Source organism: Notothenia rossii (genome assembly GCF_949606895.1).
Source record: "Notothenia rossii genome assembly, chromosome: 2".
NCBI lineage: Eukaryota > Metazoa > Chordata > Actinopteri > Perciformes > Nototheniidae > Notothenia > Notothenia rossii.
Window position 1 is genome coordinate 57,467,987 of NC_136904.1, and position 72,089 is coordinate 57,540,075.

General features: G+C 41.8%; 3 protein-coding genes across 3 annotated transcripts; 1 reads left to right on the top strand and 2 right to left on the bottom strand.

Moving 5' to 3' along the window:
- Positions 1 to 19,654: 19,654 nt before the first annotated feature.
- cops8 (COP9 signalosome subunit 8) lies at positions 19,655 to 41,454 on the bottom strand. The gene is made up of 7 exons (XM_079664925.1): positions 41,297 to 41,454; positions 40,562 to 40,632; positions 39,689 to 39,737; positions 37,225 to 37,357; positions 21,723 to 21,830; positions 21,006 to 21,068; positions 19,655 to 20,196 (listed from the first exon to the last, which is right to left on the bottom strand). Exons 1-7 carry the CDS (start codon positions 41,387 to 41,389, stop codon positions 20,117 to 20,119), a joined length of 597 nt encoding a protein of 198 aa, XP_079521051.1. The 5' UTR covers positions 41,390 to 41,454; the 3' UTR covers positions 19,655 to 20,116.
- Positions 34,152 to 35,989, bottom strand: trim63b (tripartite motif containing 63b). Its single transcript, XM_079664924.1, has one exon. It carries the CDS (start codon positions 35,622 to 35,624, stop codon positions 34,569 to 34,571), a length of 1,056 nt encoding a protein of 351 aa, XP_079521050.1. The 5' UTR covers positions 35,625 to 35,989; the 3' UTR covers positions 34,152 to 34,568.
- Positions 41,455 to 43,836: 2,382 nt separating the features above from the next.
- Positions 43,837 to 47,768, top strand: LOC307029844 (uncharacterized protein). Its single transcript, XM_079665936.1, has 2 exons — positions 43,837 to 45,099; positions 45,298 to 47,768. The coding sequence occupies exons 1-2, from the start codon at positions 44,804 to 44,806 to the stop codon at positions 47,507 to 47,509; spliced, it is 2,508 nt and encodes an 835-aa protein (XP_079522062.1). The 5' UTR covers positions 43,837 to 44,803; the 3' UTR covers positions 47,510 to 47,768.
- The last annotated feature ends 24,321 nt before the right edge of the window (positions 47,769 to 72,089 follow it).

Consider the following 72,089-nt stretch of genomic DNA (forward strand, 5'->3'; position numbering starts at 1 on the left):
ATTTGTCCACTCATATGTTGATAAAAGTATTAAAAACTTGAAACATTTAGAACAGATACAAAATGTGCGATTAATTTGCGATTAATCGCGATTAACTACTGTATGGACAATCATGCGATTAATCGTGATTAAATATTTTAATCGACTTACAGCCCTACTAATAATACAAAGTTATTATTAGTATGCTGTGTGTACCTTGTGTGCACCGCCTATGGTTAAAGCACGTTATTTAATTATTTTTGTTGAATAATGTTATTTTTGTTGAATAATGTTGAAAAAAATGAAAAACAATATTAATAGTACATACTTTCATAAGGGGAAAGTAGAAGGTCAATGATAGAAATATTGAATATAAAAAATCAAGAAGATACTGTAAGTGATCTCTACAATAAAACAGTTTAGTGCCGGATGTACAAAGATATTAATATGAGGATGTGCAAAACAGACAAACTAATTAACCTTTATTAACACATTAAAGAATACTTTAGGTTAAGGTCTTCTTTCAAATAAGAAAAAAGCTTTGGGGGTATCTATCTACAGATAAATATTAAGCCTGACAAAGTACTTAACGTCTAATATATCGCTTTCCTGCAATGTTAACTATGTTGAAGCACTTATTTTAACTGATGTTATACACATTAATTATACTCTTATGTATGTAGATAGTATAAGAAATGTGCAGAATTTTGACAGTTTAATGGTTAAGGAACCTGTGAACCAAGTTTTTCATCATTGCATAACTACACCGTAGTTGTGTATATGATATGTCAATAAACCTTAGAAAATCTTGAAATCTTTAAAGGGATGTGCAAAATAGCAATTATATAGAGTCTTCAATTAACTATTAGTAGAGAATAACGATTAATGAATATACTTTATAGAGATCTGCAGATAAATGTTTAGTCTTCTCAAGCACCAACTATCAAATATCTCTCCTGATTGTTGGCACTTGACAATCACCTTTCCCTGAATTTTACTCAGGTGTAACTAAAGTCTGCTTTAAGGGTAGTTTATATTTCACATCATTAATCAGAATCTGCATAGTAACTCAAATGTAGTGGAGTAAAAATACCAGGTTAACCTCTGAATTGTAGTGGAGTAGAATTACAAAGTAACAATGAGCTGTCATGTGGGTATATATTAATGCTGCCCATTATGGATACAAGCGATTTTCACCCATTTAGTAATTACATGTTTTACATTTGTACACACCAATTTGTTTCCTATCGCCTAAACCTCCAGGGCTGTACACAGTTTAATACTGTCAACTTCTAATTTTGGGAAAAACGAAAACGTATTCTAAAACTACAATTCCCAGTAGAGACGTGCCATAGAGAACATGTTGCGAAACACAATAGCCAGCCATAGACTGTATATATAAATGGACGTAGGGTCCGTGACGTCACCCATAGGATTCTGCAGAGTTGCCGAGAAGCCCTTAGTAGGCGGAGTCGGCCACTAACGGCTCGACACTGACGTCAGAGTTCAACTCCCGCCTACTCCAGCCTGCTCCGAATAAGGGAGCAGGCGGGACCTCCTGCCACCGAGCTGAAAGTTCCAGAGCTAGCTGAAGCTACCAAGCTAAGCTAACATGCTCCCCCATCTGCACACTGGCATTTTACGTTTCTAAGGTAAGCGGACATGAAACTATTCAGCAAAACTATAAATAATAATCTAAGTTATTGAGTTTTTAGCATAATACTTCAGAATCTTAAAATCCCTTAACGTTTGTATGCAATTGTGTTAAATTCAACACTGGAATCAAGCAAATATTAATATGTTTGCATGACATTAGTTATTTATATTTTGATATCACTTAATTATACGTTTAATACATTTAAGTCAAGCTAAGGTACATGTGATGGTAGCTAGTTAGTGCTCTTACCTGTGAGGCCTCCTCCAAACAGCATAATAACCAGACTGTATCATTAAAACTAAGTACCAGTTCTAGATCCTTGACTTTAGACAAACAATTCAAAAGACAACATGTATTTAAAGACCAATCTTTATTTGAATGTGCCTCTTAACCTGATATATTAGTTATACAGTCATAGTATTGACAATCTAAAAAAACTGAGCAACTCAACAGTCAACTTTATGTTTCTTATTGTCTAAAGCACTTATTATTTTCATTGTCCCCCTCTCATATTCTCATATTGTGGACGGATTGAGACAGCGTGGTGTCCAGAAAGCTGCAGAGACTTCAGGGAGAAACCTCCGTGTGATGGACGTCCTGTCTGTTTGTTTGGCCCGGAGAGGACTGAGGGTCTTTCCTCTGCGAGGAGGACCAGGCCCATGCTGGGCAAAGCTGAGACCAACTGCACAGGCCTAGTCTGTCACTTTATTTGACTAAATGTGTATACTTATACATTTAATAGGTTTACACCTTCTGTCCATGTGCTTTTTATTTAAAACATGTTTGATTAACTTTTGGTTCACATTTCAATAAATTGTATTTGTATTTGCACTCCTTTTGTCCATTATTCTTACTGAAAATGTTAAATTACACATTCACATCTGACTGAAGATTGGCCCCATTTATTTGTGACATTGCAAACTCTGCGGTACAAGGCACAAGTGATGTGAAGCTCATAAAGCGAGGCAAATAGAAATAATCAGCTGATGGAGTGTAGATGTGGAAATAGGTGCATTCGATCAGCTGACTGTTTTTACAATAAAAGTAGTTTCTTAGTGTACTGGTCTTAAAATCTCATAGCATCAGCTTTTAATTTTCCTCTTGGATGTTCTTCTTAACCCTCAGAGAAGGAGAACATGTCGTGTCTTTCAGGCATGTCCTTTCCGAACAAACATTACAGGAAACATAAAACATATTATTGCAGAACAAGTGTGTTTATGAAAGCGGTGTGTTTAGGGGCTGTAGATATAATTATTTTATAATTGTAATGTTTTTTTTTTATTTCAACAGTGAGCTACAAAGACAATCAGAATAAGAATGAACAGTATGAAGTTCATCAACATTGAAATGTATGTTATTATCAAAATAATATTGAACTGTTATCAAAATGTAGTGCAACTGTAGAAGCTTGCTCTGTTGTATCACTGAAAGAATAACTTTTACCAAGTTTTTTACAGACAATATTGAGAGATAAATAGTAGCAGTTCTCACTGTGTTAAATATCTTTGCCTTCAATACATTAAATTAGAAAGCTGACAAAATCATATTGCTTGTTAACATCTAAATGTGTAGGTGATCTAGTATTGTTTAATGGAATGTATATCAGTGTATTAAAGTCAATACTTCATTAATTTAAACCAATATCTTTCTTGATTCTTTGTACAGTATGAAAAATAGAGTCTTTATACCTGTGCTGAAGTTCACTGCTGTGAGGAGTCCAGTTATGTCTCTCACTCTCTGGTCCAGCCTGTCTGTATCACCTGGACACCTTAAACAAACAGATATATATGTAAAGTACCATGTGTACAAACAATATAACTGATTCTCTTCTGTTGAACATGTTGGATTGTTTATTGTCCGAGTCAGGGTCCTTTTTTTTTTACTCTAACTTTGGAAGTTGTGTTACCAATGCTTACTGTTTATTTGATATCAATTTGGTAATGCAATTAATAAAAACAACAAGGTTTGGGTTCGTTCTTCAGATGACTATGACGTTAACGTGTAAGCTCAATAATGAACTCCAGCTCAACCAACCATATTGTAATATTTAAGTAATCATCTTGAAATATGACATTAATAATTGTAATATACACACATCTTATTGTGAGGTTGATTTCACATACACTACTTCGACATTAGCTTGTCTACATACTTGAGCACAGCCAATTTAAATTAACCTTAGCGATGCATACAGTTCCTACCTACATAATAAAATATCTCTAAGTTACAAGGATGACCTTATTTTATCAACCTCAAACAGAAGCCGTTTGTTGTACAGTATTATCCCACTTAACGCTTAACACTTGTCTATTTCGTTTTAACCTTTATATATAGTCTATGATTTTAACTTGGAGGCTACTATTAGCATCTTCAGTACCGATGTAGCTACCACTCGCTTACACGCTAACCCAAGCCTTAACATTCATTACGTAGCTGATTAAAATCATTAACACATAAATAAAGTTCTCAAATTTCACTTACAGCAAAACTGCATTAATGCACCGTCTGTTTTAACCGCAGAGCGAGTCACAATAGTCCGATATATAAGCATGAAGAACAAACAACCACGGCCGGATCAAGTTGTGCTCCCTGGATGAACCGAGCAGGCAGAGTCCCTGTAGCTAGCTTCACGGAGCAGCTAGCAGAGAGACAAGAAGCTAGCAGCAGCAGTCACTGAACGGAGCTGTCACTCAATGTGACCACGCCCTAATTTATGCATAACTTTAAGACTGAATATTAATTAAACAGATAAGTTAAGAAAGAATTCACTCCATGATCCATAGACAGGAAGGGGGAATCTAACTATACTGAGAATAAAATGTTTTGAAACCACAATTTAAACATGTTTATTCCTGCTGTAAAGTTGGGCATTTTAACATTAGAAATTGCTCCCTTCTGCAGACTGCTCCTACTGGCCACTAGATGAACTGCAGTTTGAGGCACTTCCTGATTCGCATCCCGGAAGTGGCCCAGAGTTTGCCGCTTGGGCCGAACACATATGGTACCTACACCAGCTCGCAGTTTTTGTTGATTTGTGCATATTTCCTGGACAGGCTACTTTGTACAGACAAAGTTAATAATAATAATAATATTCCAGTTATAAACGACGTGAATCAAAGATGTGTTGCTGTATTTTAGTGGTAAAAAAAAATGCATTCATCATCATCATTTTTCTATATATATAATTTACCTGTAAACCGGAGGAGAACGCCGCCATTTCTCCTCCTATTTGAAAGACTACGGAGGGATAAGGTCTGCAAATTAGTTAATTTGGTGGATGGGCCGGATGCTGTCACCGGTCCCGCCGCCTCTGCAAGCCTCGCGTCGAAAAATAGACTTGAATCCTATTTCGAGCGGAGACCAGCGGCGAGACGCTTCTGGAACGCTTCTGAGCCGTAACGCGGCGCGTCTGGTGGAATAGCACCCATTGACTAGAGTGGCCGCGATCTTTTCGAACGCCGCGGCGCAGCCGTAACGGCCCCTACACACGGCGGTGTGCGTTGCCGCTTCAACGCTTCTGCCCATTCACTTTGAATGGGGTGACGTTGTAACGATCAACTATCTAAAATAGTTGTGTTAAATAAACGCACAAGGGGTTCTTGAATGAAATAATATTATAAAGGTAAACAGAACTGATAAACGGACAATCTACTCCTTAAACAAAATAAACAGAGACAGATTTCATGCATGGATCCATTATATTGACAGTTTTCCAGCCACAACACAAACAAAATTAAACAGTCCCCCAACAAAAAGTCTGCTCGGCGATACACCGAAATGTCTTTACTGCCTAATCCAGGCCATAGTTCATTGAAAAAAAAGGCTGTTGCTCCTGTGCCCGTCGGCGGCAAAAACAGAAATGTTTGTAGGGCTTTTCAGGCTATAATCCAGAAAAATACGAAGATCAGCGTGGCACAAAGGAGCGATCTCACCCTGTGTTGTAGGGAATCTCTCTCTCTATCTCTGCGCGTCCTCTCCAAGGAGACGTGCTTCCAGGTCGGTCGATGCAATATCCACATACGGTTACTTTCAGTTACTTCCCCATTGCATTTTAACATATGCTGAGGAAATTTAAATATCCCGCTGAATACCCGTATTCGCCACACACACGCTTCCTCCTCCCGTGAGAACCCCACGCTGGCATCCTTTTGACGCGCCCACTAAAAAGCCTCTGGGCGCGCCGCGACAGGTGAATATGCAAATGAGGCTTGCAGAACCACACGCTCAAACCGTACATAACAGTGGACATTTAACAACTGTAGTTGCTAGGATAATACACATGTATCATAGTTTTCATTTCATTTCAATATAAACCACATGCCTTAACCTTTTCCCTTGCCACTACAGTTTATAAGAAACACTTACGGCCCGTCTACACTACAGGCATGAAAAAATCTTGAAGCTGGGCGTGTCTGAAGCTTGGCGATTTTTTGCGAGCAACCAATCACATGAATCTCCCGCCCCCGACATACAAAGCAATAGCAATGTTAAAACGAAGTAAACTGGATATAAACTCTCCAAACAGGCGAACAAACTATCAGTTTCATCCACTGTCTCTGCCACCTCCCTCCATGCCTGGTTCCTCCGGTTTGTATCCCGGTAAATAGTTCCGGTCGTAAAGAACCGGGTGATTTGCTACCGTAATATCTCGTTTGGAATATGAGGAAATGAACTGCGGTCTGGCTCTCCCAGCTTGCACGCGGTTTGATTGGCTGCGCTTGCACTGGCGGGATTTGCATAAACGGGATTTGATTGGCTGATGCCAAGCATCGAGCCTCAAAAGTTGAACATTGTTCAACTTTTGATGCCGATAGATGCTCGTGATGCTTGCAAAGCCATGCCATGCTCCCCACAATGCAGTTCGGCGAAGATTCAAAATCTTCTACGTCACCCCATTCAAGTGAATGGGCTAGCGTTGAAAGCATTTTTTGATGCCTGTAGTGTAGACGTACCGTTAGATCAATCTGCAACTGTCACAACGTCACGCCTCGCCGAACTGCATTGTGGGAGCAAAGCGTAGCTTTTCTCGCGGTGCTCACTGCAAAAGTAGAGCAATGTTCTACTTTTGACGCCTCGACGGAGGCTTGTACTGGCAGAAATGCAAATCTGCCAGTACAAGCGCTAGCCAATCAAACCGCGTGTATGTTGGGAGAGCCATACCGCAGTTCATTTCCTCATATGCCAAAAAATGGAGGAGAAAATAATCATAGCGGTAGGGAATCACCCGGTGCTTTATGACCAGTCCCTCTTTACCTACCGGGATACAAATAGGAGGAGCCAGGCATGGAGGGAGGTGGCAGAGACAGTGGGTGAAACTGGTAGGTTTTCGCCTGTTTGGGGAGTTTATATCCAGTGTACTTCGTTTGAATGGACAGCTAGCAGACATAGACAGTATTTAGCCAGCATGGATTGTTGCGTAAAATAGCACCATAGGCATTAATGTCATAAATGTTCATCATATAAAGAGTGACATGTAAAACCTTTTATGCAACTAACAGGAGAGATTAATCTGATTGGTTGTTGGTCGCGTTGGTCGCGTTGCTCGCGTTGCTCGCGTAAACTCCCCAAGCTCAAGACAGCCGGCGAAATTACAGCCTACTGATTTTAATGTAACCATATATCGAGCCCGATTCTCGATTTCAAATGTGTGCTCTAAAATGATATTTATAAATGACTATTATCATTATTATAAGCAAGACAATAAATGGCAAAGATATGTAGAAAATAAACGTATTTAAGATACGTTCATAACAAACGTAACATGGGAGAAAATATGTTTCTAGTTAAACGTAATTGAGAATACAGTTTAGTTCTGTGGGAACGTAATTTTTAGGAGACAGGGTTGTGTAAAAAGGATTGCAAAAATTGAATGGAGGATTTTGTCTGCCTAATTTGGTCCATAATACAAAGAGTGAATTGAAAACCATTTAAAGACACCTTTATGTCTTAATTCTTTTTTTTTCATTTCATGCTGTGGCAGTTAAATCTGACAGACGTCAAACTTGAGTTCAACCCACTCCTTAGGTCTAGTCTTAGAGGAAAACATTCTTTCCATCTTGAGTCAGCCGTGTGAAAAGTCCGTAGCTCATTACAGAAACATCTGATTAAAATATTATGAGATGTTCTTATTTCTTTGTTCAGAAAAGGAAATCAGGATGGAGAACTGATAACAAGTGATATCATTGCCGTCAGGAATATTGTCCCTGTCTGCTATTATGCTTGTGGTGCAGCAATTGATTTAACAAATAAGCTTGCGATGACAAGTTGCCTTTCTTACCCTCTTTTGTATTTGTCACTAATGGAACCAGTCATGTAACAAAGAAGGGTATTGGCACAGAAAGTACCAATTACAACAACTGACAGATGGAGCTGCTCAAAAGAAAACTGTTAAAGTTGTTGTTTGTTTGACAATATTAATCCCAGATTGCCAACCAGTGCAAAGTCACATGCCTACAGACCCTGTGCATGTCGTTTTGTTGATTTGTTCTCTAGCAACAGCCTGCACTATTTTTTATCTCTATCACATTTCCCAAAGCAAGTTTCTTTACATGAGGGATGAAATGTACTGCTGGGTGTGGCCAGAGGTCGGACAAAGTATACCCATACCCAATCACATCCATCATGCTGGTGTGAAACACTAGAGTTGTGCAGAAACGACTTGTGAAACCCGGAAATAATTTAGTATTTTACCCCTTCCGGTTCTCTTTTCTCGAAGTCAAAGTTTTTTCTAATGTGTTTGTGGTAAGAAGCCTTAAAAGGTCTGTGGTTAAACGCAGCTGAAGGGATTTTAATGTTTTGTTCTACGACATAAAATACATCAGAAATGACCCCCACTTGAGATTGTTTGAAGCTTCTATGTGTCATAAAGATGGCGGTTGTTAACAAGTGACTAAAAGAGACTACAAAACGTGATCATGCCGACAAGAGACTGCCTTTAGATTAGCGGTTGTGATGCAGCCATGTGATCATGATGTGGTTCTTTATAGCCTAACTTTGGTGATTACAATTCAGATTAAAAAATCACAAAGTTGCGTTAATAGGGGAGAATGGGGTAAGATGAGCCAATTGCTACTTATGTTGTCTTCTAGGTAAGGAAAAATGAGATAGTAAAGAACCTTTACTTCAGGATGTCTTCTGTCTTCTTTTAAACCTGAGCGTAAGTAAAAAAAGATATCATCCTTTCTCCGCCACTACCTGCTTTGGTGTCTGCACTGTAGTGACACCTCGTCAATGTTATAAATCATGTTTGGAGGGAATGAATGCCTGTAAAAACAACATGAAAGAGCCAGATCAGAATCAGAAGGAACTAAACAGCCATACACAGTAAATGTAAATGTAGCTGGTAGGTAAACACATGTACCAGTCTGTACTTGATAGTTATTCATGTGATCAAATATGCCTTCACTTTAGCCAGATTGTCAAAGAAATCCTGCCAGGCATACGGCAGGAAAGATGGTGGCATGCCTTACAATTATTGAACCAATCTAAAACATCCAAAACAAACCAGTTGTACAATGTTACACTACAGAGACTTAACTCAACTTCAGTGCCTCGTTAAACCACTGGCTCAATTTACCCCCCAGTATGTGGCTCACAACATGGTTTATTGTGAAAGAAACACATGTACCACTTCACCATGTGCTTCTCTCCATCACAGCCAAATATAAATGATGGGTGCTTCCTGAATTTATAGTCACATGACAACAAATGCGCACAGCTCCCTAGATAAAGGGGGGGGATCATCTTACCCCACTCTCCCATGTCACGATTATCCTGCTGAGCAAAACCTGTTAAATATAATCAATGTTTTTCCACATAGCTAATTTTCTGCAAAAGAGAATCGCATTGCTTTTTGTCGAGGGCACGATGCTAGCTTCCGGGTCGGCCTACAACAATTTGCCCTCACTACACAACTCTGTTGAAGCTGGAAAAACATACAATATGCAGCAACTTTGACAACAATAAAATCAATATTACCTAAATATTTCAAGATTTATTTTCTGAAGAACCAATAAATGTTTTGCTACATATATATTTAAAAACGTTTTTAACATGTGGCTTTAATTAGGGAGATGCAGTTAATTTATTTGATTGATTAGATTAGATGATGATAAATACAGTATTAAAATGGCAACCAAAGAAACACTTGCAACAACATAATTAAAGTACAAGAACTTTACATAACAATCAGTTTGTTTTGTCTTATTTTCAATGCAGCTTTGCCTTTTAAAATAGACTGTTCCTCTGAATGGAGAGGCATTGTGTGTGGACTTGAACCAGTCTTCTTGCTGTAACGTGAGCGTGTGTACACATGCAGCAGAGTCTTCCCACAGCATTTTGCTCAGCTCCTTTTTTCATAGCCTGGGATATTCCTTAAATTTGTTACGGCAGACATATTGTAGATGTGCTTCAAACACATCTAAGCCTCAAAGCACATTTTCTCAGCTTTAAAATGTCACCACACACATTTTAATTTGGTGCAGCTGTTCTTCAGACATGGGAACTCAGACAGTTCTAGGAATTGGATACATACTGCATTTATTCAGGTTCTAATAACCACCGTTTAGAATGCAGATTATATAGCATAACCAGCCATACAATATCGTCATTATTACTTATTTATTTATTTTAAGTCATTTTAAAGGATTGACTTATCGACAAGCATCTGGGATCCCTGGGAACCTACATACATTATATATTTAGGGTATTTTTACTATTTGAACTGATACAAAAAAAATGCTTACATGTTCAAAAGACACATGAATCAAATCATGCTGTCTGTCTGAACCATGGTCTGAACATACCTGTAAGACCCTCTGTAACGTTCTGTTTCAGTACCTGTCTTCAGTCTGCTCTGATTGGCTTTCCAAAAAAATATGGTTGACCAGTTTTTAAGGTTTTCAAGTTTGAAATATACTCAGATGGAGGATGGTACATTCTAATGAGCCTGCCAGTGAACGAAGTACTCCGATCCTATTCTTAAGTAAAACTCATAATACCGCAGTGTATGAATACAGCAGGACTATAAAAGCATTAGCAGCAAAATATACTTTATTACCAAGTTATGTACTTATTATCCAACGTGGCCATTTCCTGAATCATTTATAATTGATCACTACAGTATATTTAGTGATGCATTCATGTGTCATAAACACTTGGATACATTTATGTAAATGTGCTTAGTTATTTTCAACCCCTGGAGCCTGCAGGTAACTTATTATGAGCCACATTGGAATATATTGTTGAATCAGATGTTTTCTGACTGAAAGGCCAAAAAATAACTGACTGGTTTTCTTATTTCTCATAATAGTGTGTGTTGGCCGGCCCCTTCACACACTGACATGCATTTGACAAGTACTGAAAAAAGGTATTTTTTCATTTATATTTTCTCTTTAATAAAATAGGACCCATGTCAAACAAATCCTCTATCTATTCAATTTGATCTGTAACTGCACACAGATTAAGATGATAGCACTGAAGTCAATTTCCTGCAGGGGGATGTTGGATTTGTGCACCTAATGGTGGATCCTGTGGTGGATTGGAAAAGCAGAACAACCTCATTAGACATGATCGTGTCTTTAAAGATAACCATTACCCTCAAAGATATCTCACCGTGAGAACAATCCAGCGTGTAAATTGCTCATAGCTTCAAAGATTCAGAGGATTCAGAGAAAGTGAAAAATAATAACACAGGACAGGGATTATTGGCTCTCTGCAACCCGCATGAGACGCTTGCATTGATTGTCTGCTCACAAGCTCACAGTGCTGGATGGTGAGTGAAACCCTGCATAGGCAGTGTTATACAGCTATGTGGTAGATGTAGAATACGGCTGGTCCAATTCTTTATTGCTGTTGTTGATTTTCTTCTGTAAGGCCGTACTTAGTAGCGATGTTACATTCCGAACAATCCAACTTTTAAAAAAAAGACCCTTTCTACTGAAACAGAGAACCCTGTTGTTCTCGGTTGGACTTTCTTTTAATCGTTTTGCCAGAATTGCACTGCCTGCCTCTGATCCACTCCACATTACATGACAGAATCAGCCAGTAACAGGATGTTAGTTTTTCACTATGTTTATAACATTGTTCAGGAGTTGGCTGTAGTATGGGCCATTTGCACAAAGTATTATTAGTGGGAATACGTGTCATACTTTATATATTCCTAATAAATTGAAAAAGATGTGCCAGTATGTCAGCATTTGATAGACTTTGTGTTGACCATATCCAACATTTGTGTTACATACAAGCATGCTAACCTTAACTCATTGGCACTGAAAACACACCAAAAAACACGTGATGATTTAAATTCAGCCTGAACACAAACAGGACATTTCATACATCCCATAACTGATGTATTTCAGTATTAAATAAAAGACCAACATCCTTATAGCCACACTGCTATCATGGCCAATAAGGTTCAGCCTTTTTGTAAAACAGCTAGGCACTGTAGTTTCCAAGAAACAAACTGTAGTAAATTGTGCATTTGGGTATATTTGTGTTAACTTTGTATTGACTTGGCAACAATGGAGCCCTATGGCACAGAGGGAGAAAATATATCAGGCTTTAGATACACAGATAATACTTTTTAGCATGATGTGCTCATAGTTGGATTTATTAATATCTTGAGAATTGTTGACAACTAAACACATGTAAAATATTTCCAAACACCTCCCTAATTGTAACTTTTCTTTGTCTTAATTAACATCTATCTTAGAAAGCCTCTTGACAACATAAATACCCGGATCTTCCCAGGATCCTTTGTCGTCCTTCCAAATCCACCGGGCCAATAAAGCATTGCCCACTTGAGTTTTCCTTTACAGACATCTGTTTCCCATCATGTCGATTGAAAAAAGTGTTTTTGGGCCAAATGACTCACATGGAAGTTGTAGTAGGCTACCACAGTTTGGTCACAACAAAAATGTGCTTCAATGCAGAGCTCACAACGGCATGGGTAATTCTCCCATCTTAAAAACAACGATGTAAGTGGTTAAATAAGAGCTATAAAGCTGAACAAAAAGCCAACATATTGTGTGTCTCACTTCACACAGTTATTATTTCCGACACTTCATTGTAATGTGACGTCCCCAGGAGCAGGACATGATGAAGGTGGGCTCATGAAAGACCCTCACAGTTTTCGGCAGGCAGCAGGACAGTTCAAGCCAAAGCAAGGCCTGCTGGATGTGTTGACTTTCACCAGAGGATTAGGAAATCTCCTGAAAGAGAGATGCGTTGGCTTGTGGCCATTATCTTGGAACTCTTACTGAGGTCACTTGGAAAACAGCTGCAGGGAGAAAGTGCATCTAATTCTCCCTTCGTGAGACGAGTGTCTGTTGGTTCTCATGATCTTGTCCAAGATGCAGGACCTGGTACTGCATGGGTTTGGAGAGTACTTAATTAATGATTTGTCTATAGTTAAAAGCACATTCTTCCCTCTAGAAAATGTTATGTTTCATGCTAGGTCAGGGTAAACATTAGTGATTTATGGATCCCTGAGGCAGCAGAATCAGGGTGTGGCTGGTAATGACACACATTCAGTTTGTTTACACAACTCGACACACATACAATTTTAATGTAGCCATGCTGCCATCTGTAACAATCCTATAGCCTCAACAATGTAATGCTGGAGAATGTACATTCACTCCAGCTGTAATTAATGTCCACTGTTTTTCTCAGATATGTGTCCACCTGGCACACAACAGAAATTCTTTTTTCAAATGTTTCCTTCACTCTTCCTCCCACCATCTCTCTCCTCCTCCTCTCTGCCCCCCCTGTCTCATCCCTCTCTTCACTCTCCCACATCCTCTTGGACTCTTCTCTGGTCTCATGCTCATGACTCATCGTCCCACATGGAAACATTTCTCTGTGGATGTGAGGGAGCTTTTACTGCTGAAACCTTTAAACAGCACCCCCCTCCGAGGAGGAGCAAAGGGACATGTGGGGGAAAAGAAAAATGTGCTTTTTCTCCTCTTATCCAAATATTGGTTCTTATGACAAAAGATCTATACACTTCTCTATAAAGCTTTTTAGTATCTGATTATAGTGTGCAGTGTCATGTCAGTCCCTTAAATAATGCCAACTGCAACTGAACCTACTGGTATTTTGATCTCTTCTCTTCCATTACATTGAACTAAAAACAACTCTATTTATGTATCCATTTGAGTTAGTTGTACTTTCCTATATTTCCTATTGTTACTTAATTAAAAAGGATCTCCATTTATAAGAAAAATAAAGGTCTCCCCCTTTATCAGCTGCAACATTTGAGTCATGTTTATCAATAATTATATTCCCAGAAATTCATATATATTAACCTGAAAAGGGCCATTCTGTATAATCATTACTTCAAGATGTGTTTGGTACTTAAAGTAAAGATTGCAAACATCTGAGTACTTCATCCACCACTGGTCATAACTCAGACACACATTACAGACGTACCACAAATCTGCCAAGGAACCATTCAAACAAATAAACTAATGTGCTGTAATGTCCTCCGTATAGTTCCAGGTTTGGCTTTTTTTCAGTTGTCGGTTCATCCTCGGGTACATTGCAAACAACACATGAAGCTCAGCAGAAGTTCATGCAGGAAGATTATTACACGTTTCAATCATTTTCTCTCTCTTTTAAATCTTAAAGAGGTACCATTATGCTTTTTGTGCATGTAGGTCTGAAAAGGCTAAATCCCAATGTTCTCTCCAGATGAAGTTCTTCTCACACACATATCTTAGGCAGAGCCAGACCCAAGCATAGGCTGCTGTCAGTCGGACCCCGAGGCTGAGCTTGTGTCCCTGCGACGACGCTGTGTCCAGAACACTCTCTTTTCTGCTACGGGAACATAATAGAATAGAATTGGAGGACGAAACCCTCTTTAATGGTCACACATTGACCTCTGCATTTAACCCATCCTAGTACCAGGAGCAGTGGGCAGCTATTGTACAGCACCCGGGGAGCAATGGGGAGTGGAGGGGTGAAGGAGGTTGTCTGGTGCCTTGCTCAAGGGCACCACGGCAGGGCCCAGGAGGTGAACTGGGACCTCTCCAAGTACCAGTCCACACTCCACATGAACTTTGTTGGGACTTTTGTATAGACTAAAAGGAGTTTAAGAACAAGTGGCTTATATCACCACTATTCATCAGGACTGCTACCCGAACCACGCACAGTTCACAGTTGGATAATCGCAACAGGGTCAGTTCCCACTAAGTTGGTGATTCATGGCCCCAACCTGTAAGAAAGCGTTATTTCTTATGGATTTGTTTGTTGTTGAAACAAACAACTACCTGTGGGGGAAGAATAATGTAACACTTGTGCTTCCATTGGCTAGCGATCCAACAAATTGTATGTGATAGGCTAAGGGGCGAGCCATCTCTAAGTGGTTGACCAATCACAACAGAGCCGGCCAGCTAACCAATTAGAGCAGACTGGGCTCTGGTTTCAGACAGAGGGGGAAAAGAGGTGCTGCAGCACAGGCAGTATGAGAAAAATAAAGAGCTTTTTGAACATTAAAGAATGGAGACATGTCACAGTAGAGACACTACATACTGATATACACCTGAACATCAGCAGGAGAGGACTCTTTAAAGTAGAGGCACTATATAAACCTGAACATCAGCAGGAGAGGACTCTTTAAAGTAGAGACACTTCATACTGATGTACACCTGAACATCAGCAGGAGAGGACTCTTTAAAGTAGAGGCACTACATACTGATATACACCTGAACATCAGCAGGAGAGGACTCTTTAAAGTAGAGGCACTACATACTGATATACACCTGAACATCAGCAGGAGAGGACTCTTTAAAGTAGAGACACTACATACTGATATACACATGAACATCAGCAGGAGAGGACTCTTTAAAGTAGAGACACTACATACTGATATACACCTGAACATCAGCAGGAGAGGACTCTTTAAAGTAGAGACACTACATACTGATATACACTTGAACATCAGCAGGAGAGGACTCTTTAAAGTAGAGACACTACATACTGATATACACCTGAACATCAGCAGGAGAGGACTCTTTAAAGTAGAGACACTACATACTCATATAGACCTGAACATCAGCAGGAGAGGACTCTTTAAAGTAGAGACACTACATACTGATATGAAGCTGGAAAGGAAGACAATATATCAGCCAGCCTGAACCATTCATATTGTTGCAACCCTCCTCCATGATTTGACCCTCCAGTTCTTCTCACTTCCAGCTCTTTGGGTTCTCTCCATCATAAATCACCCACATCTTCAGTGGATGGCCTCCCATTAGGTTGTGCAGTTGCACAAGGGGGGTCCTAAAGTGTCGACCTCTGAGAAGCCCTCTGTAGAACACCCCCAGCCCTGTAACCTTGTGTCAGGCATAAATGATGTAGAGAGAGGCAGGAGTGACCTTTGTCCTTCCTGGAAAAATGACCTCACCAAAGCCCCCGGCGCTCTGTTCAAATCTGCAGAAGAAGCATGTCCCTTGAAAAGATCCCCAAGGGTTTCTTTGTTTCATTAAAACATACCAATATTAAAAAGGAAATAAATAGATGTATAAAACATGACAAGGTCAACACTTTAATAATTAGCTTGTCTGTTTTCTTCTGTGTTACTCTTTAGCAAAAAGGAGGATTGCACTAATAATAAAGAGCGGTGATGTCAGCCTCTTCAAAAGAAGGTCTGGATGGAAATGTGCAGGCCAAATGCGTGGAGCTGAGAGAAAGTCTGCAAACAGGGATTCTAAGTGATGACAGTTACTTATGTAACAGCAGCTGCAGGTCATTACAGAACGCTTGTTTAAAACAGAACATTCTAGTCTTGGTTTTCCATGGTAAAACCAGCTTTTGCTTAAAGGAGTAATGAAGCTTATACGTAAGTGTTATATTCTGTATGAATAAACCTTTGCTTTCTGCTGTTTGCCTCTGTGAGGAACCTTTCTTTCAAGCTGAAAATGAGGTTGGTATGGAAACCGTGAAAGGCTAGTCTGATATAAAAAATGATTTCTAGTAATCCATATTCTAACTTTGCATTTATGAAAACAGGTGAAATAAAGTTAACAGACTAATAGGACTAGAACATTTATATTTTCTCCCAGATATGTGTGTTTGTACATTCTAAACATAATGTGCAAATACCGAGTGTTAGCAAGTTATGCTACATTTCTTTTATGTTTTTCCTTTGGCTACAAAACATGTGACCTACAGTATTTAGAACAAGGAGTGGTGATGTAATTCAGCCTCATGTGGCCAAGAGAGGTAATACAGCAAATGGAAAATCTGAAGAAAATAGAAGATTGCAAAATGTATTCATCCCATGGCTAAACTTTTTTGTTCTAACTGTTTCATAGATTTTGAAAATATCGTAATTCAACATATGATCCTGGCAAAACCTTTTTTCACCTGCTCATAAACACAGGGGATTAAGATCAGACTGAACGAAAGGATCATCAGACTTCATGTTTCTCACTTGCCTTGCAGGGCTTAGAGTCTTAGACTATGCATGCATGGGACTGAAGAGCCATCTAAATTCCCTGGCCTTCTCTTCTCATGTGACTGTCTGACTCACTGTTGGACCCACATCAGTAAACAATATACACTAAGAGCCGATTCTGAAAAAAAGGACCATGTGTCTTTGCTTCAAAGCATTCTCCCAGCTGCTTCACAACACTCCTTGACATATTCTATATATTATATGAACTAATAAAAATGTGTTTTTTATCCCCACGCATAGAGTCACTCAGTGTTACTGCTCTGAAAGGCTTTTAAAGAGCATAGAATAATCTCATTTAGTTTACAGGACGCTCACTCAGGGTTTTCAAATGAGCTTATTGTTAGCCTCACAGATGTCCTCTGAGTTTGTGACTCATCTACCTGTCAGTGTTAATATGATTAAAAAAACGTTTTATTCACAGCATGTGAAGTGCATTTGAAGTGCTGAGAAAGGTTTTTTCTTTTTCTTTTCTAGCAGAAGAAATGCAAGCAGGGGAACAAATAACATTATTGAACAGAGCAGACATGCTTATGTCTGCCTTTAGTTTTTTATAAACCATACTACTTTTAATAAGTGTTTTCATGATCTAGGTTCTATCATCAAGAACAGTTATTGATGTATTACATTTTATAACCATCATTATGAGTGTAATAATTCAAATGACTGCAGACAGATAATCAGGTTTTAAAACATAATGTACTTTATGCTATTCTTGAAATGATATGCTACCTTAATAACAGTGAAAAGTGATGTAAACTAGAAATCCAGATAGAAATGTAGAAAAACAAATTGTATTAAAAAATCCACATTTATGTATCCCTATAATTAAAGAGGCCTATGGCTTAATTATGTTCACCCTTTTTATAGTCATAAAACACATTTGGACCATACAGGGATTGAACCTGGGACCTTTGCATTATTAGCAGTGCAATATGAGTTGTATACGCCTCACACAAAGGACAGCCGATCATCTCATTGGATATTTACATTTGCATACGTGTCCACATTGAGGTACTGTACATGTCACTTTTATTTCTGCTCTGATATACATACCTCTCCGGCTGTGCAACTTCAGTGGAGCATTTCATCGGGCTAACAGATTAGTGGGGGGGTGTCTGTGAACACATTTAGTCTGATTGTGACGGACACAGAGGAGTGATCGGGGTCAGTTACCTTCTCACGCTCACACATGTTGACTGACTGAGGCAACACATGGCTAAGTCAACACCAGTTTAAACAACAAGCACACAAACATTTCTATCAATAGGTGAAAGCAATCTGATGCATTGACTGTATTACTGAAACAAATGAATACTGAATAATAAAGGAATAAAGTACAGTCTTGGTTTTAAGTTACAAATTAAGAGCCTTCACAGTTACTGTAAGGTCAACACAATGGCAATTTCTGTGTGTGCAGTGGTCACTATTGAGCCAATTTTAAAACAAAGTAAACCATGTCATGAAATAAATGAGTTCTGCTTCACCACAGACATGCAAGGAATGGCTCAGATGTCACGCTAAATCACATCAAATGTCTGCCACTTCAAGCTATATGGAGATCAAATCAAGTAAATAAGAAGTGGGGATTTTTCTTACCACCTATTTCCTAGAAATTAGGAACAGATGGCAGCCAGATATGCCTTTGCAAAATGAAATGTCCTTCACCTCTCCATGATGTTCCTTCAAGTTAATTACAGACACAGAGCTTTGATTGTAATGGTTATCGTTAACTTTGAAAATTGTGTATTTTCCGCATGTTTTATCATTTTGAAGCTGGCTGTACTCATGCTCAGACATGCTTGTGGACTGAAGCTTGGTGTAAGTGCAACTGAAGGTATACATATAGACCAGCCAAAATAGATATGAAGTTACTGCTGGGTAGCTGGAATATGCATCCTCACACATTATGTGAGTGTTGATGCAGGTAAATGACAAACTAACATTTTCTTCATTTAGTATTTCGAGAATAAAGACTAAATGTTGCAAATAATGTTGGCCTCAACCCTTGAATGGTTTCTGTATTCTTTGGGATACATTTTGACAGGCTGTGTCCATGTGTAAAATGGGTGTGATAATAGTGTAATTACAGTGCAACATGGTTCTAATAACAGTGTATTATAGGTTCAATAACAGTGTTACATGAGTTTAAGGGTGTAACAAATGTGTAATATGGGTGTAATTAGTGTCATATGGGTGTCATATGGTTCTAACAGTGTAACAACATAAGTGTGACAAAAGTAATATTGGTGTAACAATGGTTTAATAATGTGTCTTATGGGTATATTACCACTGTTATATGGGTGTAATGTAGAAAATAGCAATCAATTACTTTACCAAAATATTGAATGCCCATGTAATGGTTAATGTGTATGCATATGTTCCAAGTTTGATTGATTCTCAAAAGTTTAACGATTATTCTTGATATTTGGAATACATTTTTGAAAAGCATGTTTTCCCTTATGCCTAGGCCTAATACTCTTTTGTAGGTAGGCCAAATTTATTTTAATGACACCTTTAAATGAACCATCCTTCGTTCTTAAAGCAATACAAGAATACTTAAATAGAAACAAAATAATATTTATTCACCAGTCAAAACATGAAGTTCAAAATATGAGGTCTGAGGACTGAAATCCTGACACTGATGTGCGTCTGCAGAGCCTTCTGTCACCTGGCAACACGTGTTCTTTTAAGACCACCTGTACAGTACGGTTTCTATTGTGTGTTGTCTTAGCAATAAAACATACTGACAGTGATGACAAACATGTTTCTCTTTTATATTCATGTATACATCAGCTGAGTTTCACAGAGCCAAATAAAGAAGAATATAATACAACATCTGATAGATTGTAACATTATCAGGGGAAGCTAGTGACTGACATAAATAGGCATTTTGGAGCTTGCAGCGCTCATGCGACATGGTGGTGTGTGTTTTTGGTACATCCCTGAAAGAAGAGTCTTTACACACATATATCCCCCTCTGTACCGGGCGAGCGAAAAAGGGTGGCAGTGGTGTTGGTGGGTTATCAGTTCTCGAGGAAAGCCACGTAGTCAGTGAGTCTGGCCAACTGCTGCTCATTTGGAACCAATGAGACGGGGGGAGGATCTGTGGGGAGAGGGGGAGAAGAGGAGAGGCTGAGTCAGAGGGGGGGGGATTCTTTTTGTGCCAAGCACAATTGATCTTCTTCTCCCCGATTTAAGTTGGTGGCTCAGCAGCTCGTGTTTTAACTCAGACTGACTCAGCAGGTTAAGTTAGCCGCACTGTGACATATGAGCTCACTGCCCCCCCCGACCTGTTTAACAACACTACCTACATGTGCTTGGAGATCATTACTCTTTACACATCATCAGAATCATCAGAATGATTTCCTGTGTGAGATCAACAACCTAAATTCCTAAACACTATTTAGAACCACTGGTGCTGTGGAGGGATGGTTTGGGGGGGGGGGCATGAGGATTAATGTTGAGTGGGTTAGCCTGTTGAGACGGACATGTGCGCAACAGATGCTTTAGCAAATATGTCGGATGATTACAGACAGCAGGACATACCGCAGCCGCCTCCTCTCTGTTAGAGAACACTGCGCATAAGTCTGAAGTTTTCTCTTGGGAGACAGAGCGATCAATAACTGGTGAGGACATGTGATGATGTGGTAGAAAGAAACACAGTAGAATAAAAGGAAGGGACTGGATGAGGGAAATATGGATCTTAAACAAGAGCAGATTTAGCAAATCACATATTTCAAGAGATTCCAGGAAAATAAAATATAATTGATCGTTCTTTAATCCCTGCTCCAACAGTGTCAGTGTGTCTGATTATATATAGGAGAAGGTGGGCTCGGCATTAATCCTGAAGAGAAGACAGTTTAGGCAACAGAACAGATGTGAACAGTTGAAGAGAGCAATACTGCCACCTACCGGGCTTTTTGGGCATCACCATCCTGGTAGCAGGGTCTGCCTGCCAGCCCTGACTCACCACCCCTGAAGACAGGAGAAGAACACAAGCCTCATCAGCAAATGTAGAAATGTGTGTTTAATGGCAATAAGATTCAATTCATCACTGTACAAATTGCTGTTGGGAATGTGACGTCATTAACAGGAGGTCAGACATCTTTAGAGGATACTGGAAAATGCAACCTGTTGACTGGTAGAGTGAAGTAGTGTAACTATTTCACTTTAAACCTTTTAAACATGCTCAGAAGGCACTATTGTGTAACTGATTGGAACTGTCATCCCATGACCGATAAACAAAGGAAAAAAATGATTTTGAGATGACATTTTGTTCTTTTAAAAAGTGGAAAGTTAACGAGGGAGAGGTTGACATCAAGACGTCCGATGTGTTTGATGTCAGCCATCTGCTGACTGTTTGCCCCAAGTGTCAGAAAGAAATGCTGAACTACAGTAACACAAACCACTACCCAGGGAATGATTTAAACACATGAATTTTCAAAATACATAACTATACCAGTAGATTAATAATGCACAATTAGCCGCCGTGGAGTTAGCATAACAAACTATCTTACCTCGGGGCCAGATGATTCTATAGTTGCCGTTAAACCTGTAAATCTGAATGTAATGTATTTTTTACACACTAACAGTGATAAGATGACATTTCCTGTGTGGATGTAAACATACCCTTTACTGCCTCTTCCACAGAGTATCCCACGAAGGCAGCGAAGTCGTCTGCCGCCAAGGAGGTGTAGGCCTGAGCCACCAGACTGTAGGCCCTCTGCCGCGTGCTCTCTGAAGGACGAATCAACAAAGGGACATTCAGATCACACTCTAACATGCACACATGCTGAGACTGCGCTCTATTTAAAGAGCATACAGTACTGGGGCAACAGTAACGTACATGTTATTTTAGAGTCATGTTTCTTGTGTTGCTAATTAGCAAAAGGTTCTACGCTGTGAGAAATAATCAATGACAAGGGAAAGGTCAAGGTTTTGAAGCCTGGGGCGGTTTGAAGAAAAAAAAAACACTGAATAAAAGTTCTATGCTTTGATCATTAGCAGACAGAGGGGACTAAGGGTGGTATAATGTTAGGTGAGCGTTTTTACGAAGAAACTAGGATTGTGTGTACGTTTTTCAACGTGGTTATGATAAAAACTCTCGCCTGATATTCATAAAAGGTGGTGTAAGGGTGTAGCAAGGTCCAAAGCACAAACCAAATTCAAATGACGGAGCATAAACATGTATCATTCGCTTTTATTTACAGATAGAAACAGTCTTGATTACTTTCTATTTTCCTGTTCTTGCAAATATAGGTAATGTGTGTTTGAGTTATAAGGAGAGGCTTCGCCTCCTGTTTCTGCTGCTCTCCCCAAAAACAGTCACAAACCATTTCAGAACTGACAGGAGTGTGTTTGAGATTGAAATAAATAGCTATTCAGAGCATAAACTGGATTGTCTGCCTATGATTGCTTCTCACATCTAGGATTGATTTAAATCAAATGGTGCATTTGTTGTTAAATAAACTGTGATCTGATTATGATGAACTTATGAGCTAAAACAAATAAGCACATACAACTTTCCACAATCATGAACGTTTAAAAATAGATCATGTTAATTGAAGCATTCTAAAGATGAGGCATGGACGTTGTATACTGAGCAGCGCTTACACTACACACCACTGAAGTCTTTATCAACAGCTACTGGCTCAGAGCTGGCACCTTTATCTTGCCTGACTTTGACATGGTGCAGTAGCTTGTGGAGATAGCTTTTGAGAGTGGCAGGCCCAACAAAGCTCACACACCGGCACGTATTTGCTGCTGCTCCTGCAGCTATCACGTAAAAGCCTCAGGATTGTGGCCTTTGGTGTTTTATAGCCTAGCAACGGTGTATGTGTACCAACAGTCAGTCTGTTGCAGCAGTAACAATAACAAGTGGGATGAGAAAAGACAGCTGTGTTGGGGAAGGCCGGAGATTTGTCAAGAGCACTTTGCTGTCCAAGAGGCTTCCAGTTTGCCAGTAGATATATTATAAATAAATATTATTTTTGGGGTCCTTTTCTTACAATTTATCTTCTTTGGCTGTGTTTATGTATGCACCATATACACCAAGGCAAACTCATCATATGTGTTAAAGGTCCCATATCATGCTTTTCTGGTTATTACCAGATATTATTACCAGTTATTACCTTGTGTGTTATGTAGCTTTTTATGCATGTAAACGGTCTGCAGAGTCACGCCGTTATGTTACGTCCACGGAGCCGTTACGTTTGGACCAATAGACGGACGGACAGACAGACAGACAGACACACGTTGCGAGGCTCGCTGCTGCGAGGAGTGGGACACTGTGAGCTGGCTCAGTGGTGGTCGGCGAGACACCACGGAACTCAGCCTGCGCACACACACAAACTCCCAGCCAGGCTGCGGGTGTGTATCTGTGCCCAGGCTGAGTTCCGTGGTGTTTCGCTGTCTCGCAGACGGCCACTGGGCTCACAGGGAGAGGGGGGGGCAGGAGCTCCAACAAGCCGTTTAGGACAGAGAGTGAATACACATACTATACAGAGATGCTGTATGAGAAACTAATGTGAGTTTGGAACATTGCACAATGTAAATCTATTCTAGTAGACCTCAACAATGGAATTATGATCAGTAGAAATGGCCATGACATGGGACCTTTAAAAAACTTGTTTCTCATTCTGCAAATATTTATTGCCGGTAATCATTTTTGTTATGTTTTTAATCAACGTTTTGGCATTTAGCCATTATGCTGATAAAAGCAGACTATTTAAAAGGTCTGGTTCCAGAATAGTGTGGATACAACAGTATTGTCTGGTCATTGTTGTGTCTGACAAAGGACTGAAAGAGTTGTTTTCCCTTTGCTCTAGTTAGTATAAAACTCCCATGTTAGTGCAGCACCTATGAAACTGCATAACCCCTACGGTCAGTGTATGTTTTGGTCATTGGATTTTCTTTCCACAAATGGAAATTGAAAAACAAAAAACAACTAGATATTTGATTTTCGTTTTAAAATTGAAAAACCAAAATTGAAATACAAGGCGTTTTTCTTTATCATGGCCAAAAATGGATTTACTAAACTTAAAAAACGGGATGATTTTCTTTTTCTACTTCTCAAAACAAAAAATAAAATCACTAGGAAACAGAAACAAAAAAAAAACAACAGTTTTTTTATATTCTGCTACCGGAAGTTGTCTTTCAAAATAAGAGCGCATATGAGGACGGTCAATCCGTGTATCTACGGTCCATTTGTTTTCACAACGGAAAAAGCCAAGTAACATATTGAGCCCAGAAAATGAATGTTATTAAGGGCTGTAAATATAATAGGCCTATGTCTAAAATGGACAACATTGTTAGGAGATTTAAACTATACAGCGATTCTGCACTGCGGTCAACTCAGCCGTCTCTCGAGTTTGTTACAATTTTTTCTGCCAATAGTTCTTTGTGAGATCGATCCTGTTGGACTCAGTAGGCTAGTAGTGAAACTACTCCCACAAGTACTATGAAGTACTTACTGTGTACCTTTTGAGTACTCCTCTGTCAATGTCCCCTCCTGAGAACAAGAATGCATGTTTCTCTGATATTTTGAATCAGCGTTAAAACACCGTTCTTCATGAGACTGATATTGTTGGAAAGAGTATTTTAAGAGGATAGGTAGACAAGATATCAGCAATACTTCCAGTCAGTAGTCTGTCAGCAGCATTTTTACCCCTTGGAAAGTCTTGCCCGTTATTTAAATTGACTTTGATTGAAGTTAATACCAATATTGATATAGTATATTTGATGCAGTCTTTCTGAACACTTTTAAAATAAAATACTGCAAATTAAGACATTTATTTTACCAACCTGAGGTATGTTCTGACTTTTGATATCCTTTCTTAACAGTCTGTTAAGAACTCAGGCACTTAGGAGGTAGGACCCAATTGCACGAACCGGGAGACAGAGGTAAAGTATTGGTAAGATACTTTATTTTTCCAAAAGCAAGCAAGATGAACAAAAAAGTCACAATTGAATCTCAGGTTGAGATGACAAAAAAAATAAGAACAAAATGAAAATCGCTCACGTAGTGAGGAACAAAACTTTTCAATAGCACAAAGAGAGCATAGACCTGACTGTGGCAAGAGACAAGACCTTACCATGGCAAAAGACAAAACGCATAGACCTGAACATGACAACAGACAAAAACGAACTGACACTGAACACTGGGAGACAGGGGAATTTAAACACATGACAATAAGACAAAGGTGGGAACAATCAGGGGCGGGACTGACGCTGATGAGCACAGGAGACACAGAAGGGATGACAGGTGAAAACAATCAGGAAATTAGACACACCAGGGAAACTAACGACAGACAGGAAAACACGGGGAGAAAGACCAGAGGCCTGTACTACGAAGCTGGTTCAACCTAACCTGGATATGTTTGAGTTAGCCGGTTGGCCTAATCCAAAACATACGCGATCTCGCTAGACGGTACTACGAAGCGGGTTATCAAGTGGATCGCTCAAGCCAGCCGTGCCCTATCTAGTTAAGTGCGCGTTCACATGAAAGGGGTGGTATTTGGAGCATTCGACCAATCACAAACATGGACAAGCGTACTGACAGCACTATAATATTTAGACATATGAAGAAGTTAAACTTTAAACATCCATGACTTAAACACTGTATCCAGGATAAAAGCCACATAGTGGTGAATACAGCTGGTAAAAGAAAAAGTGTTTGAATGCGTAAAACAACAGTTTTATGATATCACTGCCCCTTCTAAGACACGAGTGGATCTGACTTTAATTACATTTGTCTCGAGTGTTTCGTCAACTTAATTTGTTTCTTAAAATAATACTTCTGCATACAGTATGTGACACTGTGAGTGTTGCACGGCCAGATACGGCTCAGCTGACTCAGATAAGGAAATATATGATACATTATGATGTGATATGCCGCGGACTGTACTTAATGTTACTCTGATCCGGTTACTTATGTTGTGGCAGATATTTAAGTAAGCTTTCTTAACGCTAATGTTATAATAGTCAGATTGCTCTGAAGATGGGAGGTGACATTCTATTAATGTTCACGCTCACACAGTCGGTGATTTTTGCCGGCCGTCTTTCCTGCAACGGCAGCTTTTCTGTATTTCCTTTCTCCTGTAATATGACTTGATCGCTTTAAACTCTGCACACTGAGCTCTGATTGGTCAGCAGGCAGTGCTTTCACTGAGTTGAGCTCTTAGCCTGCAACCTAACCTGCTCCGGGGCAGGTTAGCCACACAGCATAAGTTACCATGGAGATCTAGCCTGCTAAAAAGAGAACCAGCTTCGTAGGACCGGAAACCCCGAGTTTTCCCTGAAGTTAGCCGGCTAAGCGAAAATCCTGCTTCGTAGTACACCCCCCAGACCATACACAGGGAGGAAAACATGACAATGAGAACAGAAAAACACCCACTACCAGACACACAAAACTAAAAACGTGACACAACACAAGAATCGTGACACATTCACAAGTACTGGTGCTTGTTTGTACAGAGCTTCAGCTAAATGGAGCATATTATTTCTCCATCCCTGGTAGCTTTTGGTTTTAAGAAAGCTGACGCAATCTGGTGGGTGTACTTCGAAGCAGGATTTTCCCTTAGCCGGCTAACTTTTGGGAAAACTCCGGCTTTCCGGTCTTACAAAGCTGGTTCTCTTTTTAGCAGGCTAGATCTCCATGGTAACTTATGCTGAGCGGCTAACCTGCCCCGGAGCAGGTTAGGTTGCAGGCTAAGAGCTCAACTCATTGAAAGCACTGCCTGCTGACCAATCAGAGCTCCGTGTGCGGAGTTTAAAGCGATCAAGTCATATTACAGGACAGTGATGCAAACACAGGTATGGTGAAAAAAGAGAGAACTATTCGAAGCAGGGGAACAAAAGCGTAATATACCATCTGACAAAGGCCTGTGCTATAATGCTTCAATTAACTGGCTATTCTTTATAATATACTCAGATCAATAGGAGAGAGAGATGTTAAGTTATAAATCAAGGGTTTTTATTATTATTTACAGCAGGGGTGGGGAACCTTTTTCCTTTCAATTTTTACAACGTCCTCCGAGGGCCGTACAAATTATTGAACTCAACCTCTGCTTAAAAAAACTAAAATCACAACCAATTTATTTGGCCCTTTCTTTCATGCTGTGCAAAGAAAAAGCCAGATATCTTACCATGACTCGCGCATGCATGCATGCATGTGCACGGTGTGGCATGACCACCAAAACAGAAAGATATGGACATAAGATGTGTGCAAATGTATTTAGTATCCATGTGAACATGATTTAAGTGGGGGGGACCTAACCTCCTCTAGGGGGGCACGCTCCCCCGGGAAGATTTAAAAAATATATATATTTTAGTTAAAAGCATCAATCTGGTGCACTTTGAGAGCAACATGAGGAGATCTATGGATACATCTCTCAACACCCATTTGAAACAGAACTGTAAGCAGATTTTTCTTTTTGGATATTTTACAAATCACTTATTTTTAACAACTTTTTTGTTACTGTCATATAGTATTTTATACCTGTTTTTCATTTAGTCTCTAATGTCTCGTTAATAATTATTATGATCATATCAAGGTGTGCCTTAACCTCACTGAGCTGAGGTTATTTGAGCCTCTCAGGAGAGAGCTCTCTTGCACCTGGTTGTAGAAAAGCTCTTTAAATTCGTTAGAATAGCTAGCTAACCAGATGCTAATAACAACAGATCGCCACTGTGCTTACAACTAAAGACACAGCCACGCAAACACTGCAGCATGTGTACGGCTCTTTATGGGTACCAGTGCATGACATTAAGGATTTTGGGAGATGGCCAGATGGCCCTGAGCCCAATAGAGATTGCCCTGAAAAATGCGTGCGGACGAAATGGCACGAAGGGTTTGGGGGGCCTCCCCCTAGAACATTTAGACTTTTCCAGGTCTTACTGTAGATGCTGTCTGGTGCATTCTCTAGACTGAATTATAAGATGAACTACCACAATATTATATTGTACAATTTCAATTTTATTCTTCATTTCACTTGTTTGTTTGCTCTTGTCTCGCTGTCAGTGCTTGTGATTTGATCTTACTCCGCATATTTGTCCGGGTGTTTTGATTTCAAGTGGTGGAGTAATCCCGAAGTGGTGAAAGTCTTTGCAGTTAAACCCCCTCGAGAAATGTCAGCTGAACACGTTTTGCAAATCGTAATCCGTGCCTCTTTCTCTGATATTTTTAAATATCTCCAAGCGCCAGACATGTTGGCTGTGAGCCAGCTGCGAGCATGGTCGCGCGCCGTGCTTGTCGTCGCGTTTTGATTACGTCATCACAACAACACGTTAGTTTACCAACGTAACCCTGTCCCCTGACATTCAGTGATATTTTTTCGGTGCTAAAACCCTTTCAGCCGAAAGCCGAAAGGGCCTTTTTAACCATTTTCGGACGATAATTTTCGGCGGCCGAATATTCGGTGCATCCCTAATAGATATGTTTAGTTTTACTTTCGGGTCACTCATTACTGGATCCGCGAGCTGCCTGATACTGGCATAATAGATTGCCCGATCGGGCAACCAGCAGGTGAGGCTTCATTGCCCGAGCTAAATACTAGATGGCCCCGGGCCATCGGGCAGTCCTTAATGTCGAGCCCTGGGTACTGCAATATTTGAAGAGCTGGAGCGGCGTTCCGGTGCTCTCCGTAAGCACTCTAGTCTAGTCTACACTCCTTTCAGGCGAGACATAACCACGTGAAGACCTATGGTGAAGACACGTTACGCTCTAGTGTGTTCAAGGAACCTGTCCTTGGCCAGGAAAAACAGGCACTCGCTTGTTTAATTATTTTGCGATCTAGATTTCTTTTTCTTTTTTGAAGTGAGAAGTTGTCCGTCAGTCGGACGGACTAACGGAAACTCTTCGGTTCTCCACGAATTACACAAGTCACCCAAAGCAGCGTTAAAAAAGCGGGAGGCGCCGAAAAGCGACTAATTTGCATCACTGACAGGAGAAAGGAAATACAGAAAAACTGCCGTTGCAGGAAAGACAGCCGGTGAAAATCAACTGACTGTGAACGTGAACATTAATAGAATATCACCTCCCATCTTCAGAGCAATCTGACTATTATAACATTAGCGTTAAGAAAGCTTACTTAAATATCTGCCACAACATAAGTAACCGGATCAAAGTAACATTAAGTACAGTCCGCAGCATATCACATCATAATGTATCATATATCTCCTTATCTGAGTCAGCTGAGCCGTATCTGGCCGTGCAACACTCAGTGTCACATACTGTATGCAGAAGTATTATTTTAAGCAACACATTAAGTTGACGAAACACTCGAGTCAAATGTAATTAAAGTCAGATCGTGTCTTAGACGGGGCAGTGATATCATAAACCTGTTAATGTACTTATTCAAACACTTTTTCTTTTACCAGCTGTATTCACCTTGCGAGTGCAACTATGTGGCTTTTATCCTGGATAAAGTGTTTAAGTCATGGATGTTTAAAGTTTAACGTCTTCATATGTCTAATATTATAGTTGACTTTTCATTCAGGAAGTATGACGCGTTGCGCTGTCAGTACGCTTGTCCATGTTTGTGATTGGTCGAATGCTCCAAATACCACCCGGTATTTCATGAATATACGTGAACGCACACCTAACTAGATAGGGCACGGCTGGCTTGAGCGATCCACTTGATAACCCGTGTCGTAGGACCGTTTAGCGAGAGCGCGTATGTTTTGGATTAGGCCAACCGGCTAACTCAAACATATCCAGGTTTGGTTGAACCAGCTTCGTATTACAGGCCCCAGGACTTTAAATTCAACGTATATATTTTCAGGTTTTTTACACTAGGTCTGCTTCAGAGATGTGCAGCAGAGCAGCATCCGAATTACAGGTCTGAAATATACGTTGAGCTTGTGTGAGGAACTCAGGCAGGGTGGTTACACCGAGGTTAGAGGAAGTTCAGAGAAGGCCTCAGGTTATAAAAAACAGTTCACCTTTTTGTTTGTTAACTACTACTAAAGATGTCAACGATGACGTTTAAACATATACAAGTATAGCTTGTGACATTTGTGTGGTAGGCTGCATGATAAAATGTGTGTGCGTTAAACATGCTTAGGGAAATTGTGTGTGTGTTCATTGCAGTGCAGGGCCGTGGGAAGTAGGGGTGATGAGGGTGCTGCAGCACCCCCTGGTGGAGGACAGGTGATCTGCACTTCCACAAGATTAAATACAAATATAATACAAAAAAAAATGAATTTTCAGCCTTGATGTAACAACATTCATAATTAAGCAAAGATAACACCCTTTTCACCCCGGTTACATTTTCCATTTGCCCCGTACGATGGGCGCTGTAAGTGATGAAAGTGGGGGATGTTGGCTTATCAGGCGCCCGCAGCTCACAGCCAGCGTGAGAGAGAGAGAGAGACAGAGACAGAGACAGAGACAGAGACAGAGAGAGAGAGAGAGAGAGAGAGAGAGAGAGAGAGAGAGAGAGAGAGAGAGAGAGAGAGAGAGAGAGGGTGGGGGTGCACCGGTACCGACGGGGAATGTTGTTAGCTTCTGCTGCGCTAACGGATATAAGAAGCTGTTTCTACAATAATGTGGAGGGAGAGCTCTCCTGTCAGACTGAGAGGCACAGTGGGGTAAAGGACTCTGAGTGTTTAGATCAGGGGTCGGCAAGCTTTTTGATATGAAGTGCCATTTAAAAAAAAAAAATTGATCAGCGTGCCAACGATCGAGAATTATCAACGGGGGGGGGGGGGGGGGGGGCGGTTGAGGAACTTGACGCTCGTGTTCTATCAGCAGGAGGGCGGGGGAGCCTCGCTGAGGGGAAGCAGTGTGTGGACCTGTCAGCGCAACTTACATGATGCCGAATTTAACACATTTAAATAATTGGTTTAAACCGCATAATAATAAGGACGATCGTCCGTTCTGTGATTTTCCAGAGCACACATGTTATGATATTAGGGTAATGCAGAGTGAGATGAGATCGCTGTCCCTTTAAGAGAGAGAGAGAGAGGGGTGTGGCTTGTGCATGTGTGTTTGTGGATGGTAGAGCGACAGTGAGGGAACGTGTGTGTGTTTCTGGAAGTGAAACGAGGAAGCAGAAAAACAGAGGTCTGATGTATTTTGTGAAACAGAAGAACAGCTAAATAAATGCAACGGCCTCCCAAGAAGAGCTCGCCTCTCTCCAGTCATTTAAGCTAAAGTGGGTTATTGAACCTGAAGCGTGTTGCTTCTGCCCTCCTCGACTACGGTCTGGGAGCCGACAGGAAAGTGCAACACACAGATGGCCAGTCCGCCCCTTTGTAGCATATTATTTCGATGAGAGATGAGCAGATTGCCACTGGGCTTTCAACTAAATACACAGCCACGCAAAAACTGTGGCATTTGTACAGCTCCTTATGGGTACTGCAATTAGTGAAGTGCTTTCCTCCGTGGTGAAACGATCAGCACTGCACCACGAAGGAAAGCGGCAGAAAGTCACATGGAGTTAAAGAGAGCGGGGCTACGTTGCGTGCATGGCTTCCTTCTGCAGGTAACGGGGAGACGCGCTCTGGCGGCGGTCTCGTTAAGGATCCGAAAATACAATTTAAATATTTTGCACACTTATTCCACTTATTCCTAGTGTGCCACTGGTTACGGTGCCGCGTGGGGTTGCCGACCCCTGGTTTAGATAGTTCACTTTAGTCTAAGTTATCTCAGTGGGTCTCAAACGTTTTGATCACAATTTATGTAAACAAATATTTCCAAGGCACTCCTTTATAATTATTAGGATAAATAAAAACAGGTTTGAAATCATTCCAATGTATACTATAGGACAGTAAACCAAAAATATTGTTTAAAACTGGAGATATTTAAAAATATGCATGAATAAATAAATGTTAACTGATAAAATAAGATATAAATGAACCACAAAAAGAAAAAAAGTTAGCCTACATTTATTTGTTATTGGCTATGGTAGGTTATTGGATATGTTCACATACTTATTTGATTATTAAAATGCAAACCAATCTTTTTCATATGGGTGTTTTAGAGTTGTATCCCCTAGATCAGTCTCTAGTTTGGGCGCTCAAAGTTCACCAGATTTAAGCATTTTACTTTAAAATGTTAAAAAAAATCGTCCCCGGGGGGGGAATCCCGGACCCCCCTAGAGGATTTGAAGTCCAACCCCCAATTAAAACATGTTCATGCAATACTAAATACATTTGAAGCCTTTTTATATAAGCTTTCGACCATATCAATACGTTTCTCTGTTTGTAGTGTAGTGGTCTTTTGTAGAGGTTTTTCATTGCCAGCTAAAATCTTGCCTAGGGCAGCAAATTGGTCAAAAACGGCCCTGGTGTCATCCCCACAGCACCCCCCATTTGAAACATGTTCCCACGGTGTTTTATTGATTCCTCTGTTTCATTCTTTCCTGTTGTGTTATGCTGGACCGCCACAACAAACTAATGGTAATATTGTCTTTTTATCATTCATCAAAGATAACAGAAAAACATGCATTATGTAGGCTACTATGGAGGGGACTATGACAGAGGATTACTCACAAAGTACACAGTAAAAGTACTTCATTTCATTTCTGGTAGTGTAACACCCATAAGGTTGAGGTTGTCTACCTGTACATGCATGTTTATACCACAAGGGGGCAGATCACCTGATGGTTCATCATTGTTTTATGCTGGAGATGAACAGAAGAAATGTGTCTTTGTTGTGCTTTGAGATCGTTTGAGATGCTGACATCTTCCACATGTGCCTTGTGGAAGTTAATAAATGAACGTTTTCTACACCTATAATACCCTTGCGGTCTGAGTGGTGTAACAGTAGCAGTCAAATTAGTACCGAGTCCAACAGTGTCAGTTTTATTAAGAACTTGTGGACAAAAATATTTGTATCACTCATTGAATATATAGCAGGGAAAAAAATGAAAAGCAGCTGATTTGAAAAAACAAACTCGAGAGGTCGGCTGAGCTGACCGCAATGCAGAATCGCTGTATATTTGAAATCTCATAACAATGTTGTCCATTTTAGAAATAGGCCTATATATTTACAGCCCTTAATAACATTCATTTTCTGGGCTCAACGTGTGTCTTGGCCGATTTCATTGTGATTGCTAAATTCCCCTTGTTTATAATAATCACAGTTCCTTCAACAGGATACTGCAGTGATTCAAAGTGTGATTTTAGCATAGCCTACGATTTCAAAACAAAAGCACTCGTACTACGAGTGCTTTTGTTTTGAAATCACTTTCGTGAGTTTCGTCTGCGCTCTTATTTTGTAAGGTAACTTCCGGTAGCAGAATATGAAAAAACTGTGTTTTTTTTGTTTCTGTTGTCTAGTGATTTTCTTTTGAGAAGTAGAAAATGAAAATCATCCAGTTTTTTTAAGTTTAGTAAATCCCTTTTTGACCATGATAAAGAAAAACGCCTTGTATTTCAATTTGGGGTTTCAATTTTAAAACGAAAATCCAGTCGTTTTTTGTTTTTGAATTTCCATTTGTGAAAAGAAAATCCAATGACCAAAACCTACACTGACCCCCTAGTCCCTGTTGTGTTGGAATAACTTCCTCGCACCTGGTTGTGAACTAGAAACAAATGTGGACTGAGCAAATGCTCCCAACACAGCCATGCATGTCATCTCCGGGGGCTTTTCTGTAACCCAGTCCTCAGGCAGACATGTATTTTTACCATTGCCTTTTGACGGTAGGGAGATGACTCGTGTGGCAAATGGAGCGGCCTTTCTTAGCGTGGCCCTCTGGCACTCCAGAGCTGCTGAGCAAGACACCCATGAGTGGGAGGACAGAGCTTTATGGAGGAGAAACAGGACCTGGCCTGTCCTTCCCAGAGTCTATTCCAGGGCTGCTATCATTTCACCCTCTCACCTCTTAAAAATAGCCCCCACTTTTAACCAGCAAAGGCAAAGCACACATGGCAAGGGCTTTTATTTTTAAATTCAGACTTTTGCCAAGTAAGAGCAGCATAGACTGGGAACTATCTAGTTGGAAGCAGTCCAAACGCCTAAAATAATACTGGGTCTTTTTATGTTTTCTTCCTTTATATGTTCCTAACCTTAAAACGTAATGTTTAAGTTTGGCAAATAAAGCAAATAGGAGCTTAACATCATGCAGCTTTATTCCACATTCCATTGAAGACACATTTGGTGATTACAGATCAGCTGATCACCAGTTCAACACAAACTTGGACAAAGTGAGAAAAACACAAATAACTAATATCAAAGGAAACATGTATGGAAAACAATGTGTAATCAATCTTCAGACATGTTATTTTAACAATTATCTAGACCAATTTCTCAATTTAACTGGCTCAGAAGTACAAAAGTATAAAAAAAAGTTAAGAAAAACAATGAATACGTCATTAAAATATTGCACTGAACGTATGGGCAAGGCGCCCACCTCCACCATAACCTTGGATTTCTTTCAACATCAAATGCAGTCCCTGCCATAAACAATTGGGTGAAAAACCTTCAAAAAGCACATTTTTTCTACAAGTCCACAACTAGTTAGATTTTCATTATTCCTCCTCCTCCTCCTCCTCCTCCTCCTCCTCCTCCGCATCCTCAAACTCATCATCATCAACCACTCCAAAGTCCATTTTTGCCAGCACTGCCTCAACATGCTCCGTCGACAAAGTGAAGTGATCCATCTTCTCGAAGCCTGGCTCTGGCCGGTCTTCCCCCAGCGAGCTTTTAGCTGCATCCTTGGTCTGCGTGATGAGGCTCTTGGAGGCCAGCAGGAACTCCGCAGCCCCCCCCTGCTCCAGCGCCCTCACAGCAGTGTCCGTCAGCTCTGAACTGGTCTGCAGTCGCTCACTGTAGCGCTGAGACAGCGCCCGCAGTGCTGCCACCTTTTCGTCTTGCTCTTTTCCAATCTGCTCTAGTAGAATGGTCTTGCGCTCCTCCAGGACAGCGTATAGCAGGTCAAAGCGTTCCGCTAAACCTTGCTTAGCACACTGAGCGTTTTCCTGCACAGCACGGCAGGCATCTTCCATCTGGTTGAGCAGGGCTTGCAGGCGGCCATTGCTAGCTACCAGGGTATCAATAGTATTACTCAGTTCACTCTTCTGGGTCTGGTAAACACTTGCTAAAGGTGCCACTTCACAGTCCTTATGCAGGCCAAACACTTTGCACATGGAGCAGGTGGGTGTCTGGCAGGTAGTGCAATAGATGTTGATCTTCTCCTCCTCGTGTTCTTGGCACATGGGCTCTTTGGATTCTTTAGGCTTCAGGGTGGGTTCTGTGCTCCCGCTGTTGCTCCCTTCTTGCTGCTGCTTATAGAGGTCGATAATATTTTCCACCAACAGGTTACGCTGGAGCCCATGCACACCATGACGGTCTAGCACAACCTCGAAGCGGCAGGTAGGACATCGGAAGACGCCCCCGGAGAAGCGGTAGGGGTTGCGTGAGTCGTAGAGGTCGCTGGCACAGCTACGGCACAGGTTGTGCTGGCAGGGCAGGATCACCACAGGTTTGGTGAACATTTCCAGGCAGATGGGGCAGCTCAGCTGCTTCTCGAGGCTATCCATTGGGCTTGGGGCCCGAACAATAGACCCTGTCCTTTGAACGTCCATAATAATGTCACTGCCTAGCGTTAGACCAGTAGGTTTTCTTATTTTAGGAGAGAAAAATACAAGTTGTGCCCTTTGTTGGTTTTAAAAAGTTACCAAAAACAAGGTCAGACTCCTGGAGCTTCTCCTTGGCGTGTGCTGCTGCTTGTGAAAAGCTGATATCTATTCTGGGAGGTGGCAGCTCTGTCCTTTATACCAGCCCCTCACAGCTGGTGACATCTGATACCTTCCACCGACGAGCACACATTCCTGCCTGCTTGCTGCCTCGGGATCTTTTCACAGAAACGGACCCCTCCTATTAAGTGCTGCATGTGTCACTTGTCCCAGCGTCTCCTCTCCATCAGTGGTGGACGGAGCGAGACAACACGGGTCCATGTGACTGGCTCAGCAGAGAGGGAGCTCAATCTTATTGGTAAACAAGTCAATGTCAACATCCTGTGACTGCTGTGTTGTTTTCACTGTTTTAACTTCTTTCATTTGTTGCATATTACCTAGTTTGCCATTAATATAATTTATTTAGATCACAACAAAAATGTAGTAACTTTGTCATTTTTTATACTTCCGACAGTAATAAATGTATATCAAGCAAAGTAACATCATTATTAAAATCATAAATTATGTGTAGGTTAAATGAAAAAAAAATAAGACAAAAAAACTATTCGTAGGTAAATGTTTTTCCATTACGTAGGTTATCTTTACAAAAGTATGTTGAGGATTGTCACTGTTGTCAGACAAATTGAGAGATGTTACAACATGGCATGCTTGTAAATACAAATGTACTTGCTAACAAGACCTTCATTATGAATATCAGTTCTTTATGCCTTTTTAAAACAGCTTTATCAAAATATTTTCAAAAGAGTAGAATGTCTGCATTTACATTCAAACACTCTTAACTTCCCACACCCACCAGGAAGCATATTATGGCCTACTGTACGTCACCATTCATGGCACATCAACAAGTAGAACCGTAAACAAGAGGGAGAAGCTATTCTTAAACTCTTGCACAAGTTAAGCATCACATGATGCAGGAACCCAAACAACTGCAACCATATGTTACCACCTGAACTGGCCGTCAACATATAATAATATGCCCCGCTACAGATAATGAAAAGGTGTTATCAAGAGTCTCATTTATTCCTAAATTCCAACATGTTATTTTCTCCTGGGTTAAATGATAGCTTAAAGGTGAAAATACACAGCCGGAAAAAAGCTGACAGGCAGGTAGGCCATCCAGTTACTTTAGCCGGGCCGGCTCAGATGATTGGTCGTGGTTTTTAGAGTACTACGGCTTCCACAGATGACATTTTTTTATGTATTTATCGTCAAAGCATTTCATATATTCATTGCTATCGGGATGTTAAGAGCATTCCATGGAATATAACAAAAAGGGTTTCTGAAATAAATTACATACCCCACCTTTAAGCTGTTTTTAGTGTAGGAAATCAAATATCCTATTTATATCAATTTCCCAAAATGGAATTTTGCTACATTTTCGTCATAGCCAAATCTGTGAATATCATGTTTATCAAGTGTTGAAAAGTCTTAGGAGCTTGAAAGACACAAAGGAATCAGAGTGAATCTTCACTGAAGACCTTATTTTTACCTCGAAGTGCCTCCATGACTGGAAGGATGTTCTCTGTCCACTGGAAGGCTGCGATTGTTGTGTAGACCCCTGGAAAGTCCCTTTGCCAAATGCGTTGGCCAACAGCCCAAATAGATGTTAATTCAGGGTTTGCCTGTAAACAGTAAGTGGAAAGGCGTTTTAAAAGCATTTAGTATGCAGTCCCGCCCAAATGCTAGGACATTAAATCACACTACTTCAACATTTCAAGTGACCTGTCCATTAAATATAAAACAGCTGGCATATTTAAATGTTTTTTACACTTTACAGTTAATGTATTTGAAAACATATTGTACCATACAGATCATGACAGAGACAATCAATGATGCAGTCTAGGCATGGGCGGTATTATTTTTTTCATACCGTCATAACTTGCTGACATCATACCGTGGTATACGGTATATGACGGTATCAGTCCCAATTTAAGGGGTAATTTCTCCCCCCAAAAACATTTTTACACACTATATCAACAGCCCCACCAAAAATATTTTCCACCAGCCGCCACTGACAGTATGACTTGGGTCGACTTCAGTGAGTTGGTGTTCGGCGGCAAATAGATGTTTCGAACGGTATATTATATGTTCGGTGTAAAATGCAGACCGAGCCGGTAGAGGCTCGCAAAGTGCCGCGACGTGCGCGCAAGTGCAAAACAAGGGCTGCATACATGACACATTGTGCAAATGGCACATTTTGAGATCGGATACAGGACGCGTTTGTAGATGTCCGACGTTGTTTCCATAGTGAGCTAAGTTAACAATATATCATCATACATAAACATTTTCCGGGAGTAAATACTTGACTTATTGAATAAAGTTTGCTATATTCACTAACTAGTTTGGCAATATTATTCCGTGCATGTGTTAAAAACCTTATTTCCATTTGATTCATTGGATTACTCGCGTGAATGTTTAGCACGTAAATGCTTTCGTTTTTAAAACCGTCCGACCTCGACTACAAAACCATCAACCAGTTGCATAGGATTAAAAAATGTCAACACTCACTCACCCCGTCTTAAACATTCCCAAAGAAGTGCCTCTGTCTCTCGTTGTGCTGGATGAAGTCACTGGCGACGAGTAAACCCAAAATAGTCCCAAACAGGCGCAGAGGCATTTTTCTTTTTTACTAGTTGTCCGAGTTTGGGGCCGGCAAATGCTGCCGCCATCTTGCTCAGCTCAGCTCTGTGCTGAGCTCTGAGAGCGGGAAAGACGGACTGCCCTCTCCTGCCCTCTGCTGGCGCGTGCTGTGCATTACAACCAATGTCGTCCCTGTCAAAACTCCGTGTCAGTGTAATAGAATTAAACGCATCTGTGATTTGGCGCACAGTCTGTGACGTCACGGTATTGAAAATCATACCGACGGTATTTCGAAATACCCTGGTATACCGTAATACCGTCATACCACCCAAGCCTAATGCAGTCCTCAGCATGACAGCGTGGCCCTGAATGACTCAGTCACGTTACAAAGATTCAGTGAAACCTTGACTGAACTGCACGTCCGTTTACAGAGAAGAGGTTGTAAAAATATGTATATTTCAATATGTCTAGCATTTGAAGCCCTCCAATATTGTCAACAGTTGTGGGCACTTTGAAACATGTTGTATGCAGTTACCCAGTCAGCAGAATTTATTTATTTCCAGTTGTTTTAAAATAAGTTTAAATTATCAAAGAAATCCAACTTGTGTATTTTTGACTTCTTATGAGTTAAGGAATTATTACGGTGGGATACTGAACAACATTTATTTTTGAGCTCTTACTCAGTGCATGACATTAAGGATAAGAAGAAGAGTATGTGAAAGACAAGAATAATCAATTCTAGTGTCTAACACTTAATGTGGAGAAAGAGATGCCCTGTATGGGTTGATTGTGCTTGATCTGTTAGTAATGCCTCTGGGTTCCGGTGGGCATGTAAACAAATGCATAATGCTGCTATACTTTGTAGCCTCACCCAGTTGCATAGCGACGCTTATTGTTTAGGTGTCTTTTAATAAGCAGGTAGTCCTATCATTAGCTAGAACTAGCTGGATCTGATCGATATGGACATAAACGCGAGTGAAGTTTAATCTGACGGGAGAGAGAGATCAGCTGCTGCTGACGAGTCGACACGCAGCTCCGCATGATCACCTGCAGCGGTGAGCTGAGCAATACACACACTTCAGGTTAGAATATCACTCGTAGCTATTTTAATTACCTCTCAAACTACCTAAACTAGTTATAGATATGTTTAGTTTTACTGTCGGGTCACTCATTACTGGATCCGCGAGCTGCATGATACTGGCATAATAGATTGCCCGATCGGGCAACCAGCAAGTTCAATACCATAGGATATACGTGTGAACGGCATCTTCAAGTTGGAAATTGGTACGTTTAATAACTACCATATGAAGCAGCACAATTAGGACAAACACGTGTATCTTTAGCAATGTCTCCTTGTGTCTTTTAATGCTTACCGATTTGATTGCTTGGGGAATCCGTTTCCAGAGATACCTGCCATTATTCCTGTTGGAACCAACCGGAAAATGTCAGAAAATACACTTTGAAATGTGCAGGTGTGGGCAGCAGTAGGCAGCAGTGTTATTCCTAAACAGACTCCAGATACAGTATGTTACCTACTGTGGCAACACACACATCGACTCCCAAACCAAATGTATTAGTTGTTAAGTTAGCCATGTACTATGTCATAGCAGAGTACCGTACTTAAGTACAATTGTGAGGGACCTGTACTTTACTTGAATATTTCAATATGTTGCTACTTAGTACTTCTACTCCACTACAATTCAGAAGTAAATGGTGTACTTCTACTCCACTACATGTATGTAATACCTTTAGTTACTTTACAGATGTGGATGAATGATGTGAAATATAATCAAGTGTTAAATCAGACTTTAGTTCCACCTGGAGTAAATTCACAAGCTACCCTGCAGTATACAAAGTCATTCAAACTAGCTGCACCTTTACCAGCTTTGAGAACACTTTCATGATCAATCATTATAAAACATTTCATATATATTATTCTGAAATGGACCAATCTGCACAATCACTACTTTTACTTTTGGTACTTTAATTATATTTTGATGCTAATACTTGTGCACTGTTACTTAAGAAAGACTTTGAATGCAGGACTTTGACTTGTAAAAGAGTATACCTGCTCTTTGGAACTTCTACTTTTACTTAAGTACAGCATTTGAGTACTTTGTCCACCTCACGAAAAGGCAAAACATAATGCAAAACTCTTGGAATCAAATGAGATAATGCACCTACCCATACTATGTGTGAATAACGAGGCAACCCTCGCCACTAAGGACAGACATAATGGTACTTACATGTCATTATGCAGTAAATAGAGCGACAGCAGCTGAGCGTACACTTGAGGTGTTGCAATGCCCCCTGGAGCCTGGTGAACAGAAATGCAGGTGAGAAAGTAAATAGTGAAACTACATATTAGCAACAAACCAAGAGAGTATTTCCCACATCAATCCATAATGTAATTCACTGATAGACTAAGCTCCGTTGCGTGTGGTAGTGTAGCTGGGACATACCGTTCAGTCTGTTAAATCATGTTAGTGTGTTCTTTAGTTTTGGCTAACAGTATAGCATTGCCTCCATAGCGTTACCTTACAATGTTGCCCTCAAAGTAATGAGTCAGTCGCAAGGTTACAGTGAACCAAGCAACTATCTTTTACGTTATGCAGATAAATCAATACACTCGTTGTTGCTTCTCTTCCCAAACAACGCCTGGATATCAAATGTAAGCTAACTAGCTAGCTTGTTTCAAAAAGTAGATAGTAAAGCTAAACGTACTGTTTTTTGCTGGCATTGTGAGTATAGCACTGATTCGTTTAAGTCGTAGAACTCATAGAATAATTTACTTTGACAGTGACTGAGAGCAAAATCAGGGTTAGAGAAGTGAAAACAAGCTAGCTTATTAGCCATAACGTTAGCTACATCTGGTTCAGAGCTGGCTATCAGAAACACTACTGTCATGCCTTCAAGCTAACCTGTAAGGCAACATTTATTGTTGTCGCGAGAAATAATATATTTTGGGATTCAGTGCTTACCTCCAGCTCCTGAGCTTCACACTGCTCCAATACTTTATCATAATTTTCCTCCATAATCACAGCAGCAGGCATGTTGATGCCTAGCTGTTGCATCGGGAACTTCTTCTTCGCTGTGGATTCAAGCGGTAGATTAGCAGCCCGTCAGAGGCATTGCTGCCCTCATGTGGGAGAAACAAGAACAGAGCACCACCTCCAACAACAATCAAATAAAAACACTCACTTATAGCTTATATCCAGGGGTGCACACAACTTTCTCATTGAGGTACTCAAATGAGTACCTGGACTCAGTGTTTGGTTTTTATGTGCACAAACTTGGATGAACTGAGGTTCATAATTGCATCAACAACAGATGCAGCCTCGGAAAATCTGCCGCCAACAGAGGATGCATTTCAACAACATGTAAAGAGCAATGTTTCAGACAGCGATATGGTGTCACAGGCCGAACCCAAACCCTTGTTACGGAGTCCTGTTGGCAAGGGGTGGATTGTCAGAGATGGGGCCATTCAACCAGTGCTATTTACAAAACCCCCAGCACCTACAGAAGTGAGAGACATTACTCATTTGTATTGCAAAGATGCAAAGTGTGGAGAGAGTGGAAAGTGCCAGTGCCTCTCTGTTGGCCTTCCCTTACTTCCCCTGCACCTGCTGTGCAGAATGTCAAAATGTGTCCCCTAACGTCTCTGAGGAACCTGACATTTAACATTATATTCTAGTTTATATACTTGACCTCTCACATAATTATTCGATGACTTGTATACTGTACTTTGAATTAAGGTTCCAGTTTCAATAAAACCTGTACTATTTACACCTATGTTTTAGAGGCTTGCAATTTAGAACTGATATACACTTTATTTTATTGGGTTACTCTTATTCTGACTATTTGGTGATGTACAGTAGTTCAGCCACCTGGTATTTCCCTCTCCAAATATAATGACCATCAGAGTGAGCATTCTTAACTTATAGGCTATTATGCCACTTATCCCCCATTCGGAATTTGACTGTATCAGAGAAGATCAGGCCTATGTCTAAAGACATCTCATTTGCAATAGAACTGTAACAGATAGTTCCATACAACTACTGGTTAGTGTTCAATAGCACCCTAGACAATTAATTAATGGTATATTTTTTAGGGATTTCTGTTTTTCTGATAAATGAGAGAAAAATGATTGAGTCCTATGTTCCTATCACCAAAAAGTACAATTTCCGTCTAAACTAAAGCTAAGTTTACAGGACTATAATTCAGTATTTCTTTAGTTAAATAATTGTCTGAATATTTAGTGATGTAGGACAGCCACCTGGTTCATACCTCAGCAAATCTGAAGAGGAAAAGAGTGGCCATTCTCAAGTTATGGGCTTTTTTGTCACCTTTCCCATATTCGGCCTGGTCTAATTTGGCTCTTTTTCAGGGATTTGGGTAGTTCTAAAGAACAACCAAAAAAACATTTTTTCCTCCAAAATAAAATTTGACAACAATCAATTTCATTAATGGGAGACCCTAAAGATAAGAAAAATAATTGTTGTCATTTGTCCTAACTCGGGTAGGGGTATCTCGAAAACTAAAGCCTTTTTTGAGGACTTGCTGGACTAAAATGTGTACTAACAGAGGCGGGGATGTGTGTAGAAATAACGGGAGCAGAGCTGGGGCCCTTCTCACTGGTTATGGCTAGAAAGGATCCGTCTTGTGTAAAACTCTCGCGAGAGTTTGGCTGAATGTCACGTGGCTGAATGTTTACGTTTGGCAGGCAGCCTTTCAGTTACGGTCGTTAGCATCAGTTGGCCACAGCCAATGATGGTGAGAAGCTAAACTATCTATTAATTATGTCAATGACAGGGAGTGTGATTGTTGAAATAGGGTGTTAGCGGTCTTGTTGGTGTTCAAAGAAGAATGACAACACTGTAGATCACCAACACTATGGTTTATTTTGTATTCACAGGCAAGTCAACGTTGTCGCAGTAAGAGTCCCAAGATAGCTCCTGGTGCAATAAAATGTTCCCTTGCAGTGTTTTACTTTTAAGTCTGATGTTTCTCTATTAATATTGCTGCTGCATTAATGTGTCTGTTGCATCACGTTACTGCTGTAGATGTGTTTCCGAGCCGCTCCGATCACAACGAGAGTGACAACGAGAACGTGACGTCATATTTACACTAGACGGATCCTTTCTAGCCATAACCGAACAGCCGGGTTATGGCTAGAAAGGATCCGTCTAATGTAGATATGACGTCACGTTCTCGTTCTAACTCTCGTTGTAATCGGAGCGGCTCGGTTGTAATCGGAGCGGCTCGGAAGCGCAGTCACGTGGCTGAATGTTTACGTTTGGGATGGCGAGAAACTAAACTATATTAGGTATGTAAATGGGTCATTCTATGAAAACGTGCCATTTTGTGTCCCTGACACAAAAACTACCCCATTAAGCTGTATAAAAGCTGTATTAACATCAGAAAATAAACAAATGTAGTTGTTATTATATGGTAAACAAATAAAGTTCATTAAAAAAATTCATACATTTATATATTTTTTTATTTTAAAGATTTTTGTATTGTATATCTGTTAAATATGGTCAAAATGTCTTGTCCCTCGGTAAAACTTTTACATTACAACTGGCTTTTTAAGAGGATAAAACCAAATTATCTTAAAAAAACTTTTATATATGAAAAGCCTCAATTGTTAGTTAACCTATGACGCATGTATTTTATTCTTCACTTTTTTGAAATATTGAAAAAAATTCAATTTTATAACTGTCCCTACGTTTTACGTCAAATGCGTTACTTTGAATAAACACGCCCCCCTGAGGGGCAATGAGCATCCCAGAAGTGACATCATTTTCAGGAAGTGACATCATATGCCTTTTCTCAAGACTGACAAACAGACAAGTAAGTGCTCCTATTTTTGAATGAATTTTCAATGAGTTGTGTTTAGTTTGACTGAAGGGGACGGTCATAGTGTGTCAACCCGCGTTACCATAATATCATGTATTAAAAAGTTAAACACTTTAAATTAAAATGTACATATAAAAATGCATTTTGGCCTCTTTAGAATGCACACCATGTGGTGTCATTGTGTGAACCACATGGCAAGTAATGGCTGCCAAAAACGTATTTTGTCAAACCTGTTACTGTCAAACCTGTTACTATTAACCCTTTCCCTGCCATGTTCCAATATTTATTCTGTGTCCAAAACCAGAATTATTAATACAATACATAATTATTACCTCCGCCCAGGAGGTTATGTGATCGCCTGATTTCTGTGTTTGTGTGTTTGTTTTGTGGAGTTGTTGGAAATGACAAAAGGAATAAGTGATTCAATTTTGGTGGTCATCTGAATCAGCGTGTAGATGTTATGGCGTGTAGATGTTATGGCATCAGTGACATGGTCATGGCGGAGGTTTGCGCTCTCTGAGTGCTTCTAGTTATTATTAATGTTATTTATATGATATAATATGAAATAACTTATTTTGAACAAGAAAGGTGATTTAATATGCATTTGTATTTTACATGCTTTTGTTAGGATGCCTCTATCTGCAGCAGAAAAACAGCGCCGATACAGGCAGCGTAGGGATGCTGATCCTGAGGAAAGAAAAAGTCATTTAGAAAAAGAGAAGGATAGATCGAGGAGGGACAAGGCTGCCGGCAAAAGGCCATCTATTAGGGAACTCGATGAAAGGGAGAGGAAATCCAAGCAGAACTACTGGAGAGAAGCACAGGCAAGATCCAGAAGAGCCAAGGCACAACATACAACTACCTTAGAGCAGTGCATGACCCCTCCCCTAAGTCCAGAGCCAGAGCCAGCTCCAGGGCCCTCAAGGTTAGAGTTCAAGGACAGAGGTTATGGCTTACTGCCTGAAGTGAATGACAGAAAGAAAGAAAGAAAGTATGTGTGAGTGAGACAGAGAGAGTGAGCGTGTGTGAGAGTGAGACAGAGAGAGTGAGCGAGAGAAAGATAGATTGGATACATAGATGACAATTAGAAATATTATTTAATCAGCATTTCATTGTGTTGCAGGCAACGTCGTGTGGGGCAATTAAGATCAAAGAAGGAGAGAAAAAGCCTCCGACTTGAACTTGAGGAAGTGAAGGAAAAGTTGGTAGAAGAAAGAAAAAAGACAGAGAAGTACAAGAAAAGGTTCTTTCGTCCGAAGAATGAAGCCGCTTCCCCATCTTCTAAAGCCAAGCACCACCTGAGAACCCCATCTGAGCGGTCAGACGCACGGAGAACACTCAAATTTCACACAGCACTTTTGAGGGACTTAAAGAATAGATATAAAGAGTCACACGATGAAAGAGAGCGACAGGTTATCTCCCAACTGCTCTCTGGGAAAATAATAAAAAAATACCGCCTCCAAAAATATGCACAAAGAGCCACTGGGTTCCCGAGGAGAAGATGGAAGACTTTAGAAGTAAATCCACTTACCTTCACCCGTAAAGATAAGAACCGCATCCCAAACGCATTCAAATCCAAAATTAGAGAGTTCTATGTCAGAGATGATGTCAGTCGCGTGACGACTGGAAAAAAACAGACAATGACTCGACACGGTGTTAAGAAACAAAAGAGGTTACTTGTTGATTCACTTCAAAATCTTCACAAGAAGTTTGAATCTGAAAACCCACACAGGGCCTTGTCCTACGCTCTCTTTTGCAGACTCCGTCCCTTTTGGGTTATACACCCAACCATGCAGGACCGAGATACCTGCATGTGTAAAGTCCACGAGAATCTTGGCTTTGTTGTCGACAGGCTGAAGCAACTAAATTTGTTGACGCACACAAATCTTGATAGGCTCACAGAGGAGGTCACTTGCAGCACTGACAGTAAGGAGTGTATGTATGGAGAGTGTTCTTCATGTAACCAGAAAAGCTTCCCACTGGCTGCTGATTATGACCCCTCAGACCGTGTTACATACACAGAGTGGGGGATGGTAGAGAAAGAGATGACCAGGCCACAAGAAAAGGAGGCCGTGTCATTCAAAGTGACAATCAAAAAACAAATTGAAAGCTCCTTAGTGGATCTCATTGACCACTTCACCCTACTGCTTCACAAGTTCAAGAGGCACATATTCAACATCAAGCAGCAGTTCTCATTCTCCAGAGAACTGAAGAAAAGTCTATCCTCACAGGAATGCATTATCCATGTGGACTTTTCAGAGAATTATGTGTGCAAAATGGGCAGAGAGATCCAATCTGTGCATTTCTCGCACCAACAGGCGACCATGCATACCGGTGTGCTGTATGTTGGTGGACATGAAAGCCCTGTCTGCTTCTGTACCATCTCAGAATGCAAGTACAAAGGTCCACCAGCAATCTGGCAGCATTTAGACCCAGTATTAAACTTCATTCAGGCCAATTATCCAACCGTGTCTGTGGTCCACTTCTTCAGTGATGGGCCATGTACACAGTACAGGCAAAAGGGAAACTTCTTTTTGTTCTGTACAGAGCTGTACAGGAGAGGTTTCATGAGTGGTTCATGGAATTTTGTTGAGGCCAGCCATGGAAAGGGAGCCCCTGATGGCGTGGGGGGAGTGTTAAAGAGACTGGAAGATCAGCTTGTGTGTCATGGGCGTGACATACCAGACCCTGCCACACTTTATCGTGCTTTGATCACAACAGGCACCACAGTGAAGCTCTTTTACGTGGAGGCTGAGAGAGTTGAGGAAGCTCACTCTCTCATGCCAGAGAACATTCCACCGGTCCCAGGGACCATGAGAATTCACCAGGTGGTCACCAACCAAAAAGGCCACTTGATCACCAGGGATGCAAGTTGCATGTGTATCACACATAAAAACATGTCCTGTAATTGTTACAATGCTCGGCAGTTCATCTTCCCCACTCTGTCGAGGGGATGCCAGATTATCCAGGCTGAGGAACCTGGACCCTCAAACCCTCAACCAGTCATCTCTGAGAGGCCCCAAAAAGAGCCACACAAAGGAACCCAGGACATTGACTGGAGTCAAAATGACATGGTTGGAAGCTGGTGCGTCATTACATATGATCAAGAGCTGTACCCTGGAATCATTTTGGCAAAAGATGAAGCCAATGTACAAGTGAAGTGCATGCACCATGCAGGTCTGGGAAAAAACAGGTTTTACTGGCCCACCCGCGACGATCAAATTTGGTACCTACTGGATGATATTGTGAGGCTCATTCCTGCACCCCAGAACGTCACATGTCGGCATGTCGAAATTCAGAAAGACATCTGGGCAGAACTAACTAAGTCTAATTAAATCATTACTTATGTGTTTATTTACCTGTTATGATCCTGTGTTTCTTCCTGTTTGTTAAGTTTGATGTTATCAGTTTGTTAAGTTTGTTGTTATCTGTTTTTCATCAGATATCCTGTTTATTTACCTGTTATTGTTCCTGTGTTACTTCTTATTTGCAGCTATTTGCTTAAGGAGAGGCTGCTCTGCTGTTTTTCGTCAGATATTCCTGAGATGAAATGTTATCTACATGATCCTGTGATTAAATAACATTTTTTACATGTATGGATTCAATAATTTCCCCTGCCAAATCCACCTACATACAGTCTTAAAATAAGCACGTCTCCTGAAAAAATATTCTATTGTCAAACCTGTTACTCTTAGAATACTCTAAATATATAATAAATAAAAAAAGCCAAATATAAATATCTTATTTTAAGGTTAAGTAAAATATAACAATACTCCCCATTAGGAGGATTTTGGATAAGATTTTAAACATATGACCTTTTTCATGATTTTTCCTAAAAAATTACTTACAGTGGCTTGGCCAATATGCGTTTGAGCATATCCATCCATGTAAAAAATATATATTCCTTGTTATTTTCATTTATACACACTCTGAATGTGAACAGGGATGATGTATCTTTCATAATACACCAGATTTAATTTGAAATGTCACTTCAAATACTTTACAATACAATTTGGTGTTGGTAACGCGATTGACAAAACACATATTTGTATGTTGATTATTTTCAGAAAATAATTAAATAATAAGATAGCCTGAGATGGCACCACATATTTTTCTGACAGGTAAGAGTCTACTCAAACCAAACAAGTCCTTAAAGACAATAAAAGTAATACTTTGAAAATCTGATTTTCAGAATGGAAAATGGCATGTTTTATTGTTAGCGGTCTTGCTGTTGAAAGAAGAATGACAACACTGTAGATCAGCAACACTATGGTTTATTTTGTATTCACAGGCAAGTCAACGTTGTTGCAGTAAAAGTCCCAAGATAGCTCCTGGTGCAATAAAATGTATGTTGCATGTTACTGCTGTAGATGTGTTTACCTCTTGTATATCCCGTTGGGTAGTTTAATCTGCAGCAATGCATCATATTCTATAATATCATCATATATGTGTAGCTTTGTCTCTGTCCTATCTTTCAAAAGTAAAGTGAAACAGCTGTTTTCAGCTTTGTGATGATGCATTTTCCAGCTGATCCAAGAGGCTTTTTAAACACCTTACTTGGCTTAAGAGGGAGGGGAATTTTCTCAACACATAAAGGAACACTTTATCCTTCAGTTTATCACAAACATTACATCAACACATTTGGAGATCCTAATTTGAATCCAGTCTGTAATTTGATATTAAGGTTTTAATAATGAAATGAGGTCATGAATCGAGTTCAAGGTTAAGATCATCTTTATTATCCTATGTACAAAAATTAACATACAACATTAATATAACAGTAACGAATAAAACAAAATAATATTATGCAACTCTGATCTTCTTGCTGATACTTTTCAAAGTTACTTTTACATTTGCTCTACTTCTCCTGCTACTGTTTGCTCTGCTTCCAACTTCTCTTTCAACTCTGCTCTTTACTCTGCTTTCCCTGTTTCCTCTGTTCTCCTCTCATCTTCTCCTCAGACTATGCTCCTTTTGCTGTATCCTCTCCTCTCCTGTTCTCCTCTCCTCATACTCTCCTCCTTTTTCTGTCTCCTCTCCTCTGTTCTCCTCATCTCCTCTCCTCCTCAGACTCTCCTCCTTTTGCTGTTAGATATTTAGACTGTAATGACAGCTTATGATATACTTTTTATAACTACATCAATCACATGCAATGGATTAAAAACGTTGTTTTACTTACCACCTCTTTACAGCTCCATTCATCTCCAAGCTTCCAACATTCACCTGGCGGTGGTGCCTTGGATGAAAACAACTTTTGATATGATGCAATACAACAACAATAGTTAACACCTATCCACAGCAATAAGCACAATGAGAAGACTAATGGTCTCTTTTATACCAATTTCTATTGGAGTGAAATGAACTGTGCCATGTCACATAGGATTGGAATGGATGATTGGCTGTGTTTTGTGAATATAGAGGACATGGCAAAAGTAAATATACTTTGTTCTTACCTAAAGCATATATCCTCCTCTTCGTACCCCTGCCTGCTCCTCCCGCATTAGACTCTGGGGACTTAGCTTTTAAAATCTTGTTCAAGCTGTCCACTCTGTAGTTGGATCTCATGACCTCAGCTTTATGACCCACCCGGCCTGAAAAAGGGTGTCTACGATGGCTGGTACTGAGAGGTGTTATGGTCCTCTTCTGCCTTTTGTGTTTGGGGGGCGTGAAAGTGAGAGGAAGACTACTGTCATGTGGGGTGTGTTGCTTTACGTATTCCAAAAGATAATTTAGTCTTGATATCACTGTACACATGAACGTCTCATCCTGTAGGTGGTATGTGTGCTCAGTAATTTCCCGCAATAAGGTCCCACACTGCTGTCATTTCCTATCTCTTGAGGACTTTGAGTGGTTACCACTGCTCTGATTACAACGAGTGTTTGAACGACGTCTCTTCTCGATCTTCCCGCGATCTTCCCGCGTCCCGCCCATAGTACTGTTCAAAATAAATGACAGCAAACCTGTAATTATGCATTTGGGACTTTTTTTTGCTTGTTGTACCAAAACCGTACCGAACCGTGAGCCCCAAACCGAGGTACGAACCAAACCGTGACTTCTGTGAACCGTTACACCCCTATTGCACACATATAAAATCTAATATTATTTATATAGCCCAGTTTCGCAAAATATACATTTTACTCAGGGGCTTTACACTGTATCACATACAACATTCATAACATAACATTACAAAAAATAAAGGTAAACATTTGAAGTACTTGTACTTTACTTTTATTTTCACATTATGATACTTTTACTTTTAATCCACTAAACATATTTTAGATATTAGGTTACTACCCAGCTAGACAGTTTTGGTTCTAAAAACATTCTGAGAATGTTACAGTCATTGTTCTAGGAAGGTTTCAGCGGGAAGTTTTTGTTTGGTTCCCAGAACGTTCTTCTGAAAGGTAGGATAACGTTCTCTAAAAACATTCTTAAAATGTTTGGTGATAACATTGTGAGAACATTATGCCCTCCTATTCTTAAAACGTTTTCAGCGGGAAGTTTTTGTTAGGTTCCCAGAATGTTCTTCTGAAAGGTAGGATAACGCTCTCTAAAAACATTCTTAAAATGTTTGGTGATAACCTTCTTAAAATGTTTGGTGATAACATTGTTAGAACATTATGCCCTCCTATTCTTAAAACGTTTTCAGCGGGAAGTTTTTGTTTGGTTCCCAGAATGTTCTTCTGAAAGGTAGGATAACGCTCTCTAAAAACATTCTTAAAATGTTTGGTGATAACCTTCTTAAAATGTTTTTGAAAACATTGTTAGAACATTATGCCCATCTATTCTTAAAACGTTTTCAGCAGAAGCTTTTATTTTGGTTCCCAGAATGTTCTTCTGAAAGGTACTGTAGGATAACGTTCTCTAAAAACATTCTTAAAATGTTTTTGATAACATCGTTAGAACATTATGCCCTACTGTTCTTAAAACGTTTTCGCCAGAAGCTTTTATTTTGGTTCCCAGAATGTTCTTCTGAAAGGTAGGATAACGTTCTCTAAAAACATTCTTAAAATGTTTTTGATAACATTGTTTGAACATTATGCCCTACTGTTCTTAAAACATTTTCAGCCGCAAGTTAGATTTTTTTATGTTGCCAGAATGTTATTATTTTAGAGAAGGATAACATGGTTTATGTTAAAGAAATTATGCAAATGTTCTATGGTAACCATTTACTAAAATATGTTTACATTATTTGAAAATAAAGACATAATATTCCTGTAATTGTTCAACTCAAAATTCCACTGGACTGACCACTGTGGTCATTAGGATGATTATGATAGTTTACTTAACTATTGGAATTTGACTATTAACACATGTAAAAGGATGACACGGAATCAGCTGCTGAAAGTAACATTTGTTTATTAGAAAAGGGGAGCTGGGAGTGGAGGTTGGTTATGGCGGCAGTGGGAAACAGTTTTTCCAGGGTGGGAAGAGAGGCCTGGCTGGTCTTGGGAGTGTGGAATGCCTTGGATTCCTCCTGGGAGAGACACAAAAATCAGTGTGAGGCAAAAGCAGGCAAAGTTGTCAAAGAATGCTGGTAAAAAGCTAGAGCGGCACGCAACAAACCGTTCACGGCAACAATCCGGCAAGAAATTAGTGCAGGCTGCAGGCTTTCATAGTGTGGCTGACGAGCAGGTTGCAGGTGTGGTTGATTGGAGATTGCTCCCAGCCGTGTAGAGCATACCAGCAGGCAGAGAGAGAGGCATACAGTAGAAAGAAACACATACAAACACTAACGGGTTTCAGGTACGGGCAGTGATAGTCGGTCCGTTCTTCTATATGTCTGTCTTTGGTTTTCGAAGTGTTATTCAATCCATATGACAATAGAGATACCTATGTGCATAAACAACAAAAACACTTGGGGTATAATGTTCGATCAATGTTATCACCAAACATTTTAAGAATGTTTTTAGGGAACGTTATCCTACCTTTCAGAAGTACATTCTAGGAACCAAATTAAAACTTCTCGATGAAACCATTCCTAGAACAATGAATGGTAACATTCTCAGAATGTTTTTAGAACCAACAATGTCTAGCCGGGAACTCAGACATGCCTACGCAAACATGCAATATCATGAATTACGTGCTGGTTTTTTTCTAAAATGGAAAATGTGGTGACATCAGATTTCTTTTAAACATCCTTTTCAAACAAATGCAAAAACTTTGTTTTTTAAAGCGCACTACAAATAAATCTGACGTTGGCCATGACCCTGTTAATATTTCGCATCACAGGAACATTTTATAAAAAAATAATAACCTCCTGCTTGCTTCCAAAATGTTCTTCTTTGGTTATCATATAACATTGAGGGAATATTCTATAAAAGAACATCTTTAATGTGCTACCCCAACAACGTCCAAAACACATCCTTAGAATGTTGGAGGCAAAACAGTCCACCTTTGCTGACTTATCACATTAAAGGAACATTTTAAAAAACACTTTCTGTCATCTCAGGCCTCAATAACATCCTGAAAACATTTTCAGAATGTTGCTTGGAGAATGTTCTTTATTTGTTATCATGTAACATCGAGGGAACGTTTTATATTGAACATCTTTAATGTGTTACCCAACAACGTCCAAAACACGTCCTTAGAATGTTGCAGGCAAAACGTTCCACCTTTGTTAACATATCACATGAAAGGCCTCAATAACATCCTCAAAACATCCTCTGAATGTTGCAGTTAAAACGTTATGTCTTAGTTAACCTTAAACCTTATAGGAACATTATTTGAACAAATAAACATCCTAAAAAGGTTCTTTGAACATCCGATTAAAACGTTTCTTTAAAACCTTGTTAGAACCAATAGGTAACGTTTGCCAAAGTTGTGAGAACGTTCCCCGCTAGCTGGGATGTATTTATTATAAACGTTAGTTCTTAACATCTATCACTGTGTATATCACCATTCAAACATATTTTAAAGGTTGAACAAACCCCACACAGCTCTGTGAAATGTTGACTTTATTTAATCATTTCAGTAAAAACTAACGTTCATATTTACCTTTTTGATTATAATACTGATGAACGTTCAAAACAAAGCACTTTGGCAACTTACCACATACGTTTTAAAATGCTTAATAAGCACCGTAAGTTTCATGATATAATTTCTCCGTCATAATCGGTTGTTTCCGTGAACGGCCGACTGTTGTGTGATGGCAAATGCTGCGGCTGCAAGGCATTGTGGGGCAGCCTTTTCTCCTCTCCTTTCGGTAAGGGAGGTTCAGTGGTTCCTAAGCTAAAGGAGGTTATAAAGGAAGTTTGAAACCACCTTTCCTATCATGTAGAGAATTTGAACGGCACTTATTATTGAGATGTATGCGCTCATCACCAAAAATGGTAAGAATGTTTTTAGAGAACGTTATCCTACCTTTCAGAAGAACATTCTGGGAACCAAATTCAAACGTCCCGCTGAAAACGTTTTAAGAACAGTAGGGCAGAATGTTCTAATAATGTTATCAAAAACATCTTAAGAAGATTATCAAAAACATCTTAAGAAGGTTATCACCAAACATTTCCAGAATGTTTTTAAAGAACGTTATCCTACCTTTCAGAAGAACATTCTGGGAACCAAACTAAAACTTCCCGCTGAAAACGTTTTAAGAATAGTAGGGCATAATGTTCTAACAATGTTATCAACCATATCTTGAGAAGGTTATCAAAAACATCTTAAGAAGGTCATCAAAAACATTTCAAGAAGGTTATTACCAAGCATTTCAAGAATGTTTTTAAAGAACGTTATAGTACCTTTCAGAAGAACATTCTGGGAACCAAAATAAAACGTCTCGCTGAAAATGTTTTAAGAACAGTAGGGCACAATGTTCTAATAATGTTATCAAAAACATCTTAAGAAGGTTATCAAAAACATCTCAAGAAGGTTATCACCAAACATTTCAAGAATGTTTTTAAAGAACGTTATCCTATCTTTCAGAAGAAAATTCTGGGAACCAAAATAAAATGTCCCGCTGAAAACATTCCTAGAACAACGAATGGTAACTGAGGTTACCTACTGTAACCCCAGCTTCTATGAGTAAATGGCGCAGCCCTCTAAGGCTATCGCTATTGGGTAATCCCCCTGCGCCCCCGTGCAGCACTGAAACACTTGTAGTCCACGCCCACCCGCAAGGTGGGCCCCATCCTCGGGCCTCCTTCCGATATAAATAGGAAGGTGGCCCGGCAATCTGCTCCCATACAATATAACTTTTCTTCAGCTATTCGTAGAGCCAGTGGGGCCCCGCACTTAGAGGGCTGCGCCATTTACTCATAGAAGCTGGGGTTACAGTAGGTAACCTCAGTTCTATTTCGTTTATGGCTTCGCCCTCTAAGGCTATCGCTATTGGGTTAAGGGCGAAGCATGATGTAGTCTGCGCCCCACTGGGTCCGCCGGGCAATAGAAGCACAGACTTACCTGCTCAATAACACCCCCCTGCCTGATGTGCCATGCGTAATGGCTCATCACCGTACCTGTAACATAGTAAAACATGCCTATCTTCCCGACGGGGTGAAGGCTGGGAACAATACATACCGGCCGCTGTGAGAAAGTAAAGACGAAAGTCCCACCTCGTCCTGCGATCGTAGTGGGGGAACAGCAGCTCTCTGCGTGCAGACAGGCAGGAGAGCGCACAGCTGGATCCCTGACGTCACTCACTCTGACCAGGCACTCCGTACAAAGTGTGTTAGAGGAAAAAGGAACATCCCTCCTATAAGAGGGGAAATGGGCCGCTCTCCGCGTGCCAAAAGGCAGGAGAGAGGCGAACAGCTGGCTCCCTGACGTCACTCACCCCGACAGGACAACCAGTACAGGGTGTGTCAGAGAGGAATGGGAGACATCCCTCAAATAAAAATGAATAAATGAACAGGGGGAAGACCAAGATGCAGCCGTGCAAATATCTTCCACTGACATTCCTCCGTGCGAAGCCGTGGAGGAGGAAATTCCTCTGGTGGAGTGCGCCTTGATGTTCTCCGGGGGCTCCACCGCAGAGGAGACATATGCCTGTGACACAGCCTCACACAGCCAGTGTGACAGCCGTTGTGCAGACAGAGGTTGCCCGATCGAGCTCTTTCTATAGTGCACGAACAGGCGCTGAGAACGGCGCAAGGCCGCCGTGCGCGCCAAATAGCAGGACAGCGCGCGGACAGGACAGAGGAGATTTAGAAAAATAGGGGGTAAAAACCGCGCAAGACACTGTTCCTGGGATGACAGGACTGTTTCTTGTATCCCATGGAACTGCTGGGGGGAGAGGCTTCTCTGTGAAGTGCCGTAATGGTCTTCATGGGGACGAGCCACGCCATCGCCGCCGCTGCCCGTGAGGCAAAAGGGCTGCGAGGGAGTTTCCACACGCTGCCTTTCACTCCGTCTCTCCTCATGAGGCGCGTACACGCCCAGGGGATGAGAGGTGAGTGCATGCTGTCCACACGAGGCGTTATAACGGTGCTCGTGGTTATTATGACCGTGTGTATGAGGCATATCTGGGACAGAGGAATGCCGCGAGTTCTGCAGTTTATAAACCAATAGGTTAAAACAGCAGGCTTCTGCAGCGAATGAACCACCTCTGGAGTGTCCCCCTGTTGGAAGAGACTCAGGGGGATCATCACGTGACCAGCTGATGCCAACGCCGAGCAGCTGCATCACGGAGAGGGCTGTGTGGGTTGTGACACGCCGGAGGAGAGCTGTCAGTTCTTCCCCTCGCTGCCGCGAGAGTCGCGCTCTCATGCTGGCTGAGTTTAACTCCACTCCCAGATAAACGATCGTCTGAGAGGGAAGAGGACAGCTCTTCTTCCAATTTATTATGAAACCCAGGCTTTGACAGATGCGATACGAGATGTACCGTCTGTAAAGCGACTTCCTCCCTGGGGCGAGCCAGCAAATAGCAGGTCGTCCAGAGGAAACACACTCTCATCCCTCCTCTGTGTAGTGGCTCCAGCCTTCTCTACACAAATGCGAGGAGCCAGGAAATATCCGAACGGCAGATGATTGTCTGGTCTGATATTCCCTGAATGGAAAACGCAGGAATTTCCTGTGTTTCGGGATGATGGGTACATGGAAGTATGCATCCTTCAGGTGGAAGTGAACCAGTCGTCCTGGTGAAAACATTCCAGCAACTGTTTGATCGTCAGCATGTGGAATACTTACAGATCCAGGATGTCTCATTCCCCCAGTCTTTTTCGGGATTAGAAAAATAACGGGAGTGAAAACCCCTGATTTTCCTTCCTTTGAGGAACCCTGGAAATATCCTCTTTCAACAGGAGTTCCAGCAGCTCGGATTGGAGCGCAAGACATAGCTTCTGGGAGGACAGGAGTGTTTCCTGTATCCCATTTAACTGTAGGGGTGGGGGAGAGGCGAACTGCAGGACGTATCCTCTGCTGATCAGCCTGCTCATCCATCTGTCCATCAGACACACGCGCTGCCACTCTGAGAAACACTCTAAGAGCGGGCGCACGCTCGAGATGTTCTGTGGTCGTCATGGCAACGAGCCACGCCAGGGAGTCTCCACACGCTGCGTTTCACTCCGGCTCTCATCATGAGGCGTGTACACGCTCAGGGGATGAATGGAGGTGTGTGCAGTGCTGTCCACACGAGGCGTTATAACAGCGCTCATGGGTTTATTATGACCGTGTGTAGGAGGCGTATCTCGGACAGAGGAATGCCGCGAGCTCTGCAGGTTATTAACCGAGGTTAAAACCGGCAGGCTTCTGCAGCGAGCCCTGCTGTCTACTTAATCAACAGATTAGTGGCAGCCGGCTTAATTAGCGAGCTCTGCAGGTTATTAACCGATAGGTTAAAACCAGCAGGCTTCTTGCAGCGAGACCTGGCGCCGTGGCGCTGCGGGCGCTGCCGCTGGGGGCACTCAGCCTGGAATACTGCTCATTCCCCCGTTCTGGCTTCTCTGTGATGCCATTGCCCTCGCCGCCACTGTGAGGCGAAAGGGCTGCGAGGAAGCCTCCACACGCTGCGTTTCACTCCGACTCTCATCATGAGGCGCGTACACGCTCAGGGGATGGATGGAGGTGTGTGCAGTGCTGCCCACATGAGGCGTTATAACGGCGCTCATGGGTTTATTAAGGCCGTGTGTACGAGGCGTATTTCGGACAGAGGAATGCCGCGAGCTCTGCAGGTTATTAACCGAGGTTAAAACGGGCAGGCTTCTGCAGCGAGCCCTGCTGGTAATCAACAGATTAGTGGCAGCCGGCTTAATTAGCGAGCTCTGCAGTTAATTAACCGATAGGTTAAAACCAGCAGGCTTCTGTAGCGAGCCCTGGCGCCGTGGCGCTGCGTGCGCTTCCGCTGGGGGCACTCAGTCTGGAATACTGCTCATTCCCCCGTTCTGGCTTCTCTGTGATGTGCTGTCCCAGAGCCACATGAGGGACAACCACGGACGCAGTTGTTGCTCATGATGATTCTCAATTGCTGTGCTTCAGTAACTGTGCTGGTTTGCTGAAAAAAAGAGGGAACAGATTGCCGGGCCACCTTCCTATTTATATCGGAAGGAGGCCCGAGGGTGGGGCCCACCTTTCGGGTGGGCGTGGACTACAAGTGTTTCAGTGCTGCGCGGGGGCGCAGGGGGATTACCCAATAGCGATAGCCTTAGAGGGCGAAGCCATATACGAAATAGAACAAACATTTCTAGCTGGGAACTCACACATGCCACCGCAAACATGCAATATCTGCTTACAGCTTATCATGAATTACGTGCTTGTTTGTTTTTTTCAAAAGGAAAATATGGTGACATCAGATTTTTTAAAAACATTATTTTCAAACAAATGCAACAAGTTTGTTTTTTAAAGCGCTTTAGAAATAAATCTGACATTGACCATGACCCTGTTAATATTTGCCATAACAGCAACGTTTTATAAAAAAAGAATAACATCCTGAAAACATTTTCAGAATGTTTCTGATGACACTCAGCTCTATCTCAGCACCTCACCATCTGCCCAGCTCCCTCCACAGTCTCTGGTCAATTGTCTCCATGCCATAAAAACCTGGATGACAGCAAATCTACTCAAACTCAACAGTAAGAAGACTGAGCTCATGGTTGTGGCCCCCAAGGCACTGCTCCGGAAGGTTGGGGATCTCCTCCTCCACATTGACGGCTGTTCCATCTCCCCGTCTCCCGAAGTCCGTAACCTGGGTGTCATCCTTGACTCAACTCTCTCATTTCAGTCACATATCAAATCCGTCACCAAGTCTGCCTTCTATCACCTCAGGAACATCTCCCATCTATGACCATCACTCTCCGATTCCGTGGCCGAGACCCTCATCCATGCATTCGTCTCCTCCCGGTTGGACTACTGCAACGGAGTCCTGTTCGGGGTTCCCAGTAAAGCCCTGGACAGGCTCCAGTATGTGCAGAACTCGGCTGCCAGGGTGCTCACTCACACCAAGCCCTGGCAGCACATCACCCCCACCCTCATCCACCTCCACTGGCTCCCAGTCAAGCACCGTATCACATATAAACTCCTTCTTCTGACCTACAAATGCCTCCATGCCCTCGCCCCCCAATACCTGTCTGACCTTCTCCGCCACCACACTCCATCCCGGAGCTCCGATCGTCTGGACAGGATCTCCTCTCTACCCCCGCACCAGGTTGCGGACTTTCGGTGACAGAGCTTTCAGTGTAGCATCCCCCACCCTCTGGAACTCTCTCCCCCCCGAAAAAAGCCCTCAAAACGCACCTTTTCACCAAGGCTTTCCCCACTATATAGTTAGTTTGATAGGTTTATTTTTATTTTTCCGCTACTTGCTTGCCCCCCCCCCTCCCTGACCTGTCTGCCTCTTTTCCCCTACTCCCCCCCCCCCCTGCCCGACTTGTGAAGCGACTTGGGTTTCGTGAAAGGCGCTATATAAATATTATGTATTATTATTATTATTAATGTTCTTCAATTGTTATCATGTAACATTGAGGGAACGTTTTATAAAGAACATCTTTAATGTGTTACCCAACAACGCCCAAAACACATCCTTAGAATGTTGCAGGCAAAACGTTCCACCTTTGTTAACGTATCACATTAAAGCAGGGGTGGGGAACCTCCGGCCTCCGGGCCGTATACGGCCCGCGAGACAATTTGGTACGGCCCTCGAGGTAATTTATAAACACACCCAAAAAAGAAAAAAATGTAAGAAATCTAGACCGCAAAAAAATTAAACAAGCGAGTGCCTGTTTTTCCTGGCCAAGGTCAGGGTCCTTGAACACAACACGAGCCTAACGTGTCATCACGTGGTATATGTCCCGACTGACAGGGGTGCAGTTCTGACGGAGAGCACAAGAACGCCGCTCCAGCACTTCAGAAATTGCAGTACCGATAAGGAGCCGTACACATGCTGCAGTTTCTGCGTGGCTGTGTCTTTAGTTGAAAGCCCAGTGGCGATCTGTTCATCTGTCATACTGATCATACAGTCAATAACTTTGTTGTTATTAGCATCTGGTTAGCTAGCTATGCTAACGAATATAAGAAGCTGTTTCTACAACCAGTGAGGTAAAGGCTCATCTTTATATGATCAATATAGTTATAAAAAAATAATACAATAAAGTAAATAGGTATAAAATACTATATGACAGTAAAAAAAAAAGTTGTTGTTAATAAAGAAGAATACAGTTTGAAAGGAGAGTGATTTGTAAAATATCCATAAAGAAAAATTAATCTGCTTCCAGTTCTGTTAGATATGGGTGTTGAGAGATGTATCCATAGATCTCCTAATGTTGCTCTCAAAGTGCAGCAGATTGATGCGTTTAACTTCCCGGGGGAGCATGCCCCCCAGACCCCCCTAGAGGAGGTTAGGTTCCCCCCACCCACTCACTCACTTAAATCATGTTCACATGGATAGGAAACTACATAAATTTGCACACATCTTGTGTCCATATCTTTCTGTTTTGGTGGTCATGCCACACCGTGCACGTACATGCATACACGAGTCATGGTGAGATATCTGGATTAAGAGGTTGCTTTTTCTTTGCACAGCATGAAATGAATGGGCTGTGATTTTAGTTTTTTTAAGCAGAGGTCAATAATTTGTACGGCCCTCTGAGGATATTGTAAAAATGTAAATGGCCCTTGAGAGGAAAAAGGTTCCCCACCCCTGCATTAAAGGAACATTTTATAAAACACTTTCTGTCACCTCAGTCCTCAATAACATCCTGAAAACATTTTCAGAATGTTTCTTGGAGAATGTTCTTCATTTGTTATCATGTAACATTGAGGGAACATTTTATACAACCCTTTCTCTTATCTCAGGCCTCAATAACGTCCTGAAAACATTTTCAGAATGTTGCTTTGAAAATGTTCTTCATTTTTTATCATGTAACATTGAGGGAACGTTTTATAAAGAACATCTTTAATGTGTTACCCAACAACGTCCAAAACACGTCCTTAGAATGTTGCAGGCAAAACGTTCCACCTTTGTTAACATATCACATTAAAGGAACATTTTATAAAACACTTTCTGTCATCTCAGGCCTCAATAACATCCTGAAAACATTTTCAGAATGTTTCTTGGAGAATGTTCTTCATTTGTTATCATGTAACATTGAGGGAACATTGTATACAACCCTTTCTCTCAGCTCAGGCCTCAATAACATCCTGAAAACATTTTCAGAATGTTGCTTTGAAAATGTTCTTCATTTGTTATCATGTAACATTGAGGGAACGTTTTATAAAGAACATCTTTAATGTGTTACCCAACAACGTCCAAAACACGTCCTTAGAATGTTGCAGGCAAAACGTTCCACCTTTGTTAACATATCACGTTAAAGGAACATTTTATAAAACGCTTTCTGTCATCTCAGGCCTCAATAACATCCTGAAAACATTTTCAGAATGTTTCTTGGAGAATGTTCTTCATTTGTTATCATGTAACATTGAGGGAACATTTTATACAACCCTTTTTCTCATCTCAGGCCTCAATAACATCCTGAAAACAATTTCAGAATGTTGCTTTGAAAATGTTCTTCATTTGTTATCATGTAACATTGAGGGAACGTTTTATAAAGAACATCTTTAATGTGATACCCAACAACGTCCAAAACACATCCTTAGAATGTTGCAGGCAAAACGTTCCACCTTTGTTAACATATCACATTAAAGGAACGTTTTATAAAAATACTTTCTGTCATCTCAGGCCTTAATAACATCCTCTAAACATCCTCTGAATGTTGCAGTTAAAACGTTATGTCTTAGTTAACCTTAAACCTTATAGGAACATTATTTGAACAAATAAACATCCTAAAAAACTTATTTGAACATCAGATTAAAACGTTTCTTTAAAACCTTGTTAGAACCAATAGGTAACGTTAGCCAAAGTTGTGAGAACGTTCCCCGCTAGCTGGGTAGTCACTTTGCAGATGTAGGTTAATACATTGTTTAAATCAACCATACATTACCATATATTATATATGTCTGAGACTCTGCTTCACTTTAAAGGTCCATACACACCAAACCGATTTTCAGTTAGATGTCGGGCCGTCGATGAGCGCCGTGTCGCCCTACTCAGATTGGTGTGTCACATTCCGTAGGGACGTGTTCTTTGGTGTTCTTTGGTGTCAGTTTGGTGTGTAAGGACCTTAACATGTTTGACTCTCCAATATTAACCCTGCATCCTGGTAACAAAATGACCTGATGGGACAGTACAGTACAGAGAGCTCTTTTAGACAATATGGTGCCTGACCATCAAATACTTTGTAGTTTAGAAGAACAATTTGGAACTGTATTCTCATGATCTTTTTCCTAGTTCTTGACAATATATCAACTGGAGAGTCTTTACAGCTGTTTCGGGACAGCCTGATGAAACGGAGGTGTAGTTATCTAGTGTTAAACTACTAAATGCATGGATCAGATTCTCTGCATTGTTTGAAGGCCGGATGTGCCTGAATTTGTTTAATGTCATAGGAAAGAAGGCAGTACATCTCCTATGACGATGATTACATTGCAAAGACACTACAAGCCTTACCATCTATTGTAATGTAGGTGAAGAGTATTGCATTTGATATACAATTATTTTGTGTCTCCATGGGAATCTGTCTTCTGACTGGCTGGTGAGACCGGTGTTAAAGGCTGAAACAAGTCCAAGTCTCCAACCCATAAAATGCACTTTTGGAACTTCTGATTCCCTAGCTGGTCTTTACCTCACCTTTTTATTTGAAGAAATACATTATAAAAGTGATTATACATGTTTATCTTCCTTACAAATAAAAAATATATATAGGCAACTAAGACAACTCAGATTAAAAAAAAAAAACATCTGATGACCAAAAGGGGCAAACTAAACTATAACTGTAACAGTTCAGTACACCAAGGTTTGGACTAAAGAGGGTTAATTGTTATTGACCAACCAGACTGTCAGACGGTCAGAGGTTCGGATCCCGGACCCCTGCAGGTTGCATACCCCTGCTCTAGACCAAAGACACACCTTTTTCACCAAAAGAGACATTTTTCCCCCTTTTCCACCAATTTCTTTTGTCTGGAGCCGCAAAACATATTTGATAGCTTATAAAGTTGTATTTATTGTTATATCATAGAGAAAAACTACAGTTTTCTTTCATTTATTATTTATTACATTATAGAAAACTTTTAACCTCTAATAATAAACAAAGAACTCTTATAAGGAGAATTAAAAAAAATACAAAGGCCTACTTTAAAATAAATCAACACAGCACTTGGGGAGTCCTCTGCACATTTGAAGGAAATTAATATAATTAAAATTGACCCACTTTGAAATAAATAAAACCTATAGCTGCACCCTAAAAAGAGTTAACTGATTGAATTATGACTGAAGATTACATACCGGTAAGCCAGCATCGTTTGCTCTGTAAGCATAACGGTACGTCTACACTACAGGCATCAAAAAATGCTTTCAACGCTTCGCCCATTCACTTGAATGGGGTGACGTAGAAGATTTTGAATCTTCGCCGAACTGCATTGTGGGGAGCATGGCATGGCTTTGCAAGCATCACGAGCATCTATCGGCATCAAAAGTTGAACAATGTTCAACTTTTGAGGCTCGATGCTTGGCATCAGCCAATCAAATTCCGTTTATGCAAATCCCGCCAGTGCAAGCTCAGCCAATCCAACCGCGTGCAAGCTGGGAGAGCCAGACCGCAGTTCATTTCCTCATATTCCAAACGAGATATTACGGTAGCAAATCACCCGGTTCTTTACGACCGGAACTATTTACCGGGATACAAACCGGAGGAACCAGGCATGGAGGGAGGTGGCAGAGACAGTGGGTGAAACTGATAGTTTTTTCGCCTGTTTGGAGAGTTTATATCCAGTTTACTTCGTTTTAACATTGCTATTGCTCTGTATGTCGGGGGCGGGAGATTCATGTGATTGGTTGCTCGCAAAAAATCGCCAAGCTTCAGACACGCCCAGCTTCAAGATTTTTTCATGCCTGTAGTGTAGATGGGCCGTAACTCTGTCCACGCAGAATTAAATCCTGTGTTCCTCTGATACTATTCTTTTCTTTGATTTATCCATAGTTTGCTCATCGAGCCGGGGGGCCGGTTATTCGCCTGCAAGACAAGGCGCTGGCGCGGGACCGTAGCAGGATATGACGCATGTTTTAGTTGACCTAATTAAAACCGCTTTTTGAATGTTTTTATGTGTCACAGTATCACCTCAAAATACAAGATACGAAACATTTTCAACCGTGCAACAAAATATAAATAGTCCTACAAATATCTTATTTTTGGCTAAGCTCAAGGGATTCAGAGTAGAGGGCTTAAAGAGCCGCATGCGGCTCGAGAGCCGAGGGTTGCCGACCCCTGGTCTAGAGACTTAACTCCGAACAGTATGTGTACGGTATTAAAGATTATGAAAGTCGCTTTGGATGACAGTGTCAGCTAAATGACCTGTGATGTAACGTGTCAGAAGGCAGACAGAAGGGAGCATTTTGTAGGCAGGCGGCAGGCGACAGCTGGCAGGCGGGGGTCAGAAAGTGTGGGCATTGTTTAAAGAAACTCACTAATAAGTACTTTTGATCCGGCAGAGAGCAGCCTTTTTCACATTTCGCTCAGACAGTTTGACTCACAACTCTCACAATAAATAAAATAAAGGTGTAAATGGTAAAAATATATGGCAACTTCAATGTACCTGCCTCAGTTACAGGGTTTCTATTGCATGCTGGCTCACTGTCATGACTTGCATAGAATAGTGTTTGTTAATGTTTTTTCGTAACACATTTGTTTTTGGTGTCTATCTAGGCCGGGATCTTGAGTCGTGGCTGATCCTGTTAGTGGGGTCCTGAGGGCTGGATCCTGAGTGCTGGATCCTGAGTCCTGGATCCTGTGTCCTGGGTCCTGCATCCTGAGTCATGGATCCTGAGTCCTGGATCCTGAGTCCTGGATTTCAAGTCATGGCTGAACCTGTCAATGTGGTCCTGCCTGACTTTCATCATACTACTTCCCTCATGGCTCCCACAGGATTGTTGACATCCTCGTGGATTCATCTTCTTATTATAGACCGTGCATTTCCAAACATTTGGACTACCTATGTTGACACGTATAAACGTATAACAGCACCCTGGGCCACGGCCGATGTGCAAACACGTCTACCCCCAGAGGGGGGTGATCCTGCGCTCTGCGAGCCCCTCTGTTCAATTCGCCAGGAATATACATTGCTCTGATGGAGAGCAACTTGTGTGCGCAGCCGCCTGGCTGCGCACACACGTTGCGTTCAACCTGTTCCTGCAGAATTCCGCCTATCGGCGGCGGAGAGAGGGGCCACGGGTCCCCCAGCGGGATCAGGCCGGCACCGGGCTCTATCTCTGTCTCCTCCATCTGGGGGAGAAACGGGATAGGGAAACCACACGGTGATCCGTGGATGGAGGCGGGGTAGGAGTCCTCCGACTCCTGCCCAGCACTCGGATCCGGAACTCAAGGGCTTGGTCCACGGAGTAGGACTCCTGGACTGGCCAATTATCCTCCTCGGCCGCAGTAGCGAGAGTGTCCGCTCTTCGCTGTCTGTCGGCCAGAGGGAGGCGGGCACAATGAGCACATGAAACCTGCTTGGCGAGAGCTGCGTGCGCGTGCTCCGACCCAAGGCAGGATTCGCATCGTGAGTGCTGGTCATAACTCATTATGAACCCCATCTGGCATGAGGAACAAACTCTAACACAACCCTGTGTACTCATGTTTAAGGATATTTTTCGAGGTGGCTCTTAAAAGAGCCTTTACTCTTTAGTGTCTCTACAGTGCTTCAATACCGGGGTGCTGAAGAAAAGAGGGAGCAGATTGTTGGGCCTCCTTCCTATTTATACCGGAAGTGAGTCCGAGAGTGGGGCCCACCTCGCAGGTGGGCGTGGACTACAAGTGTTTTCAGTGCTGCGCGGGTGCGCAGGGGATTACCCAATAGCGATAGCCTTAGAGGCCTATACGAAATAGAACATGGAGGATCCATATTTTTTTATCAGACGAAGGACAGGCATTTAAATTGTCACAATAAGAACATGCAAGTTAGACAGTGAGCAGAGTTCTGTCTGCAACTTTTGATCTGCCGGTTCCTCTCCTACGCACCTGTTTCATGAAGCAGATGTGGAGAGTGTCCCTCTGTCTGTATCGATAAAAGCAAAATGAGACAAAGTGCAATGAAACAGACGTACAGATGTAGCACTTAATTTCAGACGGTTTGAAACGCGAGGGCCGTGATTGGTACGTGATCTGCCCTCGCTCAAGGGAAAACCTCCAGCTTGACTTGAGACCGCCCCCGTGATAAATAAATGTAATTATAATGAAGCCAGCTGCAATGGATCATTGATCCACCAGGGGGTGCAGTGGGGTTCCACACTGGAGCTCATGTGAAATAAAGTCAGATACTGTACAGTACACTGGATGTATAGCGGAATTTAATGTTGTTTAGTCTAAAAACACGAACGGGAGGAAATGCAGCCCGGCTCTCGATTTTTAATCCTAATTTAATCATCATCTTCACCAGGATCATTTATGTTTATGTTTGCCGAATTGACATGAAATCACTGACAAATATGAATATACTGTATTCAACTTCATTAAAACGTTATTAACGTGCCTAAACTCAGTAATTATACGATCATGTTCAGATAATGATGACGCAATAGCCCCGCCTCTCCCCACCTCAAAGTAAACTGCACACTGAATTCAGATTATTTATCTTTCTCTCGATATGGACATAAACGCGAGTGAAGTCTAATCTGACAGGACGGAGACACGCAGCTCTGCTCACCTGCAGCTCCTCCCGCTGTGATGCAGCGGGGAACGGAGTAAAACACACACTTCAGTCAGATCATCGCCCTTAGTTATTTTAATTACCTCTCGAACAACCTAAACCAGTTATAAATATGTTTATTTTTACTGTCGGCCAGGTCACTCATTACTGGATCAGCTGCTGCATGAGACAGACACTGACGCTGTCCGAAGAGAGGGAGGAAAAAGAGAGGCTCCGTGTATTTTATTATTATATACAGTCGTTATTCATTTGTTTTAAAGCTCAATAAATAACAAAGAAGAACTTTGACCGGCACTTTTTATAATTTTGTCCGGAAGATTTAAACTTTAATACACGTTGACCTCTGCCCCATGGATGTATAATAAGAACTGGATACAGCGTGGGAGGCGGGGCCTCATTCATTCCTATGAGAGTTGCTTGGCGCATGATGATAAAATGGCCCAATTTTTGAGAGAGCGAAACGTCACAGATTACCCGGCATGCCTGAGAAGTACCCGTATGTGCGCTCATAGCGCATGCGCAACTTTAACCAAAATGCAAATAATTATTGCACTGTAGGCCTATATATATATATATGTATATTAATGTATGTGCAATAAGCTTCTTAGTGCAATAAGTAGCTACAAGGACGTTAATCTAACGTCGGTAATATTAACTTTATTTAATACAACATTTATGGTACAAGATTTAATCATACAGCCCATGGAGTATAATATTTTTCAAATGAGGAATTACAGCAAACATGTGCAATATATCCATTATTACAGCTCCGTGGGATGGCAGTGAGACGATATGGGTCCGTTGTTATTGTGCATCCATGGGTAAAGATAAACGCATGTAGTGCTGAACCTGCTGAACACGTAACATGAACGTGCCGGGCGGCGCGGTCCCGTGGGTTAGATGCTCGTTCATAATGCAAAGGGATATAACTCTCAGAATAACGTTATTAGCACATTTTTACAACTTGAGGAACGAATGTTTTTTATTAGGGCTATACAAGTGTTCATACTGGGTGGTTTATTTAGTTTAAAAAAAATTATCCAACGATTTACAGACCATTCTTTCCCCATGTAAGTCAATGGGATAAAGTGTTTCCGGGCCCAGCAACCTAAAGGAAGTGTAGTACCGCCGTTTGGCCACAACGAATATTCTACTCAGAGTCCGGCGCACTTCCTGGGGGCTTGATCGGCCCCACCGCGGAGAATAAACAGAAGGGTAACCATGACAACCATGCTTCTTCGCTAATTTTATGCCACTGGTCCGTGGTCAGGCCTGGGAACCGACGGGAGACACTGGACTCAAGTGTCTGCCTCACATTGAGGGGAAGGGGCATTTCCCCTTTGCTCCCGCTCCAGTTTGTGATTCTGACCATGTTCTCATAGGTTCTATTTCGTATATGGCTTCGCCCTCTAAGGCTATCGCTATTGGGTAATCCCCCTGCGCCCCCGCGCAGCACTGAAACACTTGTAGTCCACGCCCACCCGCAAGGTGGGCCCCACCCTCGGGCCTCCTTCCGGTATAAATAGGAAGGTGGCCCGGCAATCTGCTCCCTCTTTTTTTCAGCAAACCAGCACAGTTACTGAAGCACAGCAATTGAGAATCATCATGAGCAACAACTGCGCCCGTGGTTGTCCCTCATGTGGCTCTGGGTTCATAATGAGTTATGACCTGCAGAGATAAAAGCAGTATGCGAATCCTGCCGGGGGTCAGAGCACGCGTACTCGGCTCTAAACCAGCAGGTAGCATGCACTGCGCTCGTCTCCCCTCGGGCGACAGGAAGCGGAGAGCGGACACTCTTGCTGCTGTGGCCGAGGAGGACGATTGGCCCGTCCAGGCTTACGAGCCCGCGGAAGGGGCCTCGTGTCCCTGGGGCAGAGTGCCGGGCAGGAGTCCGAAGCAACTCCTGCCCCGCCTCCCTCCACGGTTCACCGTTCGGTTCTCCCCTCCCTCCTCTCCCCCGGACGGGGGAGACAGAGTCGGAGCAGGGTGCAGCTTGGCGGCCGAATATGCTTTCCCCCTCTCCGTCACCACAGCGCGGCAGCGTCTGTTACGGAGACGGCCAGAAAAGTGCTACTGGACACTCCAATCAGCCCGGACGGGCTGTTCGGACCCCAGTTCCACGCCATGGTGGAGTCCATGAAGACGGCCGCGGAACAGGTGGACGGCATTCGCCAGCATACAGCTGGCTCCAGTTGGCTGATCTGCCACGGCGGCACCAACGCCCGCAGCAGCCGCGGCGTCCACGCCGGCCAAGGGAGGCCGCAAGCGGAGAGACGCCCACAGCAACCGCCCCAGCGGCTGCAGGGGCTCCGTCCCACGTCTCCGCTCCCCCGCCACCCCAGAGACAGGGTCTCCCGGCGGCGAGTCAAAGGGGAGTGAAGCTCCCCCGCTCCTGGTCTGCTCCGCGAGAGCCTCCGAGGAAGCGGAGTCGGTAATTAAGCCGGCTGCCACTAATTTGTTGATTAAGTAGACAGCAGGGCTCCCTGCAGAAGCCTGCTGGTTTTAACCTATCGGTTAATAAACCTGCAGAGCTCGCGGCATTCCCCTGTCCGAGATACGCCTCCTACACAGGGTCATAATAACCCATGAGCGCCGGTTTAACGCCTCATGGGGACAGCACTGCACACACCTCCACTCATCCCCTGAGCGTGTACACGCCTCATGATGACAGCCGGAGTGAAACGCAGCGTGTGGAGGTTTCCTCGCAGCCCTTTCGCCTCACGGGCAGCGGCGGCGAGGGCAATGGCGTGGCTCGTCACCATGACGACCATTACAGCACATCACAGAGAAGCCAGAACGGGGGAATGAGCAGTATTCCAGGCTGAGTGCCCCCAGCGGAAGCGCCCGCAGCGCCACGGTGCCAGGGCTCGCTGCAGAATCCTGCTGGTTTTAACCTATCGGTTAATTAACTGCAGAGCTCGCTAATTAAGCCGGCTGCCACTAATCTGTTGATTACCAGCAGGGCTCGCTGCAGAAGCCTGCCCATTTTAACCTCGGTTAATAACCTGCAGAGCTCGCGGCATTCCTCTGTCCGAAATACGCCTCGTACACACGGCCTTAATAAACCCATGAGCGCCGTTATAACGCCTCATGTGGGCAGCACTGCACACACCTCCATCCATCCCCTGAGCGTGTACGCGCCTCATGATGAGAGTCGGAGTGAAACGCAGCGTGTGGAGGCTTCCTCGCAGCCCTTTCACCTCACAGTGGCGGCAAGGGCAATGGCATCACAGAGAAGCCAGAACGGGGGACTGAGCAGTATTCCAGGCTGAGTGCCCCCAGCGGCAGCGCCCGCAGCGCCACGGCGACAGGTCTCGCTGCAAGAAGCCTGCTGGTTTTAACCTATCGGTTAATAACCTGCAGAGCTCGCTAATTAAGCCGGCTGCCACTAATCTGTTGATTAAGTAGACAGCAGGGCTCGCTGCAGAAGCCTGCCGGTTTTAACCTCGGTTAATAACCTGCAGAGCTCGCGGCATTCCTCTGTCCGAGATACGCCTCCTACACACGGTCATAATCAACCCATGAGCGCTGTTATAACGCCTCGTGTGGACAGCACTGCACAAACCTCCATTCATCCCCTGAGCGTGTACACGCCTCATGATGAGAGCCGGAGTGAAACGCAGCGTGTGGAGACTCCCTGGCGTGGCTCGTTGCCAAGACGACCACAGAACATCTCGAGCATGTGCGCCCGCTCTTAGAGTGTTTCTCAGAGTGGCAGCGCGTGTGTCTGATGGAAAGATGGATGAGCAGGCTGATCAGCAGAGGATACGTCCTGCAGTTCGCCTCTCTTCCTTGTGCTCCAATCAGAGCTGCTGGAACTCCTGTTGAAAGAGGATATTTCCAGGGTTCCTCAAAGGGAGGAAAATCAGGGGTTTTCACTCCCGTTATTTTTCTAATCCCGAAAAAGACTGGGGGAATGAGACATCCTCGATCTGTCAGTATTCCACATGCTGACGATCAAACAGGTGCTGGAATGTTTTCACCAGGACGACTGGTTCACTTCAGCCGCGCCAGATTCATTTTAGAAGTGGGGGGGGCAAAAAAAGTGCGTGTGTATGGCCCAATCCCAAACCACGCCCTACACTTTACCCTTACACACTCCCCCTCCGTGACGGAGTGAACTCCGTGGAGTGACACATGAGGCTCCCTCCTGTCAGATGGAGGGTGTAAATACAGCGGCAAGCTCTGGGACAAACTCCCCTCTCTCCGGCAGAAACAGGAAATGCCGTAACGGCCTAACAACGGTTTCAAATCAGCATCTCTTTGACAAAAAATGTAAATGAATAACTCAAATAAAACTCCTTTAATTTTGTTTTTGTAAAGGTCTTTTAGTTTTAAACCTGATGTTTATAAGCTTCTTAGTGTTTGCAACAGTCTGTAAATATACACAACTTTATAATAAAATGCACACATTTATATTTTTCTAGACTAAACACAGGTATGATCCTAAGTTAAAACAAATATGAGGTTATCATGAGGTTGTTAACATCGCAATTGAATTTATCACTATCGTTTAGTGGTTTTGCAAAGAATGAACCACTCTCTGTTTTTGTACGATTCTCTTTGCCCAAATAATCTACTAGCGGTCTCCTTTTTTCCGATAGTTAGCTGGACAGCTTTACCCGCCTCAATGTCCCGACAACAAACCTCCATGCAGTCGGAACCAGCCTGTTTCGGTTCAACAACGGCGGCGGTGGGGGCGGCGGCGGTTTTGACAGTTTCTGCGGCCGCAGAGCTGCTGCTTTTGGGTTCATCTGGCTTCGCTGTTTGAAGAAGGTCCAGGCTCCGGAGATGTGGATGTCAGGGATGTGACCTTCCAGTTGTTAAATTTAAGTTTAGATTGACTGTATTTAGTTCACTTCTGCGCTGGTTCTTCTGACATGTTTGCAAGTGTATATATTCTTTGTATCTCTAGGTTAACGGCTGAAACACACAGAACAACGTAACAAATAAAGTAAACAACGTAACAAATAAACAAATCTAAGCTTTTTTATTGGTTGTAATTTACATGGATACATTTGAATGGTGTGACAATGTCCTATTTGATTGGGTTAAAATGTACATATTCTTCCTGTTATGTCTGCCTGCTTTATTTTACCTAATGCAAAGTGACTGGCTGCATCGAAATCAGTCGCATTGACCCGAAGACACATTTTGATTCCTAGCTTTCTAATGATATCAGGATTGTTTTTGTACTCCAAATATTAAGCAAAATATGTCACATTATATAATGACTGTTACAGAGTCATCATTTTGAGAAAAAGGCCTTTAAAGTTTTCTCTTCTCTGGAATCCATCGATCTGATTGATTATTAGCGGAGCTAATGATCAAAATACTACGGAGGGAAGATATTTTCGTTTGGATTACTGCACTCACGGGAAACACCAGCTGTTGTTATGCTTGTTGTGACGTTAAATTACTCCGTTCTCCGCTTATAATTATGCCGTTATAAGCTTCAAACCTGTATTTATCATCTGAATTTGCCGAAACAAGTTTAATATTCTGAAAGCCAAGACTTTGTTTATTTGAAATCAGATGAAAACAAACTGTAACGGACCCTGCCGTGTTATCTATGATTACTATGCCTTACATTCATAATTTCAGCGGGAGGGAGGGGGATCGGCGCTGCGGAAGAGCAGAGTGGCCAGTGAGAGGCGAGCTGTGGTCTTCCCTTTACAAGCTTAAAAAATGCGTGTAGCTAATGAGATTGAATATATATAACAATAAAAA

What these genes read in the sequence shown, in the direction of transcription:
- trim63b (XM_079664924.1), bottom strand. Translation starts at nt 35,624, where the DNA reads ATGGACGTTCAAAGGACAGGGTCTATTGTTCGGGCCCCAAGCCCAATG.
- cops8 (XM_079664925.1), bottom strand. Translation starts at nt 41,389, where the DNA reads ATGCAACAGCTAGGCATCAACATGCCTGCTGCTGTGATTATGGAGGAA. An exon ending in GTGAAGCTCAGGAGCTGGAG is followed by an intron (nt 40,633 to 41,296) that starts GTAAGCACTGAA and finishes TCTGTTCACCAG; the next exon opens with GCTCCAGGGGGCATTGCAAC. An exon ending in TGTGGAAGAGGCAGTAAAGG is followed by an intron (nt 21,069 to 21,722) that starts GTATGTTTACAT and finishes TCCTGTCTTCAG; the next exon opens with GGGTGGTGAGTCAGGGCTGG.
- LOC307029844 (XM_079665936.1), top strand. Translation starts at nt 44,804, where the DNA reads ATGCCTCTATCTGCAGCAGAAAAACAGCGCCGATACAGGCAGCGTAGG. An exon ending in CCAGCTCCAGGGCCCTCAAG is followed by an intron (nt 45,100 to 45,297) that starts GTTAGAGTTCAA and finishes ATTGTGTTGCAG; the next exon opens with GCAACGTCGTGTGGGGCAAT.